General features: G+C 41.6%; 3 protein-coding genes across 5 annotated transcripts; 1 reads left to right on the top strand and 2 right to left on the bottom strand.

The window, feature by feature from the left end:
- The first annotated feature begins 28,434 nt into the window (after positions 1-28,434).
- Positions 28,435-31,873, top strand: pgam5 (PGAM family member 5, serine/threonine protein phosphatase, mitochondrial). Of its 2 annotated transcripts, none has more exons than XM_030791530.1 (6): positions 28,435-28,830; positions 29,597-29,769; positions 30,035-30,160; positions 30,361-30,449; positions 30,745-30,875; positions 31,641-31,873. In XM_030791530.1, exons 1-6 carry the CDS (start codon positions 28,601-28,603, stop codon positions 31,789-31,791), a joined length of 900 nt encoding a protein of 299 aa, XP_030647390.1. In that variant the 5' UTR covers positions 28,435-28,600; the 3' UTR covers positions 31,792-31,873. The 2 variants fall into 2 exon arrangements, with proteins under 2 accessions (XP_030647390.1, XP_030647389.1); XM_030791529.1 differs by having other exon boundaries at positions 30,742-30,875.
- A 2,954-nt stretch (positions 31,874-34,827) lies between these two features.
- ankle2 (ankyrin repeat and LEM domain containing 2) lies at positions 34,828-43,717 on the bottom strand. The gene is made up of 12 exons (XM_030791471.1): positions 43,111-43,717; positions 42,004-42,198; positions 41,260-41,453; positions 40,461-40,649; positions 39,647-39,769; positions 39,346-39,418; positions 39,087-39,256; positions 38,211-38,317; positions 37,507-37,712; positions 36,399-37,278; positions 36,022-36,153; positions 34,828-35,330 (listed from the first exon to the last, which is right to left on the bottom strand). The coding sequence occupies exons 1-12, from the start codon at positions 43,562-43,564 to the stop codon at positions 35,099-35,101; spliced, it is 2,955 nt and encodes a 984-aa protein (XP_030647331.1). The 5' UTR covers positions 43,565-43,717; the 3' UTR covers positions 34,828-35,098.
- A 3,680-nt stretch (positions 43,718-47,397) lies between these two features.
- Positions 47,398-67,466, bottom strand: golga3 (golgin A3). 2 transcript variants are annotated; one of them, XM_030791235.1, is made up of 24 exons: positions 67,338-67,466; positions 66,018-66,314; positions 64,606-64,884; positions 63,469-63,581; positions 61,639-62,342; positions 61,294-61,405; positions 60,374-60,680; positions 59,909-60,111; positions 59,442-59,579; positions 59,094-59,255; positions 58,438-58,806; positions 57,123-57,200; positions 56,217-56,480; positions 55,574-55,668; positions 55,004-55,220; positions 54,275-54,418; positions 53,631-53,828; positions 53,314-53,430; positions 52,551-52,690; positions 52,156-52,288; positions 51,771-51,893; positions 51,121-51,285; positions 50,536-50,690; positions 47,398-49,987 (listed from the first exon to the last, which is right to left on the bottom strand). In XM_030791235.1, exons 2-24 carry the CDS (start codon positions 66,169-66,171, stop codon positions 49,816-49,818), a joined length of 4,542 nt encoding a protein of 1,513 aa, XP_030647095.1. In that variant the 5' UTR covers positions 66,172-66,314; positions 67,338-67,466; the 3' UTR covers positions 47,398-49,815. The 2 variants fall into 2 exon arrangements, with proteins under 2 accessions (XP_030647095.1, XP_030647096.1); XM_030791236.1 differs by having other exon boundaries at positions 64,720-64,884.
- Positions 67,467-72,089: the final 4,623 nt, after the last annotated feature.

Genomic DNA, 72,089 nt, shown 5'->3' with positions numbered 1-72,089 from the left:
AGAAATTATTATTTTAGAGGTCTGTTCTTATTTACACTATGACTCGCTGAGTCATAGAAGTGGCGTACGCAGTAACATTCAAGTCTCGTTACCTCTTTGGACACATGGTTATTTGTAGTATTGTAAATGGTGTGACCACAAAATCTGAAAATTAAAATATAGCAGCAGAATAGAGCAAGGCTAAAAGAAGAACATGGTAACTAACAAATTAACAAAATAAATAAGAGAGACGGTCGCAGCAGCAGTAGCAGTAGTAGTAGTAGTAGTAGTGATAACAAACAGAAACAACAACAATAACATTGAGAACCAAGGGCGTATGTTTGGTCTCAACATTGGTAGGGACGCAAACTAACGCTAAACGATTTAATTTTTTGATCAAAATTATTGCCAGGGACAATTCAGTAGTCGCTGGATATTGGTGGGGACATGTCCCTACCGTCCCTACCAAATTCTAAACCCTTGTTGAGAATAACTAAACATCATCAGCAGGTATGTGCACGATCCCTGTGTTCTTCCACTATCTGCACTGGCGAAGTCAGACAACCGTGTCTCTTCTGTACTTGTCAAGCCCTGAGGCGCTCCATCTGCGCTAGGAATCACTAGCTACGGTTACATGCACATATTTTTATCATTCGGATTGAAATTATTCCGATTGCTGATTCCGAATGTACTGTTTACATGAAAGCGATCGGATAGTTTGTGCGCATTTACACGTCACAAGCGTACAATCGGAATTCATTGCAACTGCGAAGAAATTACCTTGCGCCGACCTGTACGACGTAGTCGAAAGCTGTATAAAAATCTCTAAACCGGTCATACACACAAAATTAGTAGTGGTAGAGTGGTCAAAAGAACACTTACTTTCAAGTATTGTAAAGAGCCAGAGCAGTGATAGCTTCAGTTCTGGTCAGACGTGTTAAATTTCTCGCACTGTCCGCTATGTCTTTTAAACTCTGTCATGCATAGTGAAACTTCATTCATTACCTCGCGTATTGAATTTGCGCGAAAAGTTCCAAGTGCAGAAGACAATCCGATTGAGCGTTTATATGGTTAATATTTTCCTATCGAAGGGATTATCAGAAATCTACACTACCTGTTTCAATCCGATTGAATTCTCGATCGGATTGGGGTGTTTCATTCCGATCGAAGTGTTTACAAGAAGCATTTTCATTCCGATTGAGTTTGAATCCGATTAGTAACAGAAAATTAGGCTCCATGTAAACGCACCTACTAATACGCGACTTGGAGGACTCTCACTAGCACCCAGAACATGAAGAATTGTTTTCTATGTGACGTGGGCTGTGCTGCCCAAACCCGGTGGTGTACTACGGCAGTATACTTTTAATTAATTTTACTGAACACGTGCTTGACTTTATGGAAAAGTGTATACAGGAGTCGTTATATGTGTGTGCTCGTTTGTGTGGTGTGTGGACTCTTACCTGTCGGGTCAGTACAGGTTTTAGGTCGTGAGTGATTGATGGAGGCATAGACCACTTTATCTTCATGTGAATTTTCTGGTGGAAAGAAAACCAGCAAATTAACGGGCTTTTATCGAGTAGATAAAAAGTACCACAACGTGCAAATGAATAGCGACAAAATGATTAGTACAAGTCTCTTTATGGTTCAACATCAACTCAGCCAGTAGGCCTACGGCAGAGCAGATGTGCAAAGACGTGCAAAAAACGACCAAATTTCAGCGATCACAGGCAGAATCCCTGATAGAAGCTAAAACAGTTAAGCGGATATTTCAAACCCGCCAAGCCCCAACGAAACGCTACAGCACTACACTTCTTCAACGGTCAAATTTAACCCTAACTATCCCACAGTCAAGTCTGCGTTTGTGTTCGTGGTTGTAAATATACGCTGTTACCTGCCGGATCAGAGCAGGTTTCAATTCGTGAGTTCCTGATAGTGGTGTAGACAACTGGATTTGGAGGTGAGTTTCCTAGTGGAATGAGAAAAAAACAACTTTTTGAGGAAGAGTACAGCATGAAGAGCAGACAACAAACCACAAAGAAAATTTCTATTGGATTCCACACACACACTGAACATTAAGGTATGATGGGTTCGTGTGCTGCAAATTACAAATGTTATAAACTCAAGAAATTCAGCAGCCTCCACTAACTTTTTTTTTTTTAACTCAAAGGAGAAATAAATATATTTCTCACCACTGCTCTCTCTGTTGTTCACAACTCTGAGCTCTGAGTTGGAATCTGCACATATTAAACAGGAGAAAAGTTAGAAAATCTGACATGAGCAAACAGACAAAGAGAGATCCTGGAACCACTCTGTTAGAAACAGTTTTGTCTGAACTTTGACGAGGATGAACTGTGGTGGTTTCATAAGCGTGACGTGTTTATTATCAGTGTTAATTATAATGTCACAGTTATATTTCCACTATTTAAATGACATTCATGTCTGAAGCTTGAAAGAAGCCAAAAGAGGTCAGGATTATTGAAACCCATCTGAAGGCTGGTATATTGGCCTTGGTCTCTGAAGCATGACATTTTCCTTGTGATTCTCAAAATATCATTTAAAGAGAAGCCACATTTCCTTTCAGTGAACTGTTGAGAATTTTCTCCTCCTGGATGATAAATAAAACCCACAGACAGTATCTTCATAGAGGGAGTTACAGTGTTTAAAAAACAGTGAAGAGACAGTCTCACGTTTTCTGCACATGCAGCAAACACAGGCAGTGAGGAGACACAGAGACACCGCTGCTCCTCCTGCTATGATGCTCCAGTTGTGAGGTGTACTATGATCTGTGTGGTAAAAACAATAAGATCAGTTCAAAATTTGAATCTAAACATTAAAGTAGGCAAACAGCCCTCAATCGACCAAATTTTTAGAAAGAATTTTCTATATTAATCTTTTCGTTTTTTGGTAACAGAGGATTAGCAAAGGAAGAGTTTCATTGTCCAGTGTAACTGCCTGTTTTGCTGAGCATATGACAATAAAACTCTTGAATCTTGAATCAAACATTCTTGACCTGCATGATCATAAATATATCATGGACTAAACTACTGAACAAATTAACATTGGGCCTGAGCTGAACATTCATGTCCAGTGAGAGCATCTGGTGTGCTGTATGTCTGGGGAGGAAAATTGTTAGGAAATGACTGAATTAGGAAGTTACATTAAGGACATACATTAAGTGACCGAATTTCCAGTTAAGTTAATTTCTCATTCATTTCTGTTTAAGATTTTTGAAAGAGTAAATATGTAAAGCCATAAACCATGCATTTTAAAAACAGCCATAAAACAGCATAAAAATACTGTAAATGCAAATGCAATTCATTGTCCCTGTGAGTTTTTCATAGAAACATTGACTAATCTATTTATAAACACATTTCATATACCAATAAGCTGGACTTCCTGATGGCCAACACTGCAGTTAATACCATTAAACAGCTCACAGCGGTAGAGTCCCAGGTCAGACTGTTGGACTTTAAGGAGGAGGATGGAGAAGTTTCCAGATTCAGTGAGTTTGGGGAATGTCTTTATACGACCATCTCTACGATTCCAGACTCTTACTTCTCCACTCAGAGTGATCTCCAACAGGTTTAACTGTGTTATGTTGAGATGAGTCCAGACTACAGCTATATCTGCAGTTTTGTCAGATCCCAGGAGGACTGGATCATAGTGACATGGTAACAGAACATCAGAATGTAGCTCAGTGGTTACGTTGATGCTGCTCAACACATCTCTCTGACATGATCCTCCCCCTAAGATAAAAGTTTCAAAAACCAACAGTAAAACTACAGCCTGAAAAACTTACAAAGCAGACCATAGGTCCATAGTTCTGAGTCAGAAAATGATGCTAAATTCATCAGAATCACTTTGTAAAAAACTTTCTTTACCATATGCATGGAGCAGACCACAACAGCAGATCATCCATACACACCAGTATCTGAGTCCAGACAAGACCATTCTTCAGCAAGATCAAATGTCAGACAATCAGACAGACAATCAGGGGAAAGGATATCTCTCTGTGTTTGTCAGAGAGAGAACAGCTTTATGCTACTTCCTTTACTTTACTCATTAACTTCATCTGAATTCACAGAAACGTCCAGAGCTGTAAATGTGATGTGGAGGTGGAACATTAGACTGTGGTTGAGTGGTGGAGATGAGGCGACTGACCAGTTCTCAAAGCTGTCAAAACCACAGGAGCAACAAACCGTCTGCACAAACACTGACTCTCATAGCAACTCCCACAGTCTGAAGTTCCATGACACTGCATTCTGTATATGTATATGTATATGTATATGTATATGTATGTGTGTGTGTGTGTGTGTGTGTGTGTATACACACACTCTGTGTACTCTATATTTGTATCATCAATTCCTCCACCACTTGGAATCAGAATCAGGTGGCAATAAATGTGATAAACATATTTACTTCTGTTTTTACATTTCATTGAAGGTTAACAATATAATTTCCTTAAACACAAACAAAACAGCTGAAGCAGTTGGACTCATTCCTGTAAACTAGTATGTATTTTTCCATAAGCATGAGGTGAAATTAAAGTAGAAGAAACTGTTCTCCTGCAGTGCTGTTCATGTTTCAGATGGTTGATTCACACATGAAGTTCATATGAAGAATTACAGATCTAGTGCCGAACTCTTCCTGTAACTAAACAATACTTTATCAAATAAGATCATAGTGATATTTTCATTTTTATTACCCATCTCAGTACATACTTAATCATGTAATGATCCATGATCTTCTCACTGAGATAAAAGTTTAAAGATCAAACTCAAAGAACAACCCGTAGATCTCTTAGAGTCACAAGGGAATCGTGTGCAAATTAAAATGAAAAATATTCTCATCATAAAACAACAACAGACAACAGCTTCATGCTCCATGCTTTGTTTTCTGTTTAGTTACATCTGAATGCACAGTTTTACCGCATGTGTTTGCAGCTGCTAAAAGTGACATGGTAGCAGAATGTTACAGTGTTTCGGTGGTCGAGATGACCACCTTTTACCTGCTCGTTCTCAATGTTGTCAAAACCACAAGAAAAACAAAAACTCTGCACAGACACTAAGTTTAATAATAGTCCCCACAGTTTAAAGCAGCAAACGTCTGCACTCACTGATATTCTTCCATTCCTTTGTAGAGTATTTTCAGTTATAAAAGACACATGCTTACTTTCATTTTGTCTTAGCGGTGTGGAAACCTGAAGATTCGTGAGAAGTCAAAAACACACAACACACAGCATACTATGACAAATAAACGTAAATGCTACAGGAGCATATTTGATTGTAGAGATATAGAAAACTCTCTGATTGCACAAAAATTAATATAAAAAAGACAAAAATAAGGTACATAAAGGGAGAATCATTATGTTCATGATTTTTAATTGCATTTGAAAAAGGTCTTTACAATATGTAAATCCTAAACAATGTTACCTAGAAACATACGTTACCTAGAAGTTACCTAGAAATATAAATGAATAATTATGTATTTACAAACAGAGGTTTTACTGGTACATACTGAGACAATCTACAGAAGCCGGCGTCATAAACAAACCTGCAGGAGACATAATCACTGTGTCACCCAGACCACTTCCTCTGTTACTTCCACTGAGAAACTGACAGGACAGTATCACTAAACTACACAAAGAGCAATGATCTGGTCTATCAAATACTCTCGCATCTACTTCTAGAACCTTCTGGCTGAAACTGTACAAAAGCAACCCTATGTGGATTTTACATTAAGTGATATATCTCTAAGACAAACGTGGTAACAGAAGTGTTTCAAATGCATGCATGCATTTAAGCATATAATCATCTGAACTGTTTGTTTGCTTGTGTGGATGTGGGGTTTGCTGTTGTTGTTCCTCATTAGTTGGGGTTTTCCTATGTATTGGCATGTGTTTAAATTTAGCTTGTTTTATCGGCTCTAGTTATAGAACATTCTAGATCAGTTGAAATTGAAGCTATAAACGTCTTGAAAAGACAAACAATGAGATAAAAGCAGAACACCAGGTCTTTGCTATTTATCAAACACATCAGGATTTTTTAGCAGATTTTCCATCCCTAAGAAAAGCACAGTAACACTCTGATAGGAAATACACTGATTACTTGCCCGTGTGTGTATTTGTGTAGATGTCGACTCTTTTGTTTGTGCTGGTTGTTTTTTCTTGTTGTTATTTTCTTTTTTGTTCTGATATGTAGTTTCTCATCTGGGTTTTTTTTCATTGTGTCAACTAATAATGTTTCCTCTATCTGATTGTTGTATCATATTGAAATATAGCTTAAAATGCCTATGGTGAAAAAAGAAGGGTTGATGTTGGAAAACAGAAGGGTTGATGTTTACTTTTCATAATCAGGATTACAAAGAAAAACATAAATGTTCTTAATCTCAGCACTAGTGAAAAACAGAGACAGTCTTTTGTGTAATAACTGAGTAAAGAGTCTTAACAGTGCAGTTTGAATGGATGCAGTCATCCACTGTCATCATCAATTAAAATTAGAGTCTGATACTCTCGCTTTGGTACTTTATTCTACAACAGAGCAAAATACCTCATACTCAGTACATCTTAGTGACTGAAGTCTTCTGAGACAGGACTGGATACTCAAAATGATGGAGGAACAACAATTTATTATCATCAATTTCACCATCTGATGGAAGACTCAGGCCACAAGAAATGTGATATAAAAATGATTGATTTTATGTATTTCAGTCAAAGCATTCAGTTTTCTTAATTTCCTTTAAATAGAAATAACACAACTAAAGTAGAAAAGAGAAAGATAAGAGTGGTAATAAAGATAAGGTAATAAAATATTGTAAAATACAAAACATGCAGGGTTGGAAAACAGAAAGGCCAGGATAAAACAAAACATTAATCACAATACCCTTAAACATAACACAGTGAGTATACTATACTCAACAGGTCACATGCGGTCTATGAAATTCTATTCATTTCTTCATTAGACCGGTCGACGGCTTTATGCAGAGCAACCTCCGTTTGACAATTGGAATCAAATAACCTAGTGGTTATTTACTACATAGCAGTCAGATCAATTAAATCGATAGAAACAGACTAAATGTCTAATTCATTCAAATGTTTTAAATATACTATGCCACAAACGATGATATCAGTTCGACTTTTTGTGTTCCTCTGGACGGACGCATTGATGGGGTTATCATTCAGGACCGCTAATGTGGAGAGAAGATAAAGATAATGTCAGTATACTCACGTTGTTTAAAACACACGCCAGCAAATGTTGTTCTGACTCATTTCATTCTAAATCGTTATTAAATCTGTCATAGGTGATTTCGTCAGCGGAATTTCGCTTTGCTATTTTAACGAGCATAAACTTCGTGTCATGAATGGCAGTTTGTGGGCCGTCGCCGCTAACAATATTCACAAACCTGATTTTTTCTAATGTAATTTAAAAATAAAAGCAAAGAGTCCTTAAAGACAGCTAAAATGGCCGAAGGTATATTTTAGAGTCGATAACCCTGTTACAGCGCTCTGCTTTTTTTTTCGCTCGTTAGATCTTGTTTGTTTCGGAACGGTAAACCGTGTCTGATACGAAAATGTGGTAAAAACGTATTTTGCCATACTTATGTGGTAAATTAAAATATGGGAAATTATTATTTTGAAGTTTTGTTCTTGTTTACACAATTTCAAATGGCTGAGTCATAGAAGTGGTGCTATTCAGGCCGCGTGAGTCGCCGTTTTGTTTGTTTGTTTGGTTTTTTTTACCTCTTTGGACACATGGTTATTTGTACTTTTTTTTTAAATGGTGTGACCTAGTATTAGAAAATTAAAATATAGTAACAGAATAGATAACATAGCTACTGATAACATAGCTACTAAAATGAATAAAATAAATAAGAGACAGTAGTTGTTGTACTACTACTACTACTACTAATAATAATAATAATCAGCAACAACAATAATAACAATGGGAATAACCTAACATCAGCACCAGGTGCGCACTGTGTTTTGTGTTCTTCCAGTGTGGTCGCACACAAGCTGCACTAGCGAAGCCAGACAATCTTGTCTTTTCACTTATCACCAAGGCGCTCCATCCGCACTACGAATCAGTAATACGTGTTCACTGGGAAGGGACTCTCACTAGAACCCAGCACGGAAGCAAGTGTTTTCTTGGTGACGTGGACTGGGCTGTCCAAACCTGCTGGTGTACTATAGCAGTATACTTTTAATCCATTCTACTGAACGCATGCTTGACTGGAAAAGTTTTAACAGGAGTCTGTATCTCTCTGTTTGTATTATGTGTGAGCTCGGTTCAGTGCAGGTTTTAGGTCGTAAGTGATTGATAGACAACCTGATGTGGACTTTTCATCAAATTATGTGCTGTGTTTCCAAATGCTATGTTTGCTCGAATCCAGCAAATTCCAGTACACACAACAAATTGACGGACTTTTATCGAGTGGATAACAGTACCATAACGTTCAGATTAACGGCTTCAAAATGGCTAGTATAAGTCTCTATAAGGTTCAACACCAGCTCAGTCAGTACTGCAGAGTACTGCTACGTTGGGGGCGGGCAAATTATCCAAACATTGTGAGTAAAAGCCTGTGTTTGTGTCAGTAAATGTCCGCTGTTACCTGTCGGGTCTGCGCAGGTTCAATTCGTGAGTGACTGATGCTGGCGTAGACAGCTAGAGTTTGAAGTGAATTTCCTAATGGAATGGGAAAAAAACTGAGGATGAGTACAGCATTAGGAGCAGACAATCGCTCCAAAAATTTCTACTTGATACCACTCACACATTAAGCACTAAGGTATAATGGATTCACATGCTGCAATTTACAAATACCATATACTCAAGAAAATCAGCAACTTTCTCCAGTGAGCTGTTGAGAATTTTTTCCTCCTGGATGGTATATACAACTCACAGACAGCCCAAAGTATCTTCATAGAGGGAGTTACAGTGTGTAAAAAACAGTGAAGAGACAGTCTCACGTTTTCTGAGCACACAGCAAACACAGGCAGTGAGGAGACACAGAGACACCGCTGCTCCTCCTGCTATGATGCTCCAGTTGTGAGGTGTCCAGTGAGAATATCTGACGTGTCGTGTGTCTGAGGTGGAAAATTGTTAGGATATAACTGGATTAAGAAGGTACATTTAGGACATTTAGGACAAGCAACAAGCATCATGTTGCGTTCTCATTCATTTCTGCTTAATATTTTGAGAGAGTAAATATGTAAATCCATAAATTATGCATTTTGAAACCAACCATAAGACGGCATAAAGATACTGTAAATGGAAATGCAACATGTTCTCCCTGTGAGTTTTTCATGGGGACATTGACTGCATCTATTTTTAAATACATTTCATTTCCCGGTGTCAACAAGATTGTTAAAAACTCACTGAGCTGAACTTCCTGATAAGCGACACTACAGCCTGAACCATTCTACAGCTCACAGCAGAAATACAGAGGTGCATTCATTAAACAAGTGAGTTGACACTGTGTGACCAGTGACAAACACTGGTGTACAGAAAAAACAATGTGGTGAAAAATAAATTACAGGGATGAGCAGACAACCCAAATCTTGGGCAGGGGAGAACTAAATCAGAATTTAAAATTTATGAATTAGAACAGGTAACCAAATGTCCTATTAACTAACTTTTTTGTTAACTACTCAATAAGCTGATAGATAGAGCAGTTACATAGAGTCAAAATATTTTGATCCCAATTTTACTTAAAGTGTGTGTAAATCTAAAATGCAGACTATGACACACTGAAAATCCTGTAACTGCATACGTAACATGTTCTGCATAATTACTCATTACAAAGACATTTTTCTTCACTATTGTAAGCATATTTCAAACTTCAGATTAGAAACTCACAGAGCTGAACTTCCTGATAGGCAATGATACAGCCAGTACCATTAAACAGCTCACAGCGGTAGAGTCCCAGGTCAGACTGTTGGACTTTAAGGAGGAGGATGGAGAAGTTTCCAGATTCATTGAGTTTAGGAAATGTCTTAATACGACCTTCTCTACGATTCCAGACCCTTACTTCTCCACTCAGAGTGATCTCCAACAGGTTTAACTGTGTTATGTTGAGATGAGTCCAGACTACAGCTATATCTGCAGTTTTGTCAGATCCCTTGAGGACTGGATCATAGTGACATGGTAACACGACATCAGACTGTAGCTCAGTGGTTACGTTGATGCTGCTCAACACATCTCTCTGACATGATCCTCCCCCTAAGATAAAAGTTTCAAAAACCAACAGTAAAACTACAGCCTGAAAAACTTACAAAGCAGACCATAGGTCCATAGTTCTAAGTCAGAAAATGATGCTAAATTCATCAGAATCACTTTGTAAAAAACGTTCCTTACCATATGCATGGAGTAGACCACAACAGCAGATCATCCATACACACCAGTATCTGAGTCCAGACAAGACCATTCTTCAGCAAGATCAAATGTCAGACAATCAGACAGACAATCAGGGGAAAGGATATCTCTCTGTGTTTGTCAGAGAGAGAACAGCTTTATGCTACTTCCTTTACTTTACTCATTAACTTCATCTGAATTCACAGAAACGTCCAGAGCTGTAAATGTGATGTGGAGGTGGAACATTAGACTGTGGTTGAGTGGTGGAGATGAGGCGACTGACCGGTTCTCAAAGCTGTCAAAACCACAGGAGCAACAAACCGTCTGCACAAACACTGACTCTCATAGCAACTCCCACAGTCTGAAGTTCCATGACACTGCATTTATATATTATATATATAACACAACACTGCACTCTGCATTTATATATAATATATATAACACAACACTGTACTCTGCATTTATATATAATATATATAACTCAACACTGTACTCTGCATTTATATATTATATATATAACACAACACTGTACTCTGCATTTATGTATTATATATATAACACAACACTGTACTCTGCATTTATATATAATATATATAACACAACACTGTACTCTGCATTTATATATAATATATATAACACAACACTGTACTCTGTATTACTTGTTTATTCCTTTATAGAACGTTTCAGATGGTAAGAGATGCCCAGTTGTTCTAATTTTGTTTCTTTTGAAGAGTTTGCAGAGTGGAAACAAGAGGGTCCATGACAACAAGTCAAAATGCACGACAGATGTTTCAATTTAAATGTAAACAGTAAATCACCACATTTAAAATGTAGAAATATTAATTCATTATCATTAATTCCTCCACCCCAAGGTAGAGTCAGGTGGCAATAAATGTGATGTAAAACATATATATTCCAATTTTTACATTTCACTTAAAGTTATCAATATAATTTCTTTAAACACAAATAAAACAGTTAAGGTTGGACTCCTTCCTGTCAGCTAGTGGCTATGTTTTAACTCGTAATGTCATAAATGATGTTGACAGAAATAAACAAATTATAAAATGTCTTGATATTATGAAAGAGCTGTCCTGTGTTTGCCTCTGTGTTGAATGGCTTGTGTGTCAACAGTGGCATAGTCCAGGCTTAATCCATCATTTTGAATAACAGCTGAGAAGAAGAGATAAAATACACAAGTGTATACACAAAATGAAAAAAAAAATCCAGATTGATTTTATCATATAACTTTATTAAATCTGTCATTGGTGATTTTGCCTGTATGATCTATTTTTGGTGCTTAACTCAAATAAGCCAAGAGTTTGTGGCCTAAATGGCTGTGTGAAGACTGTTCACAGCACTGCTCAGCACAGCTCTTTCCACATCTTAAAGCTGATCTGTTTTTGTGAGTAGTATGTATTTTTCCATAAGCATGAGGTGAAATTAAAGTAGAAGAAACTGTTCTCCTGCAGTGCTGTTCATGTTTCAGATGGTTGATTCACACATGAAGTTCATATGAAGAATTACAGATCTAGTGCTGAACTCTTCCTGTAACTAAACAATACTTTATCAAATAAGATCATAGTGATATTTTCATTTTTATTACCCATCTCAGTACATACTTAATCATGTAATGATCCATGATCTTCTCACTGAGATAAAAGTTTAAAGATCAAACTCAAAGAACAACCCGTAGATCTCTTAGAGTCACAAGGGAATCGTGTACAAATTAAAATGAAAAATATTCTCATCATAAAACAACAACAGACAACAGCTTTATGCTCCATGCTTTGTTTTCCTGTTTAGCTAAATTGTGAATGCACAGTTTTACCGCATGTGTTTGCAGCTGCTGAGAGTGACATGGTAGCAGAATGTCACAGTGTTTCGGTGGTCGAGATGACCACCTTTTACCTGCTCGTTCTCAATGTTGTCAAAACCACAAGAAAAACAAAAACTCTGCACAGACACTAAGTTTAATAATAGTCCCCAGAGGTTTAAAGCAGCAAACGTCTGCACTCACTGATATTCTTCCATTCCTTTGTAGAGTATTTTCAGTTATAAAAGACACATGCTTACTTTCATTTTGTTGAGGTCTTAGCCATGTGGAAACCTGAGGAGAAGTCAAAAACACACAACACACAACACACAACATACAACATTGACAAATAAACGTAAATGCTACAGGAGCATATTTGATTGTAGAGATATAGAAAACTCTCTGATTACACAAAACTAAATATAAAAAAGACAAAACTAAGCCATGTAGAGGGAAAATCATTATGTATTTGATTTTTAATTGCATTTGAAAAAGGTCTTTAAAAATGTAAAGCCTAAACAATGTTATTAGACGTCACCTAAAAAAATAAATGAATAATTATGTATTTACAACAAACAGAGGTTTTACTGGTACATACTGAGACAATCTACAGAAGCCGGCGTCATAAACAAACCTGCAGGAGACATAATCACTGTGTCACCCAGACCACTTCCTCTGTTACTTCCACTGAGAACCTGACAGGACAGTATCACTAAACTACACAAAGAGCAATGATCTGCTCTATGAAATACTCTCGCATCTACTTCTAGAACCTTCTAGGCCGATTGAAATTGTAGCTGTAGACCTCTTGGTGAAACCTTCTATAACATATGGAAGACACCAGAATGTATTTTGTTAATGTTAAACATGTAGGTTTGTGGGTTTTATGGCAAATGGTATAACCCCAAGTCAAATTTGTGGATATAAGGAATAAAAGTTGACGTTTTGGGTCTGTCACACAAAGGCCGTACACCAACAGGCTCTTCAGCCAGACGTTTGCCAGTGACATGGAATTTGCGCTTAGAATTCACAAAGAAGAAATTGATAATGGCGCATTTGGAATGTCGAACCATGAGCCAATCAAAATAGAGCTTAATCTGGATGTCTCAGTTCCTCCTCCAGCGTGGCACATGGAAAGGCAAGGAGTGGAGACACTGTCGAGAAATAGCTGTTTTGCCTTCCTACTGCCAAAACATTCCAAAACGTTAATAACGAATTCCACATCCAGTTCATAATAACATTTTAAGTCAAATTAATAGACCGAAGCTCACGTTCAAAGTAAGCCCATCAACCAAGGGAAAGGCAGTGTGACACACTGGCCTACAGCGCCCCCTGCTGATGACATACTGAAATGACATAAAGTTACTGCCAAAGATGAAAACCTTCAGTAGTTGTGAACTGCTGTCACGCTTGTAGAGAGAGACAGGATGCATGTTTCAATTTATATATAACAAACATAACCAAAGGTTTCAGAACTTACAGGAAGCAGGTTTCAAGCAGACTGGGTAGACCAAACGCAACACAGGGTGAACACCAAACAATACCAGACAAAGAATGAGGCAAACAGAAGGGGAACTTATACACAGTAAACAAGGCAAAACCAAATGAGGACAGGAGGGATCAATGACTGAGCCAACAAGGCTACACAAGGCTGAACGAGAAAACCTGGAAATAACAGACAATTAAAACCAAACGGACCAATAGAGGGGGAGACGAGAAGGAACATTAAGCATTAAACACTGTTGTATGAAAGCATCCTATGATACCAGTCTAACACTGCAGAATTCTATTAAAACTGCATAATGCAAAACATGCTGGGTTTTTTTTTTTTCAATTAAAATAAATCACTATAAATAACTGTAAATAAATAAGTAAATAAGTAGAGAACTTAATCCTGTGCAGACCATGTTATTTGATGCTGATATTATGATGCTAGTTCTGTGGTATTTTAGTGACAGGCACGAAAACACATACCACTGTAACAATGTCATTATATGGTAGTCATTTGATGGAAAATGGTATTACCATGTACCCAAGAGAATATTGGGGTTTTTTTATATCTCACTGTTCAACAACACTCAGTCTTAAGGACTATGATATCCTCACATAAAAGGGATTTATAAGAGAAACAGTTATCACTAAAGATAGATTAAGAGATATATAAAGTGAGAATTCAAAATGTATTGGGAAAAAAAACATTTTTATCATAATAAACAATAGGTGGCATACACAGAAAAATCCACCAAATCCGGTGGCCTTGGTTTGTTTGGTCACTGAAATCACATATTCAGAACTAAACTAAAACTGATGTTCACATAAAGCACTGGAGCATATTCAAGGAGAAATCTGGGTGATGATCATCCACCAAAATGCTTTTGCACTTACTTGGCAGAATTTCTTCATGTCTGAAGATCAGGTAAAGTCATCCATGCTATTTAGACGTGGGCTAGTGTCTCTGACGTTTTTGCTTTTGGTGGTTGTGTAAGTTTATATATAAAAAACGGCCAGTAGTCAATGAAATACTGAGACCACCTGATGTTGATATTTATACTGCAGACAATACACTGTACACTGTAGATATTAATACACTGTAGACAGTATTCTATATACTGTAGATATTAATACACTGTAGACAGTATTCTATATACTGTGGATATTAATACACTGTAGACAGTATTCTATATACTGTGGATATTAATACACTGTAGACAGTATTCTATATACTGTAGATATTAATATACTGTAGACAGTATTCTATATACTGTGGATATTAATACACTGTAGACAGTATTCTATATACTGTAGATATTAATATACTGAAGACAGTATTCTATATACTGTGGATATTAATATACTGTAGACAGTATTCTATATACTGTAGATATTAATATACTGTAGACAGTATTCTATATACTGTAGATATTAATATACTGAAGACAGTATTCTATATACTGTGGATATTAATACACTGTAGACAATCCCAACAGCTTTACTCTGTCTGTTGGGTTTCTTCATTTGGCTGAATTCTGTCGTTACCTGTAATGATAATGTGACATTTATGTGCAATATTGACAAATTACATTTTAGTCATTCAGCTTGAGTACAGGAGGGACAATCATTCACCGAGCCAAAATAGACCACTTTGCCTTAACAGAACACAACACAACACAACACAACTCTACACAACACAACACAACTCTACACAACACTACACAACTCTACACAACACTACACAACACTACACAACACTACACTACACTACACAACACAACACTACACTACACTGCTGATGTTACTGTATCTTCCCCAGGCAACACATAGTGAGAAATTGTTCAGCACTATCTCATCCTCTTTAACGTTTCTAACCGTAAACATTTTATTCACTCACTCTTCTTTTCCTGTGTTCAACAAGAAAGTCTGTCAGCAATTGCACACATCTTAAAACGAAGCCATTCTGCTATTTCATGAAATTGTTCATAGTTGTATGTTTATATATTCAGTCAGTTTACAATCAGCATGTGTTAGTTTCCATCCCGTTAAATGAGAGTTTCTGGATGATGCCCTGAATTGAAAAGACACAGAGAGTGATTTCAGTACAGTGACATTCAGTACAGAACTGACTGCACACATTCAGATTTCATGATGGATGTGGAAAATTCCTGTTCTCTGTGTGACAGTGGTGGTGTGGATCTGTGTGTGAGGTTTGTGAGTAGTGATATATTTTACTGGGAATCCGACCAGCGAAGGCTTGTGCACAACGGGGGTGGGAATTCCTTATGACATAAAGAATTACACAAGAGTTTATACACAGAGTAAAGGGATGTTCGAAAGACTCACCCAAGATAACAGCTGCACGTTTATTTAAAATTGCTTGAATGGCACAGCAATTTCCTTGCAAACCTTGCATTTCTCCAGAACCCTACTTCTCCTTCTGGTGACCAAAGGCTTCGTCTGAGTTCACACAAACATCTGTGGTTTCGTCACGTGTGAGGACAGATGCTTGAATTTAATATAGCATCAGAACATTGTCCTGTGGTCCAGTGGAGGAAATGATGTCACCAACCAACACTGATCTGCATGCTCCCAACGCCATCAACACCACAAGACAAAGCGGTTACGAAACAGTCCAGTTTGTAACAGTTTTCACGGTTTAGAGGAGCATGGGACTGTCCTCACTGCTTTTTGTTTGGTCGTCTGTAGATTATTTCAAGGCAACGGGACACGAGAGGCCAGGCTGTGTTTGGAATACTGTGACAGTTAAAAGGTCACCCCCTGCTGGACAACTGTCTGATAAAGTGACCAAGCTGCCTCCCTGTGTTTGAGATAACCTTCTTCATCACAGTCACTCCAGATTAGATCTATATACATATATTTAAGACAAGATTAGCCAGAAAAATTACAATGTTACTGGTGTGTTACATCTGCAAGTGTGACTGAACTGAAGTATCTTAAAACACAGCTCTGATACACAGGAATTAGTGTGAGCATTGTCAAACCATGTGTCAGAGCCTCTGTGTTCTTAGATGGAGCTGTGTGGCCACTATCTTCCCTGAGTGCTACGCTACGCACTTCTGTGATTATTTGTCATGTAGAAACATAGTATAATTAATATCAGCTTACTATCATGTTAATGACTATCCTGAGTTTTTTTCAGCTTTTTTTTCCCTTCAGAAACTATGATCAAAAGATTCAGGTATCATTGCGTAAGAATGAATCCACCCACCGCTGATGTGAGAGATAAATCTTACAAAACTTTCCTCCTGGGCATAGGTCACCTTTGTTTTTCCTCAGAAGAAGCCATCATAAATAAATTTCCATCATAAATAAATTTATTTATTATAAAAAAAATATTATAAAAAAACAATCTGGGGATAAACTGGAATCATTTGGAAAATTATTTATAATTTCTAAGCCGTCATGGACTTTATGACAAAAGTATTGTTATAACTATTTTCAGCGATGTTCTTGTACCGGTTGATCTATGTGGTTTCCACAGAGGAGTTGTGAGAACAGAACTAGATGTATAATCTAATACAGTCACTGCTCTTTGACTTTTTAAGTCATTTTTATGTAGTTTCAGCCTCCTGAATAAAACTCATAAGTGGTCAGTTATTCTTGGGGTAATTATTATCGGAAATACGGCAGGTACAATATTCATGTACGTATAGTAAGAGTCAACACTGATATCGTAATATACAGATTTTACAGCTGTGAAGACAACACAAACCACTTTTGTCTTCATTCCTCAGGATGTCTTTGGAAAACTCAGATCAGTCAAGTGTTCCATAATTATGTCATCTACTGCGGAAACCTGAACAGTTGTTTAGAAATCTGTTGAACCAAAAATCCAGACTGACTGTGTTTTGCCGTCAGTTTTGAAGGTTTTGGAGGATTCTTTGGAGACTCCTGTGACATTCTCTGGGCGGTGACCAGTGTAGTCAGTGTGGAAACCGGTAAAATATGAAAATATAAAACCAAGTAAAAAATACACATCATATGTTTCAAAACAAATTTAAACCGTAAACCACCATGTGTAGCCTGTAGAACTCCACCTGCAGAACTACATCTCACACCATCTCAGAGGGACAAAAATATATCTTCAAAGGCCGCATAGATGAAAAAATCACTGTGTTCTACACTCAAAAAATAACTCTTTAGCTGAACTTAATTGAATTATGGAAAGTTTTTTCCACATAGTTACGTAATGCTTTCTTTCAAAATATAGTGATTCTGTTGAGAAAAAAACATAACAGGAGTAGGTTGAACATATAGCTTACTAGTTTACTCAGTCAAATTCAGTGTAGTGGAGTTAGCTACCATAATAAAGTTACGACCATTAGTTTTGTCGGCATTTATGTAGCATTGAACCTTAGAGCTACAATATGCCGAGTGCTATAACAGAGGAAAATTACCGTTCAAAGTGAACGGCTGACCAAACGCATCTTTACAAAGGTACAGTTTCGTAAGGCACTTCATGTGAGGCGCAGATGTATCATGGGGATACTCAAGTGTGGGCTAAGTAACCACAGTAACGATGACGTAATACACACTGCTTTAGAACCTTCAACAATATGTAGGTTTTACATTCTATTGTGTGGTAGTTGATAGCTCGTGCGTATTGCTAAAACAGAAATAATACCAAAAAGTCGACAAAAAAAACTGAAAGCTTTACAGTGGCGTTTAACTCCAAAGTATTTCATAACTCTCATAATTAGAATCATCATTTCTCAAGGATGGAGATGGATTCACTTTCGATTAACGCATGTAGTTTAAAACTTCTTCTTCTTCTTCTTCTTCTTCTTCTAAATCGGGATCAGCGGGTTACTGTTTCCACCAAAATAAATGCGAAACTTTGTTTTATCGCAAACTCGATTCCAAATCAACCATCCCCAGTACGGCACGAGTGTAAGGACATTTCAACTTTGGTTACGGCTGAAATATGTCCTACACGCGAAACGATCATATGAAGTAGATCCGACACTTGTCATCTAAGTAATCCCACCCCGTAACACTGTTATGGAACTGCAACACAAGCGAAGTGTTTGATAACTGAACTCAAATTTATTGTTATTTCAACATAAACATAAAATCACAATGTAAACAGCACATTTCTTTCTTTCTTTCTTTCTTTCTTTCTTTCTTTCTTTCTTTGATATATCTAAAAAAGGCCCTAAAATAAACCTGTCCATGTTCTTGGAGACATAAAAGAATCATTTAGAACTTACTACCGGTAGAGGTTTTACTGGTACATTTTGAGACAATCCACAGAAGCCACTGTCTATCGCCACTCATCATTATCAAAAGAGTGAGCACTGAAGAGAAAAACATAAAAAAAAATACAGTGAGAGAGAGAGAGAGAGAGAGAGAGAGAGAGAGAGCGAGAGAGAGGAACCTGCAAAAACAAGGCGAACTCAGTTGCATCACTCACTTTCATCATGTCGAGAAAAGTGTTAAGAAAACATGTAGGTGTAGTCACAGGTTCGACTGAACCACTTCCTCTGTTAACTACCCTGAGTAACTGACATGAGAACCCACTCAGTGAGACACAGCTGTCAGTAGCCTGCTGAAACAGGTCTAAACAGTCAGTTGGAAGAGTCAGGTCTATGATCAGAACAGTGTAAGCTCAAATTCAAATTTGATAGATCAGCACTCAGTTCCTTGGACTGACAGGACACAGCAGGACATGGACACGTGTTAATAAACTGTTCAAAACAGCTTAACCTCAGTACTAGCAAATGACACTTCACTCAACATCTTTGAGTATGAATCGTAAAAATCGCTTGTAAGCCTATTACAATTTTTAATGGAGGAAAAGTATTTAACATAGCATGGTGTGGGAATGCAATCATCCATAATCATCTTCGATTTATGTTTGTGTTTTGTGTGTTTGTTTGTTTGTTTGTTTGTTTTGTTTTGTTTTTGTAGAAACTAGTACATCTCAGTCACTGACTTTAAAAGAGGGAGGAACTTAACTTACATTTCACTGACATCGGTTCTACCAACACACATAAAAGAATCAGGCAGTTAGACAAAAAGACATTTACTGACCCTCTAAAAGATCCACACAACATCTCAGCCAAGGGTTTTAGTTTAGTTTGCTTTACATGAGAAAATGAATTGTGAACAGTGAGGAGAAACACAATAAATAACCAGCACAAAGCCCCAAAACAGAGAAAATTCTACAAAACTGTAGCCTGTGTAATTAATAATAATAATAACAATAATACAAGTTTATTTAGAGCCCAAATATCACTATTTATAGTCTCAAAGGGCTTTACATGTCTATAACAAAGTCAAATCAAAATGATATTATTCATAAGTTCAAGAAAATAGATTAAAATAGAAAATAGATCTTTAGTCTGGTTTTATGAAGAGTGTTTGCCTCCCTAATTTCTGTAGGTAAACCATTCCAGAGGAAGGGAGAGCGGTAGGAAAAGGTTCGGTTGCCAGCGGAATGACTAATAGTCCAGACTCTTGAGAGCACAGGGTGCGGGGGGGGCAGGGGGAGGGGGGGCGGGTTATAGGGTGTAATTAAGTCAGATAGGTAGTCCGGCCCAAGCCCATGTAAAATTTTGTATGTTAATAAGAGGACCTTAAAATCTGCCCTTGCATGAATTGAGAGCCAATGAAGGGGAGCCAGGACAGGTGTAATGTGGTCAAACTTCCTTGTTCTGGTCAGGATTCTGGCAGCAGCATTCTGGAGCAGCTGAGAGAGGCAGGCAGGCCAGAGGCCAGAGTAATTCTTTACATTTCTTCACTAGGCAACTAAACAACACAGACAGACACTTGTATGTCCAGCAGCCTCCATTTCCCATTTTCAAGTATGACTCATTCCTGAGAACTGGTGGGCATTCGCCAAATGTCAAGAGGGCAAATGGAGTTGACAGAAACAGACAGAAGACACATCACCTCGTTATTACTGTGGATTATTTTAATCTTCTCTTGCTTACATATAATATGCCAGAGACTGTGTTATGGCTCTGTGTTCTGCTCTCTGTTTTGACTGGATCCTGCATCCCTCTTGACAGTGGCGTAGACAGTGTCATCATTTGGGGTAACTAATTTGGAGAGAATATAAAATAAAAGTCAGTTTACAGGTTTTTAAAGGTTCTAAAGGTTTTAAAAACAGATATGTTATTTTAAAATCTACCCATGACACACCTCCTATCACAAATGTCGTAAATGTCACATCATACACGACAGTTTGAAGATCATCCCAGCTAGCAGTAGGTTACTGCAAACTCGATTTATCAAAACAACGATGTGGGGAAAAATATATATATATATATATATTATAAATAATAAGTATATACTGTGTGTGTGTGTGTATATATATACACACACACACACACACACACAGTATATACTTATCATTTATAATTAGAATCTCTAAGACCGGCTAAAGCCCTTTAAACTTATACAGGTTTATACTGATTCGGTAGTGTCACTATTGTACCTCGTTTGACCGTTTTTTCAATCAGTAGAGAGCAAAAGCTAGAGCATACGTCTTCCAACACTAACAAATTCACTAGAGCCTGTTTTTCACCCACAGAGTTTTCAGACGTCTCAGTGGGAGGACATTCCCAAAGAACGGCGCTGTGTGAGCTGTTGGGGCCCGGCGTCATCTGGTTTCAGATAACGTCAGGCCGCGCCCACCTCCCAGTCGACGGTGGGTGGGAAGCGCGGAATCGCGATGACGCTTGGGACATTATACCCGACTTACTATCATTGAGCGTGGATAGTTGTGCTCTCTACAGGCTGCTCCATCCAGGCCAGTTCCACCCAAGAGCTGCTACACTTTACCTTTACTTAAGATTCAACAGCGCAAAAGCCAGACTATCTGGGAAAGAGTGTCAGCAGAGGACACTGTCTTGCGGGGGTTTGCATGAGGTGTGGACGGTTACCTGTCGTGTCTGTTCGGGTTTTAGGTCTTGAGTGATTGATGGTGGAGTAGACTACTGCACTTTCAAGTGATTCTCCTGGTGGAAAAGACAAAACAGCAGATGAACGTTTTTTTAGCAGAAGCACTAACGCAACAGTCAGCTCCTCAATGGCTGTTTGCTTGTTTTTTGTACTCTGCCTGCACCGGAAGTCGCTTCGGATGAAAGCGTCTGCAGGATGAGGAAATGTAATGTAAAGGATGGAGACATTACCATTACGTGCAAAACAACGGCTGCAAAACGACTAAAGTGCAATCCCTGAATGGTTTCACATCACACCAGTTAATCCTACCAACTGAGTACTACCAACTCCCCATCTTCAACGGTCCGATTTGACATCGCTGATTTTCCACTCAGTCTTAAACTGCTGACTCATCTGAGGAGTGCATGCAAACTTAACAGTTATAACGCTGTCCCTGCGCTCAAGATTCAACAGGATGAAAACTAGGCACTCAGAAAAAGTGTAAACAGGAGTGAGCATCTGTGTGTGTGCGTGTGTGTGTGTGTGTGTGTGTGTGCATGTGTGTGTGTGTGTGTGTGTGTGTGTGTGTGTGCGTGTGTGTGCATGTGCGTGTGTGTGTGTGATGTGTACACTGTTACCTGTTGGGTCATCACAGGTTTTAGCTTGTGTGTGGTTGATGGCTGCGTAGATCACTGGATTATCATGTGAATCTCCTACTGGGAAAGATAACACATCAGATTAACCAGGTTTTTTCAGGGATGAAAACACTAGCATGTCGAACATATCAGACAGCTATCTACAAAACAGCTTCAGTAAAAATCTCTGCTTCCCTCGACTGATATGATTTAACCCTTTTCAGAGATGGAAACGTTAGAATTATGTGCAAACTAATGACTATAACATAAGCACCACTCACACTGGATGCTGGATTTTTCCTAAGATGTGCAAAAAGCGAGCACATAATTGGTAGAATCCAATCCCAGGTCAATTGTTGAGTCATCAAAGAAGTGCATGCAAACATAAGTACTGCTAGACTATTTTTTATTATTAGTATTATTATTGTTGTTGTTGTTGTTGTTAATAATAATAATAATAATAATAATAATAATAATAATAATAATATCATTATTATTATTATTATTATATGAAGCTAAAACTCAACAGAACAAAAGCTAGACTATCTTAAAAAACAACCGTCAGATGGTATCTGTGTGTATGCTTTTACCTGTCGTCTCAGTACGGGTTTTACGCTGCAAATGGTTGACAGCAGCATAGACTACTGCACTTTCAATAGAGCTTCCTGCTGGGACATACGACACATTACATGAACAATTTTTTGTGGCTAAAAACATTAGCAGCGTTATATGCAACTAATGGCTACAGAATAACTATGGCAAAAATCTCTGCTTGTCATAACTCTTACATTTTGAAGTGTACATCGTCATCAGTTCACAAATGATACACGATCCACAAATTCAGTGGTTCACATATGGAAGCTGCTTTTTAGTGTCCATATTACTTCTCAACCTGACAACTTCATACTCACGAGAATCAGTTAAATCGACAGAACTTTGGGTTTATAACTGTACTGGAAGAATCAATTAAATGAACAGGACTGTGGGTTTATGATCGTACTGAAAGAATCAATGAAATGAACAGGAGTGTGAGTTTATAATTGTACTGAAAGAATCAATGAAATGAACAGGAGTGTGAGTTTATAATTGTACTGAAAGAATCAATGAAATGAACAGGAGTGTGAGTTTATAATTGTACTGAAAGAATCAATGAAATGAACAGGAGTGTGAGTTTATAATTGTACTGAAAGAATCAATGAAATGAACAGGAGTGTGAGTTTATAATTGTACTGAAAGAATCAATGAAATGAACAGGACTGTGAGTTTATGACTGTACTGAAAGAATCAATTAAATGAACAGGACTGTGGATTTACAACTGTACTGAAAGAATCAATTAAATAAACAGGACTGTGGGTTTATAACTGTACTGAAAGAAGAGATGAATGTCTTTTTCTTACCACTGCTCTCTCTGTGGTTCACAACGCTGAAACTGTGATCTGCGTAGAGTAAACAGTAGAAAACATTACATCTCTGAGACGAGCAGAGAGAGAGAGAGAGAGAGAGAGTTAGAGAGAGAGAGAGACAGAGAGAGAGAGAGAGAGACAGAGAGAGAGAGAGAGAGAGACTAGAACCATGCTACTGTCTGTCTGAACTCTGATGCAGATGAACTGTGTTGTTTCTCGGGTGGAAGATGCTTATCACCAGTGTGAATTATAACACTTTTTCCAGCACAGACACAGTGACATGCAACATACCTTTCACATGACTGATGTTGTCTCTTCCTGTGGCAACACAACAATAGCTTTCATAAATCCAGTCAAAATAAATAAGTATGAATGTCAAGTATAGTAATTGTTAAAGCATTTATTTGTCTTACGCAACGCAAATGACATGAATTAGTGTAAGAAGGCAGAGAGTCAGTATTTTTGATACAAGGTCCTATCAGTGTGTTGACATGTCCTACAGTCAATGCACAGTACATTCACTGGGTCTTTCACACACACAATGATTAGGAAACAATCGCATTCTGTTTTTTAGAAAAAGGGGAGAGAGTTTTTCTCTTCTTGGACAGTAAACGCAGCTCATGGAGACTGCCGAGTGTCCTCAGAGGAAGAGAGAGAAAGAGGAAGTGTGTAAACAGTAAATAAGAGACAGACTCACGTTTTCTGTGTGTATAACAGACACAGGCAGTGAGGAGACACAGAAACAGTCCTCCCAGTCCAGACGCTCCTGCTGTGATGAGCAGGTTGGGAGGTTCAGGATTCTCTATTTTAGAGCGTAGACTGTAATCTGCATTATAAAAACGACAATGTTAGATTAAAAATTAAAAGCAAAATCATTTTTGAAAATTGATCAGGCAGTCTGCCTCAGATTTCCTCTGCTCTAGAGAACTCACAAGTTAGAACATTTCTGTCTTGCAACACAATAATACCAGTTTCAAATATTCAGAGGTTCATTCATTAAACGACTGAGCTGACATTGCATGACCAGTGACAAACACCGGTGTACAGAAAAACAATTTGGTGAAAAAAAAATAAACAGGGATAAGCAGACAACACAAATCTTGGGCAGGAGAAAACTAAATCAGAATTTAAAATTTATGAAGTAGAAAAGGTAACCAAATGTCCTATTAACTAACTTGTACTCAATAAGTTGATAGATAGAGCAGTTACATAGAGTTAAAATATTTTGATCCCAATTTTACATAAAGTGTGTGTAAATCTAAAATGCAGACACACTGAAAATCCTGTAACTGCATATGTAACATGTTCTGCATAACTATTCATCACAAAGACCTTTTCTTATCCATTTTAAGCATATTTCAAACTTCAGATTAGAAACTCACAGAGCTGAACTTCCTGATAGGCGATACTACAGCCTGTACCATTAAACAGCTCACAGCGGTAGAGTCCCAGGTCAGACTGTTGGACTTTAAGGAGGAGGATGGAGAAGTTTCCAGATTCAGAGAGTTTGGGGAATGTCTTTATACGACTATTCCTAAGATCCCAGGGCCTTACTTCTCCACTCACACTGATCTCCAGCAGGTTTAACTGTGTTATGTTGAGATGACTCCAGACTACAGCTATATCTGCAGTTTTGTTAGATCCCAGGAGGACTGGATCATAGTGACATGGTAACACAACATCAGACGGTAGCTCAGTGGTTACGTTGATGCTGCTCAACAAGTCTCTCTGACATGATCCTCCCCCTGAAATTAAAGTTCAAGATCCAAGAATGAAGTGACAATTCGAACAAACTTACAGAAAAGCCTTCAGCTCCTATACAGTCAGGAAAGAACAGTACATAAATCACTGTCAATTACTTTCTAAAAAAAAAAAAAAAAACTTACCATGAACATACAAGAGACCATAGCACCAGATAATCCATCCACACCAGTATCTGAGTCCAGACAGCACCATTCTTCAACAAGACCAAAGACTGACTCCTCTCTGTCGGTCAGCACACGGACGAGAAGAACATTTCTCTTCTTCACTTTTCAGAGGACAGCTTTGGCCTTGTCTCACTGAGCCTAACTTCTCCTTTCGTCGCGTTCTGCTGTCTTCATCTGTTTTCACAGCCACGTGTGCTGAGGCCAGCTGGCTGAAAAGCAGAAGACAAGACCGTGAATCAGTGGTTGAGGCGATGCTGTCGACCAGCTGTGCTCTGCGAAGTCTCAGTGCTGTGAAAAACCACAAGAGCAACGAGACACCTTGACAGTCACACCATTTCTCAGGGGTCTGCTCTTCATGTCTCGCTCGTTCCTCTGCAAATTACAGTAGCTGATATAAGATGTTTCGGTTGTTTTAGTTAGCGTTTCAGTGAGAACATGACTAATGTATGGTCAGAATGAACTAAAATAGGGACTGGTTTGAAATTAGGACTGCCTCCCGAATTTCTCTAAACAAATGACATATCAACCAGCCAGCTGACATACCACCTACTTCAGTTACTAATCTGGGTCCTTATAAGCTGATTGTTCTAACAGGTGACACTATAGACCATGTCTTTCAACAGCTCAGAGCCATAAAATCTCATATCAAAATGCTTCGCGTTATGGAGGTGAAAACAGAAGGTTCTAGATTCAGTTAGTTTTTTTTTTTTTCACTCTAAAACCATTATCACTCATCAGTGACACCAGTGGGAGCAGTGGAATCTATATAGTCACATACTACGGATTTCCCCATGTGTTCATCAGCCAGACACCTCTTGCTGCATAACGCGTACGGAGGCTGACATTTGTGGCGTTCATTTATGGATATGTTTAGTGATAAGCTTAAAGTCGAGTTCTGGGGGGGATAAGATCTCTGTTTGGTTTTGTGGATGCATTTAGCTTAATGACAGAAATCTTAATTTGAGTCTACGGCTACAAGTCCTGAGGACAGCTACCTAAAGAGTGACGTGGAGGCAGAATAGTGAACTGTGGTTCAGCGGCTGAAGTGATACTGCTGGAGTGCTCTGTTCCGTATGCTCTCTAATCTATCACTAAACCACAGCAGTACCAAACATTCTGCGTAATTATGAAGTCCTTTAACATTTCCTGTGATTATTTTTGAAGGCTCTGATCAATAACTCAACACCAGCAGCACTCCACAGTAGCTCTCACTCTTAAGTTTGGCCCAAGACCATAATTGGGCAATATTTTGAATTTTTGTTTGCTTGTTTGTTTCCTTTTTTTTTTTTTTTTTTTTTGTGGTGATCTTCTTAAAAGTTTTGTTTTACTTTCTGTAGTTTAAGTGGTGTATTTGCGTCAGACTGGGTTTTAGTTTAGAGAAGTAATGAGTTTGACATTAAAGGTTTATAGGTTTACTGTCTAAATTTTTCAAGGTGTTGCCATCACCTCATAATAAGAGGCTGATTATAACTTGGGATAACAGGTGCATGCACTCTTTATCAGATTTGAGGACCCTTGGTTTACTTCCATATTGTATATACAGAACATGATTATGAACCTGACCATTGTCATAGTCATACCTGAAAGCTTGTAGTAAAATGAATAGAAATCTGTCTTTTTCTTTCTTAATAATGGTGAAAGGCAATACAGTGTGGGGGGGGGGGGGGGGGGGGGGCGTCGTCTTCTTATTCTGATGTGACCTTTTATTGGGTTGAATAATCTGGCAAATGACTGAGTGAATACAACATGTCAATAACAGTATAAAATATAGCAGCAGAAAAAAAAAGTTTAAACTTACGAGAATTGTCTCCACTTCTGTTTCTCTTCATGTTCCTTTTATTTCCATGAAAACGATGGTAGCTGGATGGTATCATTAATATCTACATTATCAGTTGGCCACCGCAGCCTGAACTAAGCGCAAAGCGGAAATATTAGTCGTCAGTTATATACATTCCTGCTCTGCACTTACACTCCTCTCCAGAAGAGGGAAGCAATTCCAGAAAAGTCTTTTGATTCCCTTTTCTTCTTGTACAAACATAAAGAAGAAAATGTGGCCAATGAGTGAAAAGCTGTCATTTAGTTTCATGAAGTAAGATCAAATAAGCATCTATAAAATCTATCCAGACTGTGTAAAGTGTTCTTTTGATCGCTGTGTTTTACAAATACGCTGTGTAGAACAGAAAACTGTTCATGAAACTACAAATTCATCGTCTATAAATACAACAAATACACTCTTTCTTTGAGTAAATTTGAACACATCAGTTTACATAGGGGCAGCGTGTAGTTATGTAAATTGAGTTAAAACGGCATCCATATAATAATATCTTCTTTTTTATTTTGTCATAAAGTATAACATTTGTCTAAAATCGAATATATGTTGCCAACATTACGTCCTGCTCAGTCAGACGACGCACACTGAGATACTGAGATACTGAAATCAGTCAAGTGGAGTATTTGTATGTTTGTTGCATATCCAGATCCCATAACAATTAATTTATATGATCGTTTTTACCAGTTCGTTCCTTTATACAAACTGCTCCCTGACGTCTTAACATTTTAAATCATTTGCACGAGTGATTTCCACATCACTAAATAGAGTCACTGTACTATTATGTTATACTTTGTTTTTTTCCGGTAAGAATCCGGAGAACAGTACGGGAAGCACAGCCAGTAACGTCTTTCCCAGCTGTTGGTTTTGTATTTTATCTCGTCAGGTCTTGTTTGCTCAATGGACTTATATTTTGAAAAAAAAAATCCTCCCGTCAGCCATTTTCAAAAATTCTTACAGGCGAAGTTTTCACACACCTTGTCCTGTTGCTTTGGTGTCTAAACTTTCATTTTAGTCAGCTAACATTTGAAGTGTTGGATTATGCTATCTTAATCCAGACACAAGTCTAGCAATTTGGTTTCATGAGCTTTGTGGAGGTCAGCCATGAACATTCTTTAATACGGCTAAAATCGATCTTGTGGGTCTTGTCATTTGAGAGAAGACGGATATTGGGTGACCACTCCAGATAGCTTTTGCGTCATTTGTAAGATCTGCCAGACACCAAGGCTGCTCCTTGTTTTCTTTTTTCAAGAAATCTAATCACAATGTCTTACAGAAGAGCATTCAAAATTGTGTGTGGGTTTGCCGGTGGATCAGCAGTGTTTGTTTATGGTGCGGCAGCAGCGCAGTCGCATGGTTATTTCGGAGACCAGCAGGGTCAGCGTCAGTACAAAGGTGGACTGGCCGTTCTCCAAGCCGCCCAGCCTACAACTTGGGTCTCGGGAAATCACACTGTATCACCGAGTGGAAATGGATGGGACAGCAACTGGGACAAGTATGAACCAAATTTGAAATTCTTTTGGAGCTTAAGCTCTCAACATCCGGTTCGTGCGCTTTGTCCATATAGGTAGCTCATCTTAATGATTAGAGACCAGAAAGGGGATTAGACAGAAATTATCCCGAGGCTAAAACTTTTCATCTCTGAATGACCGTGGATAACATCCTCGAACTCCAACAAAGTAGCTAATTCATTAGATACGATTAATCAGTGTTTTGGATGATTAGGCTAGCTGCCCATGAGGTCGTGTACGCATATCGGGTAGCTAGGTTTCCCAAGCAGTTTTTGGAGGCTGCTTATTGAGAGAGGTTTGTCCCGTACGCACTTAGGAGAGTTTGCTGACACACAAACTGAAATTATCTAATTGTCAGGTCAGATTGGTGTGCCGGTTGGAATGTAAACGAGCTACTTGTTAAGATAACTGATCTTCCGGTAGCGTCAAGATAGACACTGTCATTCATTGATAATGGGAGGAGTCGAACACTATATTTGACCTGGTGACAAGGAGAGACTGCGTAGCCACGTCTTACTCCATTTCATAGATGTAGGAGGTTGTAAATCAGTCAGAACGGTGGAACATAGCCGTAAAATTAGTGCCTAAGTAGGGATAAAAAAAAAAAGCAATGTTTGCAAGATGGTAAGTTGTAAATGTTATTAACAACGAATCAGATAACGGGACTGTAGCGATCCCGAGGTTGCATTGTTGCACAATAGAAAAAAAGACCTAAACAATGAAATGTCACATCTTCGGTTTATTTGACAGACGGGACCCATCCCTCATGGTGAACTCAAGAAGGAAAGAGAGTGCAGGAGATGAAGCCAACACTGAGGTGGAGAATAACAAACCCAAAGCCACACGCCACATATTTCTCATCCGACACTCCCAGTACAACTTGAACGGCAATGGAGACAAGGAGAGAATCCTCACCCCATTAGGTAAGATAGAGAGATAGATAGATGGGGTTGGTTTTGCATGAAATCAGATTTTGAAGGTTAACCTTAGAAATCAGCTGGTAAGCTGGACCTTCTAGAGCTGGCCTGGACGTTTCTGTCTTAAATCACATGCTAGCATACTGCAGTCTATGGGAACTAAGGCCTTTTGAAAATAGTTCTTGTTGGTGCAGTCTGGCATGCACTGAAGTGAAGTTTGACTGATTCTGAATGCTTGCCTGTTTGTGTGTCATTGGGTCGTTAATGACAGGCCGGGAGCAGGCAGAGTTAACAGGCCAGAGGTTGGCAGCACTGGGCTTAAAGTACGATGTTCTGATCCACTCCAGCATGGCACGGGCCACTGAGACCGCCCACATCATCAGCAAACACCTTCCAGGTGGGAACCACAAGTTTTCATTGGTGCCAGTCACAGTCTCTTCTCTTTGCCTCTTTTTTTTCCGCATTTCCACAGAACTTTATGAACACACACAGGATGCCGGATGGACAGCTGTAAATTTTTTTTTTTTTTTTTTTTTTTTACGTACACACGCGGTGCTTTAGCGGCACAGGAATCTGACCCGTCCTTTTCTGGTCTAGGTGTGGAACTCATGAGCTGTGATTTGCTGAGAGAGGGAGCGCCTATTGAACCCATCCCTCCTGTCAGCCACTACAAACCAGAGGCGGTGGTGAGTCCAACACCTTCAGTATTAAGATTTCAGCTCTGGTTTTACACTCATAGTTTTGTCCTGTTAACTACAAGTCAGACCTTCATTTTCATGAAGTGAGTGTCAGCTAGTAGCATGGTCTGTCAGTGCCTTTTTTTTGGGAGCTTTCATCGGCGAGTGTCCTTTGAGTTCCGAAGACACTCGGAGAATACATCATTCAGTGCCATGTATTCCTGTGCGTGAGGAAGGGCCAGGCCTCCTCATCCTCACCCTAGTCTCGTCTCCCTTTGAAACCTCTTTTTGCCGATCTCAGCAGTACCACGAAGACGGCGCCCGTATCGAGGCCGCATTCCGTCGCTACATCCACCGCGCCGACGTCAAACAGAAAGAGGACAGCTACGAGATCATCGTCTGTCATGCAAACGTCATCCGCTATTTCGTGTGCAGGTTTGTGTGTTGCCTGGGTAAGGCTGGGAATGTTTACCGAGACAACAGTGTAGAACATTTCTGCCCCGCCTGACCAGCGCCCCTTAAGATTTGGACCAATCAGCATATGGCGTTTAGGCATATGCAAATTAAGCTGGGTTGATATTGGCTGACATTTGTATTTCCCAGTACTGTTCTCAAGAGACCAACAGAGATCTGCACATTCTAGTTCTCTAGTTCTCTACCTTTGGCACACCTGCGGTCAGGTAATCAAAGGCTTGATAAGGTGGCTGGTGAGTTGAATCAGGTGTGAAAAGGTGAGCGAGAGGTCTAAAATACACAGCCCTGTTGGCACCCAGGACTAGTACAGGTAAACACTGGCTTAAATCACCCAACGTGTCTCTTGTTTGTCCTCTGTTTGCTGCCATTTCATGAATTGTTTCAGTAAACTGAAGCTGTAGCTAGACGTTTCTTTCTTAAAAGTTCTAGTGAAAGTTTGGCAATCATTTTCCACTGATTACTTCCCTGTTTTCATCACGACATTCTGTAAGCCACTCTCTATACCAGTATGTTTCTGTAAACCTGAGTTAGACAGACAGATGCCAAACCGACTTGAATAATCACTGGTGTCTCTTTAAAGATATCTGCTATAAGTCCAGTCTGTGCTGTGGTAGTTCTGGCAGTTTTCCACCGGAGCAGGAGGAACCGGGGAAAGGCTTTCAGGTTGATCAAGGTAAGGCGTGCAGACTGTGCCCAAATCTGATTGGTCGGTTCCGTGCGTTGCAGGGCTCTGCAGTTTCCTCCAGAAGGCTGGCTCCGTTTGGGCCTTAACAACGGCAGCATCACGTGGTTGACCATACGACCTAGCGGCAGAGTGGCGTTACGGGCCCTCGGTGACTCGGGTTTCATGCCCCCCGACAAACTCACCCGAACCTGACGCCCCACAAACGGCAACTCTGTCAGATGGTATTCTCTCCAGTCTCCTCAAGTGTCCCGACCGAGATGTGTCAGTATCGTTGTGATGAACGAGTAAATTAAAATATTGGACTTTTTTTTTTTTTTCTTTTTTTTTTTAATGTGATATGAATATTTCTGTGCCATTTTTGTCAGGTGTATGCAGGGCAAGAGGAAAATGAACCAAGTGCAAAATTTTTTTTATAAAAAACATGCTGGGAGATTGTAAAGTTGTATTTTGAGAGTTGATCAGAAACTGGGGAAATATTGATTGATAGAGCTGGTTTACATTTGCTTGAACAACGTTTGTAGAATTGTAAGAGTGTGAAAGATCAGGGGGTTTTTTTGAAAGATTTCTTTAATTTTCTTTCTTTTTTTTATTTTTTCAACCAAACTCTGAGAAAGCAGCCACACAGAGGTAGATTGCTTTCTTTGTGTGTTTTGTAGCTTGTGCTTCTGGAAGGAAAATAATGGCGATTTGTAAAACGTGTCTTGTACTGAAACATGCACTAGTGGTGTTTGAGAATTTCTCTTCACATTTTACATTCACAGCACTGAGCTTTGAAAATATAAATCAAACGTTTACATTTCGCTGTATTCCTTTTGAATTGTGCGGTGCTCACGTTGAAATGAGGTGGTGTTGTCTAGTAAATCTGCTATTTCTTATTATCAAAACTTATCTGGGGAGCGGGGGCATTAAATCCAAGATACAGACTCTGTGTCTACTCCACGTAGGCTTCTATCGGCTGCCGTTTGTTTCTGAGATAGAAACGAGGGACCAGCATCAAAACACTAATACATGCGTGTACAGACAACGAGAAGGCCAACAGATAATGTGCATTTTATTTATTCCATCCTCAGTAGTACAACAAATACTTTCCTTTGACATATATAGTAATAAAATAGGACTAGAAACGCATGCAAGAGGAGGGGAAGGGGCGAGGCCAAATGAATAAAACTTTCAACAGTTGACAGCAAATCCATTGCACCACAGTGTTGGAACTACAAAGCGATAACCAACAAAAAAAAATAGTAAGGCTAGCATTACGTTACTCGCATATACTAAACTGTAAACTTATTTATTTTTACAATCTTAATCAAGAGGTATTCAGACACTGCATATACCAATGCTACCGTACTTTGTTTAAATTGGGCTACGTTTCCGATAAGGGGATGAAAGAAAGAAAAACTAGCCGTTAACGTTAAGGGTCGTAAGGTAAAGCCTTTTTCGCTTAGAACTGCCAGGGTTTGATGCCGCACGTCTTTCTCGCTCCAAAGGCACTAAAAAGCACAAAGTGTGATGCAAAGTTAACGGTCGACCGTCGCTTCGTTGAAATTTTGGGGCAGACAGTGTGAAAGGAGCCGATAGATCTCATCGATTGTGAAATACATCTGAAAATATCAGTCTGGACCACTCTCTATGTGTCTGCAGACCGAAACGTCAAATGGCTGTCCCCAGTAACAAACTTTTATTTTACCGGACCGCATTACTATGACAACCTGAACAATTTTGTTATTTTAGTGCATTTAAAAGTGCATGTTTCCTGCCTAGGGGCTTAAAAACAAGATTTCTGAGTGTTCTCTGGGATTATTCTGAGATGTTTTTTTTTAGTGTCTATCTAATGGTGTCCAGTGATTAGATTGGCTTAAATAAGGCAAAATACTATAAATACAAAAATGAGTGGAAATTAATTTTTAAAAACGTGACATCCGAATGGCATTAAGTGAGGGCAAAGCAATGCGAGCATATTTTTTTTTGTACTTCGTACATAATTAAGGTGCAATTCGCATAAACTCAACCAACATTCATAAGAATGAAAAAAAAAGAAGAAAGTATTTTCACTATAACCTTACAAGCTTGACACAGAACCATCTTTGCTGCTGACTCACAAATGTTTACTCTCCTGCAAAAGATGTGCAATTTGAAGTGTAAAGTACCCTTTGAAATAGTGTTCCACAACACACTCCGATCTCACAAACACACACACACACACACACACACACACACAAAATTAACAATAGCTGGGGCCAATACAATGCAAGTAACACCAACACGCTTAAAACCACGGATCATCTCTATATCGGCCAGAGAGTCATTGTTAAGGGGTTTTCAGGTGTGTTCAAATATTTCTATAAGTTGTTTCTGAAACGCTTATATTCATACAACCATCTCTGTAATAATTAAACAGATCACAGATGCCAATATGTTTACCAGGTATATACACCATAAAAAAAACAAAAAAACCCCATCCCATCTCTTTATCTCCACTCTGATTTTGACTGTCCTATCAACAGATCATCAAGGTATGGGGTGTAAAGTCTATATCATGAAAATAATAACAAGAATGGCAATTTAAAAAAAAGAAAGAAAGAAACACATTTATTCAGTTCAGAGAAATAAAACCGGGAAAGTTTTAGAATAGCATTTTTGATGTTTGTTTGTTTTTTTTCCATTAAATAAACAAAAGCAGTGTTGAGGTGGTACTGGAATTCATGGCTGTTAACAGTCTGTTGACAAACTGGGACGCATTGGAGCAGATCATGGTCAAAGGGTGGTCCCATTTCTCCACAAATTAAGGCAAGTCCAGCACAGACCAAACAACAATAACAACAACAACAACAATAACAACAACAAAAAAGAAAACAGGAAACCGGCAGTTGCTTAACAGACGTTACAAAAATAAACAAAGAAAAATAATGTTGTGCTACTAACAGTGATCTTTTTTTTCCTTCTTCTATTTTTTTAATTTTTTTTTTTACCAAAAATAGGTCATCCACCTATCCTCATATTTCATTTTTCTTTTCTTGATTTTTTTTTTTAAACAAACTATATTCAGTTCATGAGGAATCACTCATTTCATGAACATGTGGCAGAATCCTATGCGGTGGCATTTTCCTGGGTGGTATTCCTTAAGTCTAATGGCAAAATCTGCTGAGGTGGAGACACGGTGATGTGTCATTCCCCTCGGATAACCCTACTGTGACCAATATCTTTCACATAAAGACACACACACACACACACACACACACAGAGACACTCACACACGCAGCAAACCTGTTTTAAAAGACCTGTTTGCTCCAATATCACCCACCCTGTAATGCTGTTAATATGATAACAGCATATTGAAGTACCATCATTAGTAAATATATAACTCGGGTCAGAGACGCTTGTGCATATTTGGAGAACTTTGTGGTCTGAGCTGACGGGCGTGGCAGCCTCCACGCCCGCAGGGGGCAGCGATGTAGTTTCAGGTGAAGAGAGAGAGAGAGAGGGTTGGACAGAGGATGGTTCAGTGGGGTAAATGGGGGATGTCGTTGAAATGTTTGTGGCGGATGCGTTGGATAAAGCTGGCGTGGGCGGGGCTGTAGCGTCCGGGGCTGGTGTAATCTTGCGTCGCCGTCGACGACAGGTGTCGGGCAGGACTGTAGCGACCTCCCGGAGAGGTCAGGGCGCTGATGGGGGAGCCGGGAGTGTAGGCTGCGATCCTGGAGTGACCTTTGACCATTGCTGGGGACTGCCAGCTGTAAGAACATACAAAACATTGACATCCATTGTCAATACAGATCAAATCGATTCAGTTTGATTCATTTACACTCAATTCAACTCAAACTGATTCAGCGCAGTTCCAATAAGTGATGCTTTATGTTAAGTGATGCTTCTCAGGCATTAAAGAAATTTCTGCGTCATTACTGCGATTTTAAGAAATCAAAAATGTCAACAATTTCAACAATTAACCTCATAGTAATAATAAACATCATAATTGTCATGACTTTCCTAACATTAAAAACATCACTTTTCACCGGTATGTCACAACAGCATTAGCGAACCGTTTCAAAACAACAGTTAAAAAAATACACTTTTACTGCAGCCTGGGTAAAATTCAATCCCTGTTTGGAAGTTACACAGGGCGTGTACTTACTGGACCTTACATCGGTACTATGTGTTGTTTTGCTTGACTGAGTGCACACGGAATGAATTAATAGTGGTCAACCAGTCAGAAGTACCCAGAACAACACTTACTTAAACATCTGATTTAGAGTGCTGGTCGAATATTAGATACATAAAATAGTATTTGATAGGACTGCGAAATATGAAAACTGAACTTTAGATCAGCACCTTCAATGGAGAGGTTTGCAACATATGAGCCTGTGAGTTAAAAAGCCCAGTGCTGGGATACAGAGAGACGCGTGATACAAACGTCAGGCCTCCTACCTTTGCATCTCAGAGGCTGAGTAGGTCTCGACTGTGCTCTTCCACTTGTGAATGCTGGGATACTTCAAAGGATCGATGTCTATGGCTTGTAGCGCTGACAGCACCTCTCTGTCCAATTTAGTGGGCGAAGCCCTGAGAAAGGAAAAGACAACCTGTTAGTTTTCAGATTTTTCTAACTTTAGATTTCTAACTGCTTCTAACACTTATACCCTTGAGTTTTAGTTCTGTCATCCGGCAGTTCAATCTTCAGTGTTTAGATTCTCAGCTTTCTAGTTCAAGTTCATTGGTAGGTTGGGTCAAATTCTCAGCGACCTTAAAATGGATCGTTTGAAAATGAAGAAGCGAAACCAATTAGTTGTATTTTGAAGGGGGTTTACCCTTGGATGAAGAGACCCTTTCTGAGGCGCGGAGGGGTCTTCAGTATGAAATCTTTCGAGCTGTCCAGAGACCTGTAGGATCCGGACGATCCCGAGCTGCTGAGGTCTCTGCCGCCGTGGTCCCAGGACTTGGACCGGGAGCAGAGCGTGCGTTCCGGCCCTAACACTCTAGTCCTTTGAGTCAGCGCGTCCAAGTTCTCCTCCGCCGACAAATACTCGTCCGAGCCGGAGCTCGACCTCCCTTCCGCCCTCCTTCCGTCCGCGTCTCCGTCGGGCAACCTCCAGGAGCCCCGGTCTCCGAACTCGGAACAGCCTCTCTCCAAGACGGAGTCCTCGCTGGACGCCAGTCTCAGTCGGCCCATCCTGGAAATCACGTTTTCCGCTTCGCGGGCGTCCTGGAAGTTGCGATCCCGGCCGCCCCCGCTCCGCCTCCGTTCCCGCGGGGACAGCCCGGCGTTGTCGCAAAGCGACATCCTGTTGAACTCCGCCATCAGGTTGGTGACGGGTGAGAGGAGACAGGAGGGAGAGGTGGAGCTACGGGGAGAGGACTTGTGTCCGTTCTGGCTCCTGTCGTTCTGGCCGCACAGCCCGTCGTTGCCGGCCGGGGAGCAGAGGCCCAGGCCCTTCTCGCTGCAGATCAGGTCGTGCTGGGCGGCGGTCTCGATGAGGTCGTCAGCGTGCGACACGGGGAGGATGTGGAACTCCAGGCCCGCGGCAGCGACGGCGCTGGTGGCTCCTTTGAGGCCGTCCCTGGAGCAGATGGAAGTGATGCTGGTGAGCGCGGCGTTCTGACGATTCTTCATCTCCTCCAGAGTGATGTCATCGCCCTCGTCCAGGAACGCCCCCACTGAGATGGAGTTACAGAACTTTTTTGGCTTTCCTGAAAAAACAAAAACAAACCGACTGTGTCAGAGGGAGAGTCAGTGTTCTTTCTGTTAATCGGTAATACCATAGTGATCATAATAATTATACTGTTATCACTGAAATCAATGTTGCTTTATTATTATAATGGGTATGCCATTACTACCATCACTACAACTGTTATATATTCAATACACACACAAATATCATCTAAGGTGATGCTCTTGACTTTATCATCCCGCGTTACCTGGGGAGGGCGTCCGGAATCCGAGTCTCGTTTTCTCCCAGTTCCGGGTCTCGTTCTCTCCCGTCTCACGAGACAGCTGGCTGAAATCTTTCTTGCTCAAATATTCCTCCAGTTTTCGGAGTCCCTCGGTGGACGACAGGTCCACAAAGCTATCCAGGAATTCCCAATATTCCGCCCACGGGTGACCTAGCTCACGTGCTAGATCTCTGTAAACGACACGGACACAGGCTGAGTGTCTACGGCAGACCGTTAGAGTCAAAATTCATCAAAATGTACCAGACATGTTGATGAATCTAAATTCAATTCAAAGTGCAAACTCATTCTCGTTAAAAACAGAGTCTGAAATTTCAGCTGAAGAGGAAACCAAAGACGGTCTTTCAATGAGGACAACTCTATTGACAATTCACTTTGCTGTATATCTCTTAGCAACATGGAACAGAGCAGACACTGATCTTCCTGGAAGTCAGACCACAGACTGCACTTGCATTTATCCACTCAAACTCATTTCGTTCTGTTGTGTCAGAGGTCACGTATCTTTTGAGTAGCCCTGGAGTTAACCGCTTTGCCCAAGAGCACATCAGCAGACAACTGCTCTGCCTGGGATTCGAACCCCCAACTCTCTGATGGCTGGGCTGTTCGCCATAACACTGAACCATGTATTATCACACTCAGATAAAAGGCTGTACATTACTGTGCACACACACCTGCCCACTCTCTCTGCACCACGGTCTGGATCGCTCTTCAGAATGTGGTGGAAATGCTCTGCTCTGTCTCTAGGGGGCGTCTTCCATGCTCGTCGAAACTCATCTGCCTGGATTAAAAAAAAAAAAAAAACGACCCATTTTAGATACACTGGCTTTACCAGCACTGAAGGAAAGGTTCACTGGTTTCTTGCTTCAAAACAACCCTACAGATGAGGGTTTGCTATGAGTTTCAACAAGCTAACATGAGGGTTCATGTAGCTAAAAAACACTGGAAGTAAGTAAGACCACCTCACCCATGCAAATCCACACTTTATCCACTACAGTTGAATTAAAAATTGAACACTTTCACTGAAATGCACTGTTTACTGGGAATACACCTCACACTAAAAGAGGGATTCTGCAAGGTGGCAATGTTTTAATGATCTACTTTAGAATTCCTCCTACTACAGACATATAGAGTTGGCACAAATCAATATTTTATCTCTGGAATCAATGCATGATGCCATTGGTTGCTTGATTATCTCAGTAACAGGAGTGAACTTAAATAAATTTTGTGTGGATTCACTCCGACAGTTTGCAGTTGGCCCAGGGAGCTATGTTAGCTTGCTGAAGCTCCTCTATCAGTGCAAATGGAATACGTCCAACCCTCTTCAATAGAGTTAAAGGTAAGCACACAATGAAGAAAAAAAAACAGAAAAGAAAAGAAATATTTGGATACCCTTTCCCCTTTCAGGTTCAGGGCCTATGTAATGCCAATAAAATATATATATATATATAAAAATACCCTCTTGTGAAACACGGATGCTTGAATCTTAATACGAATCCACTGAAAAATGACAGCTACGAAATGGTTAAACATTGCAAGCAATAACTCACTTTAGATGGGCTGAGTGGACCAGCAAAGGCTCTGATTGCCATGACTGGGTCCATAGGACTCCTGGGTAACCGTGGTGACAAGTTCTCCACAGGCTCAGGTGACCAGGGAGCACCAATCACAGGCTGAGAGGAATTATCAGTGGCCCTCAACAGGGGTACATAGCAACGATCTAGTTTAAAAACAAAAGCGGCAAAATAAGGTCCTGAGAGAACATGAAATCGTTTACTTTAAAAGAAAATTAAAAATAAGTTTCCTTACCCTCTAAATATTCACAAATCTTCTGTTTCACCTCCTGGACTTTGCTTTTGTCTTTCATCCTTTCACAGATGACCTGTTTTGTAAAGACGTGTTGAAAAATCACTGTTGTGTTGATCAAGAGAAAGTACATATAGAGGATGTGTGTGTGTGTGTGTGCGGGCGCGTGCATGAGTGTGTATGTGCGTGTGTGTGTGAGTGTTTGTGTCTGTGTGTGTATGTGTGTGCGTGTGAGTGTGTGTGTGTGTATGTGCGTGTGCCTGTGTGTGTGTGTGTGTGTGTGTGTGTGGAGTGAGTGACCTACATCACAAGGCCTCTGGTCGTACTTGTTCCTGCAGGTCTTGTCAATGTCTGGGTGAGAGCAGAGGATGTTCACCACCTCCGGACAGCCAAACTTACATGCAAAGTGCAGAGGAGTCTCAAAGCCCTGTTAAAAGACCCCAGTACCCCTGTTATTAACATACAGCTTACATACAGGACACAGTTTGGCTCCACACTGCTCTGCTGTCTGTCTGCATTTATAAAACCCTCCAAAATAACCCACGCTGATTACATAACAATAATCCTTACAGAGGATGTTGACTGAATCATCACAAGATCAAACAAACAACATACATCCCAAAGTGAACTTCAATCTTTTAGAAATATAGCTAGATCCTATTCATACTACATAATACTTAAAAGACCAGATCTGCGAGGCCAAACCACATCTCTCTATCCACCCATCCATCCACCCATCCATCCACCCATCCATCCATCCGTCCATCCATCCGTCCATCCATCCGTCCATCCATCCGTCCATCCAACCATGCATCCACCCACCCATCTGCCCATCCATCCATCCATCCGTCCGTCCATCCATCCATCCACCCATCCATCCATCCGTCCATCCATCCGTCCATCCATCCGTCCATCCACCCATCCATCTGTCCGTCCGTCCATCCAACCATGCATCCACCCACCCATCTGCCCATCCATCCATCCATCCGTCCGTCCGTCCATCCATCCATGCATCCACCCATCCACCCATCCATCTGTCCATCCACCCATCCGTCCATCCATCCGCCCATCCATCCATCCATCCATCCGTCCGTGTGTGTGTGGGCTCTCAGACTCACTGCTTTGTCTGGCGTGTTGAGGTAAAGGTCAACAATGTAACGGATGCGTTTCTGCAGCATGCTCTCCTGATCATCCGGGTACATCAGCTTCATGAACTTTGGGTTCTCCAGGGTGTCCAGCAGGAGCTGGGCCACGCCAGGCTGGTTCTCCTTGGCCGCCACGTGCATGACGTTATACCTACAACCTTCCTGCCAAACAGACGCAGGTAACATGGCGTTTAGAGGCGGATCTAACACCTCAGATATGCAGAGTTGTACAAACCGCTAGCCTGTGATGTGATAAATCAACACACACGCCAATCAAATAGCTCCTTTTTTTTAAGGAAACTAGTGTAAAATAGTCAGATATTATGCTGAAAATTAAAAGAATAAATGTTCATCCTTAAAGAAAAGAGAGTAGAGGATGGTTTTGTTCGGGCAGAAATTCACCCTCTCTGAGCTGTTGGTATACATGTAACAGAACCTCCTGTCCACACGGGACACAGCCAGTGTGACACAAACATTACCCTGATCAGTTGTTGTTTTTCACAGGCCAAAAGTAGTGTACTTTATACTCTGGTAAAAAAAAAAAAAATCCGGCTCAAATCGCTGCCATTTCACTACATGTCAACTGTGCCAGAGAAGCAGATCAGAGTCTGTATTATCAGTGTTTATCAGACCAGAAGAGAACACACAATAAAGGGGCTAAAAAAAAAATAGATCAATGTAAATAAATCAACACTGTTCTGCAGACTGCTCAATCAATCAATCGATCGATCAATCAATCAATGACAGAGCCCCCTCCTCCTCCCCCCCTCACCTGTACCACAGTGGGGTTATCCCCTGAGCCAATGAGGTAGCGTGGGTTACTCCAGATCAGTTCGCTGAAGACGCCCTCGTCGCCTTTCTCCACAGACTTCCTCAGCTTGGCCGTCAGGTCCTGCGTCCGCGGGCTTTTGAAGCTGTTGGCCCGCTCCCTGTTTATGGTTTCAGCTTCCAGGACAGACACGTTGTCTGGTTTAGAGAGGTGAAAAAGAAGGATCTGTCCCCGTCAAATCTCTATCATTCGGCCCGTACTGCTTTATCTGACGTGTAAATTCACAGGTATTGAAGTTTAGATGTTTTTTTGTTTTGTTTTTTTTGCCTTGAGAATGTTTACGGTTCTCTCTGCTTCTGATAAAGGGTCCCTGAACCTCCTGAGAAGGGCCACACAAACGTTCTACTATTCAAAACCTCGGAATACGAGCTATGATTCCAATAACTATGTAAAATATCTAACCATATTCCATATAAAATTCCAAGTCAAACTTCTATAAAATGCGAAGATCAGCGGGGTTATCGCAGATAAAATGACACAAGCCCTTATCAAAAATCAGAAAATAAAATCTGTAGTAAAATTTTAAACGGCCCTCGCAACACTGTTTAAAAAAAAAAAAAAAAGTTCCAGAAGCCTCTTTCACCTTGTGTAAGGTCAACGCGTCACAGACACACCCTGAAAACTTAAACTACAAACAGTCTACGGTTCTCAGGTGAGAGCTTCAGAGAGCTGGGCTGCATTGCTTGCCTTTGCAGAAGGTTGGTCCTGGTTTTCCCGGAGACACACACGGGGCCGATTTGCAGGGCGAAGGGTAGTAGTCGCAGATCCCCTTCGCAAACTTCTCGGCGTCTTCTCGATTTGCGAAAGCTTTGAAACGAGCGCCTTTCATCATTTTAACGGCCTGCAGGGCTTCCTTCTTGTCTGTGTATACGTGTACCCTCTCTACACACACAAAACAGAAAAAAAAAAAACATTTCACATGTGAAAAACTACGCACAAAAAAAAAAAGTGTTTGCACTTTGATAAAGGAGAGTGCAATAAGTTAATATTTATTCCAGTGTTTGCTTCAACTTTACTGGTATATTTACAAGCATTACTACGTTAAATTGCCACAGAGGTATACCAGACACTGATTTTCACGCAGTGTGAGGACACACAGGTGTCAGAACTAGAGGAGAGAAATTTCTCAGAGGCACTTCAGAGATGGGTTCACCCTTGAACCTTAATCATGGTTTCATGGACAATCAGTGGGAACAACCAGAATTAATAAACAGTCAGAATGAACAAACTTTTGGCTCTTTGAACAACATTCTGTTCTGACACAACTTCCATCATCTTTAACGCCAGACCTTGGTTGCTATCTACAATCTTCATCTGATGACATTTATTTTAGAAGGGTTCATAAGTCTATGGCCAAGGTAAGAGAGTTAGTTAACTCATAGCAGAGGCAGACAACCTTTCTCCTGGAAAAGTATCATGCCCCAGGTTTTTGCTGTGGTCCTATATTAAACACATCAGGACCCTGGTTTGCTGAGTCGAGTACATTTGAGAAGGGGGAAGCCAAACCCGCATACACTGTGGCCTTTCAAGTGCACATGCATACACCTTCCTTTCAGTTTACTCAACCCTGTCAAATATTTGCTCCTTCCCTCAAAAACCTAGTGCTTATATTTCCTTATATGTCCTTACAGTGCTTATATAAACCTAGCACATGAGGACTGGTTGACAGCATATAAACAAAGTGAGGTGAACAGAACAACAATTAGACGTTTCTTATAAAATAGCTTAATAAAAAAAGCAAACAGTGGTCTAGTCAAGGGCGATAGCTATCAAACAGTGCAATATGTAACCTACCGGCTCTGGCCAAAACATCTTCCCAGGGTGGACAGACGCCATAAAAACAGGTGGGTGACACTTGAGTGTTCTTCGTGGGTGTCAGTCCGTCGGGGAGGGTGCTGGCCGCCTCCGCATGCACGCCACATGCTGCCGTCGACTTCTCCAACAAATCCTCTTCTTCAGGTGGGTTCAGACCCAGGCTGTAGCCGAAATCTCCCTCGTCGCTGGCCGTGGTCTCCTGGGGCGTGGAGGTGCCACGTTTGGGCTGAGCCGTGCCGGCATCGTCCGTGCCTGTCGCACTTGTCTCAGAAACGTTACTGCCATGTTCTCCGACGATGGCGCGTGCCAGCTTCCTCTCAAAGATGGTTCGCGTGGTGGCCGTGATGGGGCCGCATTTCAGGTTGGCTTTGAGGAACTCTTCACGGAGCTCATCTGCACTCAGACCCTGCAGCCTGCTCAGGACGGCTTCCATGCTTCAGCTACCTGCAGGCCCAAACCACACTACCAGTCAGCCTGCAACACAACACACACACACACAGGCCCAAACCACACTACCAGTCAGCCTGCAACACAACACACACACACACAGGCCCAAACCACACTACCAGTCAGCCTGCAACACAACACACACACACACAGGCCCAAACCACACTACCAGTCAGCATGCAACACACACACACACAGACCCAAACCACACTACCAGTCAGCCTGCAACACAACACACACACACACACACACACACACAACACACAGGCCCAAACCACACTACCAGTCAGCCTGCAACACAACACACACACACACACAACACACAGGCCCAAACCACACTACCAGTCAGCCTGCAACACAACACACACACACACAGGCCCAAACCACACTACCAGTCAGCCTGCAACACAACACACACACACACAGACCCAAACCACACTACCAGTCAGCCTGCAACACAACACACACACACACACACACACAGGCCCAAACCACACTACCAGTCAGCCTGCAACACAACACACACACGCACAGACCCAAACCACACTACCAGTCAGCCTGCAACACAACACACACAGACCCAAACCACACTACCAGTCAGCCTGCAACACAACACACACACAGGCCCAAACCACACAACCAGTCAGCCTGCAACACAACACACACACACACAGGCCCAAACCACACTACCAGTCAGCCTGCAACACAAACACACACACACACACACACACAACACACACACACACAGGCCCAAACCACACTACCAGTCAGCCTGCAACACAAACACACACACACACACACACACACACACACACAACACACAGGCCCAAACCACACTACCAGTCAGCCTGCAACACAACACACACACACACAGACCCAAACCACACTACCAGTCAGCCTGCAACACAACACACACACAGGCCCAAACCACACAACCAGTCAGCCTGCAACACAACACACACAGGCCCAAACCACACAACCAGTCAGCCTGCAACACAACACACACACACACAGGCCCAAACCACACTACCAGTCAGCCTACAACACACACACACACACACAACATCACAAACAGTCAGCCTGTTACACATCATAGGGGCTATTCACAGCAGTGGACTAAGACATGACATTTACATTAATTCAGTCTGCGGACACTTTCATCAAAAGTGACTTCTGAGACAGGCAGAATACAAACCAAGCATATCACCATTAAGGAGCTGTCTGTTGCATAAGTGCAACGGCTAAGTTCAGTATTAGACCAGACACAAATCCAAGACGATGAAGGAAAACAAGAGCAACTAACAAGTACCTCCGGCAACAAGTGCTGAGACAGACAGGATGACCGTAAGGGCAGATGAGGAAAGACAAACAGGAGAATGACTTTGACCTGACCGTTAAGAATACGTCTTAGAAGACACATTTGGGGTCTCTGCACTTGTGGTCGATGGATTTGGGGAGGCCTGACGTATTTTGCTGCAGAAACTGGGCCAAAAAGACTAAACGGATGGACAAGGCGGATGTGAGTGTTTTAGCATTATATTTTGTCCAGGGACATTTTGTGCTGCGAATTAAAGATACTGTTGCATCCGACTTCCATACATGAAGAAACTTGCAAGAGAACCCTCATCAAGATACAGAAACCAGCACAACTAGCTCAGACACAGCCTGAAAAGCAGAAACTTAACAGCGTAGAATGAGGAAAAAGAAACACCTGCTGAGAGAGAGAGATGATTTATACTGTCCGTTTGGACTTATGTTAAAAGTCATTGAGAAAAATGTACAAACAGTCGGTTAGAGGAGAACTGTTTCGTTCAAAGTATGTATCACATGTAGCACAAACTGTTCCACTTATCAAAGAAAAAGGAAGCATACGAAATACAGGCGAGAAATTGTGGCACCCTGTCGGGCTTCATCCAAAATAATATCAATCCCGTATCAAACGAAACGTAATTCCATTCAATACTTGACAAGTTTATTACAGATCACGGCAAAGAGCTATGACACATTCGCGACTGCTTCCACCGGCTTCAGCTTTTAAATTATTTTTTATAAATCCAGCTCATAGTGTCAACGCTGCCCGCACAGGTTTTTAACATATCGCAAGGTGGATGTAATGACATCGCGCTAACGGAATCGTCTCGCGCCACTTACCATGAATTATCTTAACTGCTTGTCGTTCATGGTAAAAAATAAACACATAACTAGGTTATTTATCCTGGATTCTAAGATGAAAGTATTCAAACAGACACAATGCTCGGCACAGTCTGGAAGGCTCTCATTGTTTACTAGACTCGGTGCGCATGCGCGCTAGTAAGAGGGCGAGCTAACGAACTTGGGGGAAGAAAGCTAACGGAAACAAAAGTATGATTTTTAAACGGCATGAGATCGTTAATCTCGATAAATATTCCTCTGTCCACCGGGTTAGATGAATGTGACTCTCTCTAAGAGGTCGTGGAAAAACAACGTCTTTTGAGGCGCTGTCAAATAAGGACAAGTCAAGTTTGATTGGTTCTTCTATAGACTGTCATTCAACCATGCTAGGTGGCTAGCTAGTAAGGTAGTCAGAGACAACGGCTAAAATGACACTACAGCTAGCAAAAATGACCCCCACGCATCTTATTCGATTTGATTTCTGAATTCTGATGTCGAAAATCTATATCCTTAATATCTGAACAGACATTTTATGTTGGAGTCATTTTGTTTTGAGTAAAAGTGGACTTTAAATGTATGGGGGTTTCGTAGGAAGCGAATCTGGAAATGACAACTCCACACAATTATGCATATCGCTAAGAACAGGGTTCCGATAGCGTGGAATTTTTTCATCGCTATCGGAGATAACACTCGCACTTGAGCAACTCTGTACTGTTTAACAATTTAAAAAATCGCTGTGAAGTTTGTGACTTAGGTCAGTAATTTAGCTAAGCTACCTTGCTAACAGCGTTAGCCTCAGTATTAAATATGCACTCAGGTTTTTAATTGGCACACGATATGTGTGCAGTTGTTTACAATCTCAAGGTATATCACACCTGAAAAATATACTTCATAACTTAAATGAACAATGACACGTGCATGCCCACCTCTTAGCGGACCGTCCACCTTCATTCGCCGCGACGCTTTCAAATGTTTTCAGAAAAGGACCCTCTTTTGGTATGACGCTCGGATGCCAGACTGAAAATGAAAAACCTAAAATTATTTTCTGAACTACTTTTCCGGCTAGGTGTTGGGTGTACACAATCTCTGCAGATCAAAGAGAGTAGAATAGCCGATCAAACTTATAATTTACGCCTTACTCTATCACAATACAAAATGTTGTGAAAATGAAGCCTAATCTAATTTAATTAATCTATGACTGAGAGGACGTTGCCATTGATTTGAAGTCCGTTTTTTTGAGGATATGCTGGGATTTTTGTATGGAGCGCTGCTCCAACATCGGCGTGAAAGGGAAAGCTCTACCAGTACCCTTCGCAGACTCAGACCACACTATCAGATCTCAGATCAGCAGTTAAACACCCCGGCATAATATAAATTTGCCTATAGTAAGGCTGTACTAAACAACGCCACCGACCAACACCCCTATAACTCAATATGTAGGCCTACATATTCTCAAAAAATGTTATTTTATGCGACACCGAGAAAAGAAAACAAATGTACTATCTTATGCAAATTGCACTGTGTTGTGTTTTACAGCAATTATCCAGAGTTCAAGAAGCAATAAACCACGTTTTAAAACTTTCGTTTTATTTTACAAGTTGGAAAAAATGCAACAGAATCAATGTCAATTTATTTTTTGAGTTTTGAGGGCCAACCAATATTTATGAAGTTATGACATCACCTGACAACATTCCATTAACTTCCCTGCATTAAATTCGATTAATTCAGTGAACAGTTCCGTAGGTATGTCCGGCGAAACGTATTGGTCTTCTCTGATAATTACAATCCAAACGATACGCATTAAACTACATGGCGTGACGAACAATCTGTAGGCTGAGAAGCCTGATAAAGACAAAAGAAAACGCATTTCTTAATCATATTTTGAACGCAATTTAACCAAGAGTACATACTTCATCTGAACCATTTTAAAAATGTCTTTAAAGAAACTGAAACAGAATAACTACATGGCATTAATTCTTTATGGGATTAATACAACAAATAGGTTTCAAAATACAAGTACAGTCACTTGATTAGCAGTCATATTTTGCCCCTTTTGAATAAAAAAAATGCAGTCATACAAGTTCTCTGTTGTGTCAGCAATAGTCAGTAGTCCAAACAGAGAACGACCAGACAAAAGTGTTTGCTTATACTGACTGACATGTCACTTCACTGCCAAGAAAGGATGATACATGGCATGTCTCTATGTTGTATTTTCCCTTTGATGTAAAGAACAATGGTTGGTTTAGAGTAGGTTAAAACAGACGTTAGTTAGCAGATAAAGCTTTGACTCTCCAACAACATACATCCCCTGCAGTAGTTAAAACAAAAACTTGTCCCAAGACAGCGACAGATGTGTCCAGGTTTAGGATATGATGGCATTCTTAGAGTGATTTAAAGCCTGCTTTACGCGCACACACACACACGTCGGAAATTCTTTCATTCAATCTTGCCACGCAGTTAAATAACTTGACAGATTATACACATCAAAAGACAGCGAAAGGGTTTGTTACTCTTTAAATATATTACATATGCCAAGATTTGTGTCAGACCCTTAGAATAAGGCTATGGTGGAAAGACAGTTAATCATGACAGCTTTGGATGATGAACAAAACAAAAAAAGTGCAGAAATACAAAAACCAAAAGTAACAATGAGGAGGAGACACAGATCTCTCAGCACTTACCACCCTCAAGAAAAGAAACTAAAAACATTGAGCAGAAAGACATTTTATACACCTCTTTTCCCAGCAAGTTGGTTTAGTCTTCTTTCATCAGTTGTGCAATATCAGTCAATATCTTTCATATACACATGGTAATATTTATCATTTTTATATATATTACACTCAACAATGCAGATTCTTTCAAAACAGAGTCAGTTTCACAAACCTATGTTGCATATCCACCACACTCTTTCAATAGAAATATTAACAAGTTCATTCAAGCAATGCATTTCTTTAACAGTAATCAAAAGCCCCCCCCCCATCACAATGGAAAGTGCTTCCAAAGTCCAATCAGTCATCGCTAGTACAGTCCAAGTCAGACTGGGGAGGGGAGGGGAGGGGAGGAGAGGAGAGGAGAGGAGAGGGGCTGGGCCAAACAGAATCTACTACAGTATTAAGAAGAGCCAAGACCTCATGTTGAAGGTCTTTTAGTCCGGTGATCCAGTATTGGCAAAAAACACTGAGACGCTCAAAACTGTATTATTATGGATTATTTGTGGTATAGGGAAGGAGTTCCGCTGCATCGCCGCAGCAACCAAACCTAGACAATGGTTGCCACAGAGATAACAGTCACACAGGCTACATGACACACAGCAGAGAGATGGTTAACCACGTTGCCGCCTAGTCTGTAGCAGCCGGTGAAGTCTGACGATCATTGGCTTGGATGGAAGAGGAGGAGGAAGAAAAGAAAGAGGAATGAGTGGAACCACTCATTCATAGGCACGGAGAAGTGGAAGAACAGATCAAAACAGTTGTGTCAGAACTGACAAACTGGGCATGAGTTTTAATAACGACTCCAGGTAAAGACCTGTGATATTCAAGCAGCCAGGTTATCACATAGCTCTTACTTATCTTGAAAGGGAGGAAAATCTACAAAGAAAGAGGGGGGGGGGGGGAGGAAAGAATGAAAATCTCTGCTGAACATAAACATCACAAATGTACGTTTCACAAACTTTGTGAAAAATTCTTCAGACAACCTAGTGATTATAAAAAAAAAAGCTTAGCTGTGTTTTGTTGATTGTGCTAAGACAAAAAAAAACAGTAACAGGAGAAACATCAAATGCCCTTCTTCCTGTTTTCTAATATACTGTGAATAGTTTGTTCAAACCATAAATAATTTTAAACAAACAAAAACAACTAGTACAGCTGTGATTTGGGAGGGAAAAAAAAAAAAACCCCACAAACCACACGTTTTACCCCAAACATTCTTCGTATAGATGAGGAAGGGCCAAATATTGGCCGCTTACAAGAAATGGAAAAAAACAACAACAAAAAAAAGAATTAAAAAGAAGGGATTTTAAAAGAAAGTGCCCATATGAACAAAAGCACGTTCTCCCAGTAACAGTCACTTCATCCTCTCTCCCGGATATCACAATGGCTCCGCCTCTTTCTTTGTGATGTCATTGTCATCCTGATTGGCCTTTGGACGGGAACCGTTGTCATGGACACCGAGCCTGGCAAGCTCCTCCTCTGGATTGGTCCATGATGTCACAGTAACAGTGTGTTCTTCCATTTGCTTCTGAAGGCTGTCCATCTCTTCCCTGTACACAAACCACACACATTACGTTTCACTTCATCCGCGTGTGTCTATACTGTACATACAGCTGTTTCAACATACAAACTTCTGAAAGCTGCTCTTTTGGACTAGTGATGATGCCAGAGAGTTTATCTAGAAGAAACCTTATGCGTGCATAGTGTGTTTAATGCTAAAAACTCCATTTTAACTCAGGGAGATAAAACTATCACCTTGATTTTACTATCTGTGTATGTATATTTTTCATTTGTCTTATGTAAACTGTTCAGTATCAGACACTGACAGCACAGGGTTCAAGGTTCAAACCAAAAACTGCTCACTGTAAAAAGAACACTTTACATCACTTGGCTATCGCTCCAAAGTGCACTCTCTGAGAAAAATGCAGTGACTGGCTGCACACATGTTGCCACAAACACATGTCTAAGTCTAACACACCTCCAATGACTGCAAGGGGCTCACTTACAAGATCAAAGCTGATTAGACTGGACATATGTGCATGTGTGTGTGTGTGTGTGTGTGTGTGTGTGTGATGAAGAGGGGAGGGGCCAAACACACTTCAGCTGACGAAGGCAGTTGTGCAGGTTGTTCAGTGGTTCTTTGTTGACCGATGCTGCTGGTTTCAGAAGCTCGTCCAATAGAGAGGCCGGTACTGGGCAGTCTGGGATCTTTACTGGTGTGACTGGGTTTGAATCTCCTTTCAGCTCCATTCTCTGTTCAAATCAAATCATAAAGAAGGGGAGCAGAATGTTACCACAATGAAAACTTCATCACAACACACATCTGGAGATTCCGGTCAAAACATCAAGAGATTTTCTGAGTGACCAACTTTCTCAATGGTGGCAGTATGGCAAGGTCACGGCAAAGTCAAAGCAAAGGTGAATAATTGTGGGAAATCTCTTCCTCTGTGTGATCTGGCTGTCTTATTCTACTCTTACACACACCCCAGGATCAGGGGTGTGTGAGCACAGCTGGAGCAAAAGCCTGCATTCACAGTAGCCTAGCAGTAGGACGGCTTCCAATTCCTCGTATGATACAGCAACATCCGTAAACATTTCATTTACCAAAAAAAATACAAAATTTAATCTAAATACAAGATTTGTGAAGGTTCCAAAAGGCCCGAGGTCAAACAAAGGGTGGTACCTTTCTGGTCCGGTTCTGTTTGAGGTCCAGTTTAAGCTGCTGGTTCTGCTGCAGGACCGTTTTCATGCTGTTCCTCAGCTCTCCCACTTTAGCCTGTAGCATGAACTTATCTTTCCGCGTGCCGTTCAGCTCCTCCTGCACCATCTCCAGCTCCACCTTAATCCTCTGCACAGAGCGACAAACAAACAAACAAACAAACAAACAAACACAGTTACAGCTCGGCTTACAAAGAACACATCAGGCCTGTATAAGCCTATAGCTCAGTGCTCATAAAATGCATAGAGTCTGTAACTAATCTCATACAAACCTCCCCAAACCCTGAACTCAAGCCAATCTGTCCTCATGTCTTTAACTGAGAAGCAGGGACATTTAAATTGTATAAATGTTCTGGTCTTTACACAAAAGCTCAGATGCAGTTCCAGTGCAACCATTAAAAAGCGTGTCTTTACGACACCTTTCTGGCTCGACCTGAAGAAATCCACTCTGGATGGGAGCGTCTAATCTGCTGTAGAAAACGTAACAGGAGATCTGTAATCTGAAATCTGAGGTGTGATCAGTAAATGTCATGTCCCTAAGATAAGGCTCAGGCCAGCGGCCGAGGCGCTGGGAGGATGTGGGTGGGGCCTCAGATCTGGGGGCGTGTCTCTGACCTGCAGCGTGTCCAGGAGGCTGTCCATCTCTCTGCGGTTACACTGCTCCGCCATCTCCATCTGCTGTTTCTGAGTCTCCAGCTCCATCTGCTTCTGCTCCACCTGCCACTTCAGGTCCTCCACCTGCAGCACAGGTACACTCTTACAAACCCCTCACCTGGATCAACACTCCAAACTCAAGTATACTCCATACACCTCCACAATACAGTATATTTCACACTATAGCATATACCATCTACCTCCATACTGCAGTCATACAGCAGGACTTAAAACAGTGATAAAAGTAAAACAAAAAGCATTTCATGTGTCTGCATATAGTCTGCAGTGGGACAGTCCCTGGCTGAACTGAATATGCGGTTGTTTGGCTGAAGGGGGTAAACTGCACCTCCTGGTTGGTGAGAGGTTGTTTGTTGAGTTCTGCATCCAGCTGTTTCTGCAGGATCTGGAGCTGGGCATGAGCCTCTGAGAGCTCCTCCTGAAACCTCGACACCTCCTGAGAGTGTTTTTCATCCTGAGAACTGAGGGAGAAAGAGAGAGAGAGAGAGAGAGAGTGTAAATATGTGACAAAGAGCACGAGGCAGAAAGGCAGAGAGGAAAAGAAAAGAAAGAAGAGAAAGAATGAAAAGAAGAGAAAGGAAGAAGAAGGGAGAGTAGTGTCAAGTCATCGCACGCAATAAGAACAAGCCAGCAGGAGAGGAGAACGTTCTGGAAAAAAAAAAAATTCCCTTAATCCGGTTTGATAAACGCTTGCGTGAGGAAAGCAGGGGGTCCCAGACTTACGCCAGCGTCCGCGCCTCACTCTGCAGGGCTTTGACCAGCTCCTCCTTGGCCTGCAGGTCCTTCTTAATCTCACTCAGCTCCAGCAGGGCAGCCCTGTAGTGTCTGCGGTTATGACCAGCCTCCAGTTTGGCCTCTGCCACCTGATAAACAGACCCACAGAGAGAGATCAGCCTCTGCTCACACTCACGGGAGAACCGACCAATGGGATGAGAGTACAGGCGGTACTGGTCACAGGAGTACAGTAACAATGGTGGAGTAAGGGTAACAGTTTAAATATCACTGATGGCATCAATAACAGATGTGCTCATAGTGAAACAATGAACAGCAGTAAAGGTGCCAGCAGGAGTGAGAGTAATATTGTAGCATTAGTGTTACGAGCAATAGTAACAGTAGAGGCAACATTAGTAACAAGAGCAGGGAGAGTATTCAGAGGATTAAAAGATACATAATACAAAAAAAACCCCACTGTAATAATACTAAAGGATGTAGCAATTATAGTATCAGTAAGGGTGATAGTAGTTTTCTCAGCAGTAGCAGTTGGGGTACTACAAGTATGAGTAATGATGTAGAGCACTAATATAATAGAGGGGTTGAGTAATGTAGAGTAACGTACTAATAGAGGGGTTGAGTAATGTAGAGTACAGTTATAATAGAGGCATTCAGTGATGTAGGGTAAAGTTACAGTAGAGGGCTTCAGTAATGTAGAGTGATTTTGCAGCAGAGTGGTTGAATGGCAGGAAGTGTGAGGAAAACATGCCGTTACCTGTTCTGTCAGATCTTTGACTTTGGCTTTCTCTTTCTCTAGAGCCGTCTGTAACGTCTGAACCAAGTGCTTCATCTGCTGGTCCTCCTCCTCTTTACGCTTCAGAACCGCTTGGACCTGCAGAGATCAACACACACATGTATCCGTATTCCATTATCTCAGAGTTACATCAAAACGTTGCAATTATGCTCATCACCTTACGCTGGGCTAAACAGGGCTAAAGAGAAACAGGAGGCAATTGAACAATTGAAAATAAGTGGTTTAGAAGATAAAGCAACAAAAAAAAAACCCCAAATCATCTGCTTTCCTCTCCGCACCTGGAGATTCAGCTGGACCAGATCTGCCTCCCTCTTGGCCAACGCAGCTTCGAGGATATTGGCATGCTCCCGCAATGCGCTGTGGGACTTCCCCAGGCCTGCAAGCTTCCCTTTCTCGTGCTCCAGCTCAAGAGCCAGCTTCTTGTTGGCGTCTTCCAGACGTCGAATCCTCTTCTTAAAACACCGGGACTCCTGAAGCTACACACACATACGTTTCCCATTCAGGACCACGGACATAAATGTCTTACATCTAACTACGCTATGGCTTTAAATCAAATACGTTTGGCACTTGAAGATTCATCCATGTTTGGTATCTCCACCCATCAGGTTCTTATCTTTAAAACAGTGGAAGGCCACAGTGGAAGGAGGGGTGGTGCATTTCATTTGCTGGGACAGCAGAGTTTCAAAAACGTTTTCGAACAGTATCCTTTTAGCTGGGAACAATGGGAGCATAGGAGGCCAAGGCTCAGAATAAGCCCAAAGCTCAGACTAATACACACTCCCATTGTTTCCAGCCAAAGGCTCCACACGCCAGGCAGAACGGATCAAGCCCTCCTCTTACAACGTGCTTTTGACGTCAGAGCACAGTGATGTGTTATTATTATTATTATTATTATTTTCAAAGCTTCGTCCTGGATGCGTACCTCGTCCTCCAGTTCCAGGACCTTCTCCTGGTACTCCTCCAGTTCGGTGCTGGTGAGAGAGATGACCTCCTGTAACTCCTTCTCTAACATGGCTTTGCTGCGATTCACAGCCTCTAGCTCTGACTGCAGGGTCTCCACTTTGGCCTGCCACACACACACACACACATGCACACATACACACACACACACACGCACACACACACACACGCGCACACACACACACGCGCACACACACACACACACGCGCACACACACACACACACGCGCACACACACACACACACGCGCACACACACACACACACACACACACACACACACACACACACACACACACACACACACACACACACAGAGTCCTGTTAAACCAGCTCTTCTCACACACTTAAACAAACTTTAAACGAAATACTTAACAAAACCTAAACTTATTCCATGAGTCTTGGGTCTTCAGTCCACTGCAGTACCACTGACATAGACCACACAATCTTCAAAATTGCTTTTTTTAAATATATTTCCTCATTAAAGACAATGGCACCTTACTAGCACCCTCTAGTGAAAAGCAGGAGAATCACACCCTAATTTCAGACCAATCCCTTGGGCAAGTTTAAAATTTATAATTTATTATTTTATCATATTCGGTCTCAACACTGCAGTGTGTGTGTTTGTGTGTGTGCGGGGGGGGGGGTGTCACGAGGCCACTGCAGCCATGTACGGCTGGTGGACTATGCTACCTGCAGAGCTTGGTTGTTGCCTCCCTCTGAGACTTGTGCTCTGAGTTTGACTAGTTCTGCCTCTGCTGTCTCTTTCTCAGCCAGGGCCTCCTGCAGCCGGCGGCTCAGGATCCCCACAGCGTTCTCATAGGCCTTGTGTTTGGCCTTCATCTCTTTCTGAGCACTGGTCAAATCTGATCCCAGCCTCTTCATCTTCACTTTCTGATCCGTGATTGCTCTGACAGAGAGAGAAAGAGAGAGAGACAGACAGACAGAAACAAAGAAAGAAACAAAGAAAGAAACAAGAGATGGACAGTGACAGATAAAGAAAGAAAAGAGAGAGAGACAGAAAGGATAAGTGAAAAAGAGAGAGAGAAAGACAAGAGAAAGACAGGGAGAAAACAGAAGGGGTTGAGGAAAAATGCATGAGGGATTCGTTTAAAAAAATCTGGGCGGAATTCTCATGACTTGTCCTGTCAATTACACATACGGTTCTAAATAACAATTACATAATGGAACAGTCAAGAACGATCACTATGGTAACCACTCCGGTCGCCATAACGGGAAGGTTCTGTCTCCGTGGTGACTCACTTCTTGGCTTCTTCTTGCATCTGCTCCACCCGTTTGCGCAAGTTCTCATTCTCCTCTGTGGCAGCGGCGAGCTGGCTCTGGTCAAACTGGAGAGACTGGGAGATTCATGCAGAAACCATTAACATCAACAAAAGAACTTTAGCAACAATTGTCCTACTGCATTTTATATCAGAAAGCTGCTAGCAGTGCAGACATATTCATGCCAAAAAAAAAAATGTTCAAGAAGCTAATCTCCTTAAATTTTCTTTCATTCTGTCATTAGAAAACCAGCAGGACACATTTGGACCACATTTAATCCTTGAATTAATCTACTTACTCATGAACATATTTGTAACAGTTAGCCATAAGAGAGGTCATTTGGCAGTGCACAAACTACAGACACTAGACAAACAGCTGACATACAGAGTGGCAAAACTATATAACATTTATTCACAACACTAACGTTAGATACTGCCCTGTGTCTGATCTAAACTTTCTACAAGTAACATATACAGTTTTCAACCAAGATCCAACCTGAAGGAGGGAGGGAGAGTAAGACAAATGGAGAGAGATGGACAGAGAGAGAGAGAGAGAGAGAGAGAGAGAGAGAGAGAGAGCGAGAGAGCGAGAGAGAGAGAGACAAGCAGCGTTAAGGCAGCCAAACCTGTATCTGAGAGTCAAGCTGGTCTCTCTCAGCCTGCACAGACTGCAGGTGGGCCTCCAAGTTCTGAATCTGATGTTGGACTCTCTCCACCTCCTTCTGGAGTCTGTCCTGTTCCTGCTCTGCACTTTTCTTCTCTCCCTCCGTCTTCAGAAGCTCCTGTTTGAGATCTTTCACCTCAGACACCAGACGTTTCTTGGAAGCTTTGAGCTCGCTGATGAGTTGGTCTTTGGAGCTGGCGTCTCGACGGTAGGCTTCAACCATTACCTGTACAGGTAAAGCAAGACAAGCGATGGTCATGTAGAGAGCGCGGAGTCAGAGGGCTCTGAGAATGGATGCACATACACATACATATACACATACACAGATATATACACATACACAGATATATATACACCTACATATACACATACACAGATATATATACACCTACATATACACATACACAGATATATATACACCTACATATACACATACACAGATATATATACACCTACATATACACATACACAGATATATATACACCTACATATACACATACACAGATATATATACACCTACATATACACATACACAGATATATATACACACACATATACACATACACAGATATATATACACCTACATATACACATACACAGATATATATACACACACACATATACACATACACAGATATATATACACCTACATATACACATACACACATATATATACACCTACATATACACATACACAGATATATATACACACACACATATACACATACACAGATATATATACACCTACATATACACATACACAGATATATATACACACACACATATACACATACACAGATATATATACACACACACACATATACACATACACAGATATATATATACACAGACACATATACACACGTACCTTTTGCTGCATGAACTGTTCCTTAAGTTTCTGAGCTTGTTTCTTCAAAGTGTTATTCTCTTGTTGTAAAGATTCAATCTGGCAGAGAAAAGATGGGGTAAAAAGGTTTTTGTTTTTTTTGTTTTTAAAAATCACTTCACACAATCAGTTCACATACTTACTGAGAAGGTAATAACAACAGCCATTCAAAAAATAAATAAATAAATAAATAAATAATAATAATAATAACCAACAGTAATAGGATAAAACAAAGTGTTAAACGTTCAAATCTCCTGCAAGGAGTGTAAAGGCTAAGTGGGTGGTGATTGGAGGATTATGGGTCTGTTTCCTGAGCGTGGCATCACTCAATCAACATTCCACTAAGCAGGGTACAATCCCTCAGGTTTATCAGAGAGCTGTGTGACCACACGTCCATTTGCCATCATGTTATGACAGCGAAATAAGACATGTCTGTCTTCCAAATGAAGAGGAGACACCTGCTGCCCTTAGCTTTTTACTCTACGTACGGTACCAGTGTTGAATGAGATTCTCAAAGATCGTCTATCCGGTCGGGCGCTTGAAATTAGCAACTGCTCACCTACCAAATGTGGGTAAGATTTGGCAGTGCTGCGTAATAACGTAATAAGATCATAATAATAATAATAATAATAATAATAATAATACATTTAAGCAGTCTATTACAACAGCTCCACATGCACATCATCTTCACCTCAGTTCACTGTAATCCTACACAACGCACTGCAACATATTGACGTCATGAAAAATGGTCCAACGGTCAAACGGTGGCAAAACAGAATACACGCAAGAATGAAAAAGAGGAGGATGAAGAGGAAAAGCAGGAGGAAAAGATTGGTTGCAGGAGGCTTTGGGTACGGCCCAGCTAAAACGTTATTGTTTGGCCCAGACGGATGGCGTTACGAAACTGACGAGTTAAGAATGCGTCGTGTTACAGTAATGACTTGTTTTCTTTACACAAGCACGTACACATACACACACACACACACACACACACACACACACACACACACACACACACACACAAACACTATTCTTACAGTAATGAATTTGATATGTCCCAAGAAAAGAGAAAGAAATTATATGTATAATAATTAACGCTCAGTGCTTTCTTGACGCATTTAAATTTTACATTTGAATTTTTACACTACAATGTATGCGGTTCCATTTGGAGCAGGAAAAAAAACTGCGAAAATTCTGACCGGCTACTAACTCCACAAAGTTTATGTCAAGCCCTGCCATTGCCATCTTCAGCAAACAGCACCGCTGATTCTTCTCATAGTCACACTGCAGTCCTCACCTGTGTGGCTTGGACCTGCACTTCCTGTTTCAGCTGGTCGAGCGTGTCGGAAGCTACCAGAACATCCTCCCCGAGCCTCTCTGCCCCTTCGTCCAGCTGGCTCTTCTCCGCCCGAGCCGCCTGTAGCGCCACCTCCAGGACGATCTTCTCGTTCTGCAGGTACTGGAGAGTCTCCTCTTTGGCCGTCCCCTCGGCCTGAAGCTCAGCCAGCTGGGCCTCCAGTTCGAGGTAACGCGCCTCAAGCTGGTTGAGAGCCTGCTCTTTGGTCTGTAGGGTCTCCTGAGTGCTGGTCAGCTGCTTCATCAGCTCCAAGTGTTCCTGCTGGAACGCCTCCAACTGGGCGTCCTTCTGGGACAAGGTCAGCTTCACCTACAGAGACACATGACCACATAGACAGTCAGTGGGCTCAGGCTTCCTAGCCTTTGAGTCTGATCCACGACGCCTTAAGAAAGCGCCGCTTCCTTAATAGGAGCAAGTCTGGTCCATTTCATTATAATGACTGAAATATGAAGTAATGGTTTAAAAAAAAAATGGAACTCAAGTCCTGCGGAAATCCCAGAGACCATCAAGCAACGACAAGAGTACATCAGCTCAGAACGTTCAGAGGAGTTGAGGAGTTCTAGAGCATTCTAGAGCTCTGGATGGGCTGCCCATACCTGCTCTAGCTCTCGTTCCAGAGAAGCAGCCGTGTTGGCGAGTTTGAGCAAATGGTCCCGCTCCTCCTCGAACTCCTCCAGTTTGTGCTGCAGATCTTCCTCCACCATCGTCTTCGCGTCCTGAATCTGCTGTATAGCGGCCTCCTGCGTCAACATGTCGGCCTGGGGAAATCAAGAGAGAGAGAGAGAGGAAGGAGACATAGGTCACAAAACACTCAAGACCTCATTTTGGTCATTATCTGGTGGACTCATCAGAAGACTAAAGGATAAGCTGTAGAAGTGTGATGGGAAGAGAGAACCGATCAAACTAAGATGAAGACCAAGGAGAAGAGAAGATTAGAGAGACACCTCAATGCTCTGAAGCTGAACAGCGATGCGCTCTTTCTCTTTGATGGAACGATGTTTGGTTTCTGTCAGCTGGTGAGAGAGCGACACGTTCTCCAACTTCAGGTTCTCCAAAACCCCAATCTGTGTCATCTGGCCAACCTGCAGATACACACGCACATACACATATATATATACATACACATACAAATATGTAGATGAGTGACATAAACGTAACTTGACTTAAACGTAACTTGAACCAAAAATGTTCAGAACTAGTAACTTCAAGGTGCACACATTATCATGAAAAATGCCCTCAACAGTTTTGTTTCAAGTCAAAACCAACACAGTTTTGTTAAATGTTTGCCTTACTGCTGAACACCCCTGACCGTCAAACCTTCACCAATAAATCAGCCAATAGCATGTTACTTTGACATTTACAGTATAGTAGGAGCAGGACAGGAGTGGTTTTATCATCTGTTTACACTGACCTGTATGTTGGCCATTTCGCTTTGGAGCCTGACCCGAGCCTCTTGAGCCAGACCCAGCTGCTGCTGGTACCACTGTCTCAGCTGCTGTAGGGAGTCCACTTCAGCCTGGGAAGTCTTCAGTCTGCTCTGCAGAGCGTTCCGCTCCAACTGGACCTGCTGGAGCTGGTTCTGAAGACCGCCCATCTGTTGGCGGAGGTCTGTCACTGCAAAGGTAAAGCAAGCAAAAGATGAGCCATTCTGTGACATGTCCACAGCTCCCCAGTTCCCAAACCGAAAGAGAAACCAAAAGTGTCACTTTAAATGTAACCACCTAATTGATATGCACTTCATGTCTGTTATCAAAATGATCAGTAAACATGGACAAGACTCAGGCTGGATGATCAGTGAATCAATTGATGAGCATCTAGCACAGACTTTCTTATTTCCCAACATGCATAAATCTCATGTGGTCACTGTTCCACTAACCCGTGCTATCCTTAGAAAGCAGAGCCTGCTGCATCTCCTCCACTTTTCCCATGAGCCTCTGGTACTGTTCTTCGGACACCTGCAGGTCGTTGCCCAGTGACGTCAAACTGGCGTTTTTGCTCTCCAGGTTGCTCTGGAGTTCCACCATGGCGCGTTCCAGCTGGGCGCAGTTCGTCCGCAGTGACGTCACCTCCGTAGTCAGGGCGCTCTGTCTCTCCTGGCTGGCTTGGGCTTGCTCTGCCTGGGCCTGAAGTTGGGCGTTCACTGCCGCCAACTGGGCCTGGAGCTCAGTCTTCTCCTTCAGAGCCTGGAGAGCAACAAATGGTGGAGAGATAATCATACCCAGATGTTCCTAAGTGCAGTGGATGATACTGGGGTCAGGCTGTGTGTTAACGCCAACTCTACAGGCGTAACAACTCAGAGGGTGGTTAATTCTATAATCTATTCACCATTTCACTGCAGGCCCAGAGTTACAGGTGATTGAACACCTAATTTTAAACACATTTCTGAGATTCTATAGCTCCTTGAGAGACATCAGCGTTCTTTCCTTCAATTTATTCTCCTAGCAACTAAAGTAAAGTAAAGATTTTAAAGCAAGCCCTGATGAAAGATAAGCAAGAGTTCTTGTTATGTGTCGTGGTTCGCTGGAATACTCAAGGATCAAATTCTAGAACGTTGGGCCTGAAGAAAACAAATGGAATGTCCAAATGGTGTGTGCTGCCTGACCTCAAATGGGTCACTTGCTCAGCTAAGAGGATTTGGGTTTTGAGGGTCACTGGAGTGGTCAATTACTAGGCTGCTGTCCAACTTTGTTTCTGAGAGTGAATATTTGAACTTGCAGTTGAAAACAGGAATTCAGCAGGGCCTGTGCTGTCCAAACACATCATTTGGTTTATGGTGTCAGAGAGTTTAAGAGCTACCTGATTGGCTTCTGAGGAAAGGGACTCCAGTTGGCCTTCAAGTCTCATTTTCTCTTTCAGAACCTGTAGCATTTCATCATGGGTACCCAGCACGGAGCTTCCAAACGACACACTGTCAAGAGAACAACAGTTTGTACTATGTTACTGAGGAATACCAGAAACTGTGCATTCTAGAATTTTAGACTAGAATCACTTCTATTCGGGGTTCCAAGGACAAAACTTTGAACAATGAATGAATTCTAGAACTAAAAATTATTCCTCTTCTGATGCTACAAAGGAACTACCAAGAATTTCCCAAATGCATCGTACTCAAAGGCAGCTACACCAGTTTCTGGAATTCTGTACCTGCTGGAGAAACTATCCCTGCGACTGCGTGGTTCTATGCTTCCGTCCTGCTCCTGCTCCATGTCCGCCATCCGCTGCTCTTCGCTGGCGGCCTGGAGCACCTCATGCAGCGAGGGGAACTGCCCCACTGCTTCAGGAGCAATCTCCCTCCCCTCCACCGTGTAGGGAGCCTTCGGTCGGTTCACCACGGCCGACAGCATGTTGTAAGTGCCCGTGGCCGACACGCTGCTGTAGGACGAGCTATCGCTGTCATTCCCATCGTGCCTATGGCCCGACTCACTGCCGTCCACCTCAGAGACGTTGTCCCTGATTGGGAGAGAGGACTCCTGCAGGGAGTCGGTCTCAGTGGTGACGCTGAGTTCCGACACAGTGGAAACGGAACTCATGACGGACTGCACTGACCCGAAAGAGGAGTCGGCCGAAACGGAGACGGACGCCTCCACTGTCTTGCCCTCGGCCTCCGCGGTCTTCAGGTCCGCCAAGGTTTGGATCTTGCTGGAACGCGACGACTTGGACTTCCTCTCTTTGGCCGGAGGTATTCCCAGACTTCCCAGTTTGGGACCCCTGGGGACGCTCGTCCGCAGGAAGGAGTACTCTTTCGTCATGGCAACGGCGCTGGCCCGTGGAAGTGCCTCAGGGTGCAGCATAAGTTCCGGGTCCAGAGTGCTGGAGGGGCGACTCTTCGGTGTGGACCGGTGATGTGACTGAAACATCAACAGAGAACAGATCAAAACATTACAACCCATTACAAAACATCACAAGGAGTTTACAGCACATTTATCAATTTAGCAACCGTTCTTATCTAGAGCGACTTACCAAAAAAAACAAAAAACATTTACAGTTAACAGGTGGATAATGTAAGTGTAGATCAGCACGAATTTCTAAAGAACACAAAACTACAACACATGTTCCGCGTTTTTGCTAAAGGCTACAATAATACAGCTTTAGTTAAAACACTAACAGAGTGGAAATGAGAACAATGTAGCAGAGGGGAACACAATACGTACAAAGACCAGTTATTGAACAATGCACTGCATGCAAGAGGCAGAGTGACAGCAGTAACAATAAGGGCTAAAGAAGAGCTACTATACATTCAGGATTATAGTGAATCACAGTTTTCCGACTCGGATCTGTGCTGGACTGGCACACTCCTCACGGAAGGTTGCTACTAGTTTTCCATTCCAAATCATTCTTTACGACGTCATTGCTGGCTTTCCATCCTAAAACATTCTTTATGGATATTGGCAGTAAATTGGCAGTAAGGTCAGTCAACCGTTCAAGTTAACAGTCTTATGCAACTGCAGGATTTTAGGAAAACAATTCAGACCTGATTTAGGCTTTGAAAAAAACCCATTTGGGATGATGACAAAGCCTAGAGTACAATCAACAGAACACTGAGATACCAATAAAAAAAAAAAAACTGCCATCACACCACACTTAAAGAAATGGGGACTCCATGATTCAGTGTCAAAACAGAGTTTCGTAAATGTTCTTTTTTTGAAAAGCAAGATTAAAAACATTCCAGTAATAACAAAGGCATTGGACGTCTTTCCACTTCAGTCACAGATTCTTGCTCTCTGCTTTTATTCTTACGGCTTTGGGGTTTGGTATGCCGCAAAAGCGCTTGTGGTCAAACGGACTTTCATCTCTTCTCCTTGAATCGTTTTCTTTTTCAAACGTGTAAACTATGTTGATATTACTTTATGACTGCAATTCACCATACTCTGAACAGCATTCAATATCTGCAGAAGATGATCAGGTAGATAAAGAAAAAAAAAAAAAAAAAAGAGTCTGTTATCTCTTTTAATGTGATTGCGGTGAATCACTCACCCTCTCCTTGTGTCTCTGAACTCGGTACTGTTTAAGCTGCTCCTCCAGTCGCCGCCGCGCCTCCAGACGAATCTTCTCCTCGTTCTCCATCTCCGTGGAAGGTTCTCGCACAGCTACAAAGGAAAACAGAGCTTCAACACGGGCAGCATCCTCATCACTCCGCTAAAAAAAAAACAAAAAAAATGTAAGCTCTGGACATTGTCAGCCAAGCCAGAGTTTGCGCTGAAAATCTGTTTCAAGTTGGTAACGGTCTGATTCCGTTTGGTTCCGAGCAATCGCTCCAAGATTTTATACTCTAAAACAGCGCATGTCTGACAATGTCAATCGCTTTAACGTGGAGTAACTCTGCATGCGGCTATAATCTGAAACTGCCATAGAAGCTCCAGCATCCAGTGAAAAACTATGGGTTAGCCATTCCAAAACGCCTAGGTAAAGCAAAGAGTCTGAGGAATTACATAACAATCCCACCAGATTTCGTTTGAAGGGGTTTTTTTTTTTTTTTTTTGGCGTGGTTAGTTAGGATTAGATAAACCATATGCCCAGTGTATTCAGCCAAACGTCTGTGGAGCTAAAACACAGCCAAGACATCAAATGCTGTCAGAGAGTTCTCCACATCATTTGACGTTACAGGTTACCCTCTGCCCCTGAAAGCATTTCACTTTATGAACGTGTATTCCTGAATGGTAAACGCCCATGTTACACCTCATAACCACGAGGAAAAGACAACCAGGTTAATCCAGAACATTCAGGAGAATACAGGAGATTCGTTTAACCATAACTCACCATTGACCCCACATCCACAAACACGAGTGAGTAAGTAACAAAGGTCGCCACTAAGATGGACTCTCAATTCTGTGAGTTATCTACAGCAGACTGAACAGGAATACAGGCAACAAGGGGTAGGAGGCAGTGGGAGGGTGAGGGGGAGGGGGAGGGGGGTTTCACCAAAGACAAAAAACTGGGATTGTGTCAGCCTCGGAAGCCAAACTTTGCGGCAAAATCGTGTGGATTAGATCACAAGACGTTAGGAAAGGGAAGGGAAAGGGGGAGAGGAGGAGAGAGGAGGGGGATGGGGGGGGGGGGGGTAGTTTTTCGGGATGGGGGTTGATCTCTGTAAACCATCCGTTGTATGCTTACACAATTCCGTCTCCTGCATAGGTATACTTAGTCTGAGGGACTGCAATGCCTCGCCCCTGTGAACAGTGCCCTCTGTGCTAGACTTCTCTAGGCTGTCATGGAAATCGGCCACACCTGCGGTCGCTTCTTGGGTCGGGGGGGTGACGGGAGGCCCGCTGCTGCTCTGAGGGACGGGCGCGGGGGGCGGGGCGCCGCTCGGGGGGCTGTCCTTCTCAACTCCCTCACCCCCCTCCTCCTCCACACCATCTCCATTGGGCTCTAGACCGGTTTTCACGTGACCTGGGACAGACAGAGAGAGGGAAGGACAAAGGAAATCGGTACAATGGAAACGACAAAAACGTCCTCTTGTACACTCTCATCCATATGTGCATAAAAGTCAAAAGGAAAACAGACAAAGGTCAAATGACGGTGTTACTGAGGCCTACAAAGTCTGAGGAGAATCCCCCCCCCCCCCCCCCCCCCCCCCCCCCCCCAAAAGAAATATTTCTGGATTTTGCCATTGCTGTCAAGATAAGGGAGGAGTTTGTACTCAGGAAATACATGACTGCACTCTTAAGAGGACAGAGGGCTAGTGGTTGCATGTTCAGAACAAAAACCATCACAGACTTGTTAGGTTTGGGAGCTAGATAAGTAGGCCTAGTTCAGCTGAGCTAATACATTAGTGCTGCACCTATTTACAAATCTAAAGGTTAACCAGTGACATCTGCACAATCTGACAGCCAACTGAGTTCTGTCTGGACGAGCAAGTCAAACAGGCCTATCGAGCAAATGCAGCAGTTCACCCAAACTAGAGATGGCTCTCGCGCCAGAAACCCAATCTGTCATTCACATTCAAAAGGAACGTTTTAAGTGTGGATCAAAGAGACACGTGTGCTGTCAGGGATCCTCTATACCCAGCTACACTGTGACAGTGAATGTGTAGTAACACAGAACTGTATCTCGTTTTGCACTACATGGAAAGTATACGCCATGAAGTACAAATATCTAAAGTATCTATAATTATATAATATAAATACCTAAACCGTTTTAAGCATAATAAAAGATATTTGCTGGTAAATACGAAGCGACAGCTATAGGGTGATCCCAAATCACCTGACAAAGTTGTTAAACGAAAATCAAAAGAGTGACCAGAGACAAAACTGGATGATGGGATAAACATGCCCACAATGCAAAAACAAACAAAAAAAATGAAAAAAACAATCCAAAGGTGGCTACATAAAATGGATACATTTTTTGCATTTGTTCTAAGTCTTCAGAACAGGAACTGCTGAATAGTCTTGAAAGGAGAAATGACAAATGTTCTAGGACCCACTTTTCACACTGATAAACCTTTAAACTGCACGGGTCCACCTACAAAGACCTTCTCAAGTCCATAAAAAAATAAAATAAAAAAAAAAACCCACAACACTCACCATTAGGGATGCTCAGTGTGCCGGTCCCGCCTGGCTTCTTTAAATCTACTGCATTTCCATCCGAGACGTCGTTTTCGTTTTTCGCTTGTGAGACTACGTCCAGCTGAGCCGAGTGGGTTGGTGCTGGCGTGGGTTCTTCATTACCGTTTTCCATTTCTGCACGGATCTGGACGCTCGCGCTCCAGCACCCATGGAAAAGGGAAGGAATGTGCGACGGAACTGAACCTCAACGCATGTTCAAATGCACTTTACTAGTGAAGTGGCTTGGGGTCAAAGCTTCCGGGACAGCAGACTCACCTATTGAATTAAAAATGTACATTTGGAGGCACAAATAATACACAAATAATGGTGTAAAATTTTTGTCGAAAAGAAAGAAACAGAACCCAAACTAATGCAAATGCAACGTATGCAACACAGCCGGAGGTTGGAGACACGTAGTCGCTACTCTGATGCTTAAATAATGTTGAATTATCGTTGCTGTTGTTATATGAGTCCAAGATAAGTCATGAACAACAACAGCAAGAATAAATTGGTTTAAAAAAAGGACCCTGCAAAAATAGATCTCACTTCTGACAAGATGAAGGGCGGGGCTTCAACGTTATCATGACAGAAGTCTTGTGACAACGTCAAACATACAGACAATTTCACTCTTATGATTTACGACAATAATACACCGCCACTCCTATCGAAAGTGAGGGCGAGAAGCTACTCTCGCTACATTGGTGCGTCAAGCTGATTAGAACATGACTGTCATTTACGCTCACAAACTCCATGCGCATTATCTCACGGGCAGCTAAATTAAGTGGATTGAGATGAGCTTGCCTTGGCTAGTATCCTAGCTAATTTTAGCCGCCTTTTGCCAATACGGGTCCGATGTCCTACGCTTTCGCTAACGTAGCAATCATAGTCAAACTTGAGCAATGACATAAAATACAAGGTTTTTATGAATCCCCTACAGCTACCTACCCAGGAATCAGAGATGACAAGACACTACCAGTAGCTGTTGCTATAGGCGAACTCTGATTATTTGCATAAGCATCTGTTTGGCCAAAAATACTAACAGCGAGGTTTCTTGGACATGTAATAACTAAACAGTGCCGAAAAGCCCCTTACTCTGGTATTATACTAACATATAGCTCAGGTCGATAATGATGACCAAACGTGGATTAATAACCAGCTAAAGCTATCTGGTTTAAATCTCTGATCTTGACAGAACCCACCTGGCCAGTTAGCGAACTCAAGTTAGCAGGTAGCTTAGCTGACAAATTAGGAATTTACAGCTATACTACGTAAACAGACAAAACAGAAATCTGCACGTACCTCTTAGAACGACAAATACGACCGTCTTAAAACGAAAAGGAAAACAACTTGAGAAACGATTAAAAACGTATGGTCGACTCACAAGGAGAGAAATTAAATGCTAACCTCACACAGGCTTTCTCTGTGGCTCTACGTGGCTGTTTAGATTCCATCCCTTTCTCATTCCGGCCTACAACAAGGCTAATTTTTAACGTACCGTCCTCCAGAAGATAAAAGTTCCGCTTCGCAAATATTGATTCATTAAAATTAAAATCACACCTACCGATGGCAAGCATGGGAACGTTTCAAATATGGCAGCGACGATTTCTGATTTATAAACTTTGACATGAGTCGTCCTCTGTGTGTGGTCCAGCCGTGGAGGACACACTGACCAGCTGTATAATCTTTCTCAACATGGTCAGTATGTCTGCGGGAGTCCCATCACCTCTTTCTGTGAATCTACAGATGTTCGCACTATCCCACGCACCGGGTTAACACATGACGCGCTTTCAAGAAGATCTTTGTAGTGTTAATGTAACACACATACTTGTTCCCAGGGCCGGCCCAAGGCTTTATGCGGCCCCAAGCAAAATTTGACTGGGGGCCACCCCACCACCACCAATACTAATGACTATTGTCAATGCTTGACCATTCGCACACTTTCTGTAAATCTAACACACCCGTTATCAATTTTATTAGTTGTAGCTGTGTTGCTTACATCATACCAATGCCAGCCTGGCATGTTTTTACTTTTCTATGTCCTTTAATCTTAAAAGGTAGCACACTCACAAGAGTGGTCTGGCGTTAATTTGCACTTTAATATTCAAAGTGACACAGTACTAAGTGGCACACTGAACGTGGTGTACTGAAAAGTAACAAAATAAACCAGAAGAAAATGCATTTATGCAAACAGGTTAATCACTTCAATTGCTTTTAGTTTAAAATAAAAATTGCAACGTGCAAAAGGGCAAACATACGACGAATCATTAGGACCACATTGCGGGAAAAAATCGGAGATTTCAACAATAAGGTCGTAATATTACGAGAATGTGCTCGTAATTTTACGAGACAAATCATAATATTACGAGAATAAAATCGTAAAAGTTCGAGGAAAAACCCCACAATTTTAGGAAAAATATATTACCATTAACCAACAAAAGGGGCCAGAGGACAGTGGCGGCCTGAGCCTTCTTCCGGCAACTGTTTGTCTCAGGCGTCGTGCCGTGCCACACACATCAGTCAACAGGTAACTTTACTTAATCATCTTATCATTAAACGACTGATAAATGCAGTTTTGCTTGCTGAGTAAACACAGGTTTACAGTTTCGTTCCTCATTTTAACGCAGGCGGCAGGCTTCTCTTCTGACATTTCCCCTCTAAAATAATACGTAGCCTAGAATTACAACTTTATTCTCCTAATATTATGTCTTTTTCGTGTAAAATTACGACTTTTTCTTCTCGTAATATTACGTTTTTACTCTCCAAATCTCAGAATTGTTTCCCCTCAGTGTGTCCCTAATACTCTGTCGTAAAAACAACAATCAGCTACAACTGAAATCAAATAACTTGGATAAACAGAAGGATATGTCCTTTTTTGCGACATTACTTTGACAACTCAGCATTTCTGAACAGAGCTGGGAAGAGGGGCAACTACAATCCCTACAATATTTAAGACTAGCAGAGGATTTACCTTTGAACAAACTCCAGCATCCTTGCAGCTTCCTCTTGCTATTGCAAGTTGAACACATAGTAGGTAGCGAAAACTGCAGCAAGCCCTGTGATGAAGCTTGGTTGGATGCCTTCACAGATGACATGGCTTTCAATACTGATCACCCAATGTCCAATTGTGACTTTGTCACCAGCAACCGACGCAGACAACAGTTATAGTTAATGTCCCGAAACAGTAACAAATATGGGTATCAGGGCCCTATCCAGGCATTTTAAGGTGTTAGAATTGGCTACAACACACCCCATGATATTTTGAGCAACATATTTTCCCTTTTTTACTCTATTTACATTGAGTATCATAAGTTATACTGCTGCAAATCATTACTTTCCATGACTTGAGATGGCAAAAACAACATCGATGAAAGAACATCCATGGGAGAGCACAACAAACAAAAGTTTATGAGACAGAAAGAGAAAGAGAGAAATTAGACAGACAGACAGACAGAATGACTTATGTTCTATGCTCCATGCCTTGCTTATGTGACACTTACCCAGCAGTATCAGTCGTGGACTGGCTGGGAAGGTCAGGGTGCACTCAACATCAGCTGCAGTGGCAGACATCTGTAGAACATGGACAATGGTATCCAAATTAGGAATGAAATTGTGTGTACAATCATAGTAGACATAAAAAATGCTAAATAAAACTTACATCAGCAAGGAGTATCAGTCGCTGTGTTCTCTCATCATAGGCCATCAGCAGGTGGATGACGTGAAGAGTCAACTCCCCATCTTCACACTGGCAAATGACAGACTGTACATCTGTGTTCTTTGCTTTTGTTCTTGAATACTTCTCCATTTGTTGTCCACATTCTTAAATGGATAGCTCCAAGGTAGGCAACACGCTAATGTCAGTTAGTAACTCAAAGTGACAGTCAATACTCCTTTGGGCAAAAAGGTACGGCCACTGGACTCTTAAATCTTCAGTGGAAGGTGCTGGAGTCTGACTGATATGGTTACCCTGAAGACAGAATGTTCGCAAAGATTATCAGTCATCCAGGTCATGGTTATCCAAGAGGGGTTAAGTTGAGGGCAACTGGACTTGGTTGTAGATTCTTGAAGACATTTCACCTCTCAGCCAAGAGGCTTCTTTCATTCTGACAGACTGGTGGGGAATCCCAGGTATTTAACCTCTGTGGGATCGTCATCAAGGTCATTCATGCCACTTGGTTATTAGTTCTCCTGGCTGTTGTAACGACAGTCGTTAGAGTCGCTGGAGTCACATGCGGCCCAGTGTGAATGGTTGTTAAATCTCCTGTGAAGGGATGAAAGGATAGCATTACAGGTGAGGGATAAGTGGTGTCGTAGATCTCCTCCTCTGTTGAGGGATAGTTTTTCTTCTTTAACGTAAATAGCCTCTTTCACCCCTCTTTCAAACGACCTGTCCTCCCTATCCAAAATACGAACATGCTTATGTTCAAGTGGGTGGTGAGAGTTACAGAGTAAGTGTTGGTCTGTATGTGTGGGTTTCCTGTATACTTCAGTGTGGAGGCTCCTGTCTTCTTCAATGTGTACGGCACAGTCCAAGAAAGCCAAGCGGTTGTTCCTGATGTCCTCTCATGTTAATGGTATTGTCCACTGAGTTAATGTGCTCTGTGAAAGCTTGCACTTCCTGTGTTTTAATTTTGATCCGTGTGTCATCCACATATCTGAACCAGTGGCTTGGTGCTGTCCCTCTGAAGGGACTCAGGGCTCTGCTCTCTACTCCTTCCATGTGGAGGTTGGCCACAATGGGAGATACTGGTGAGCCCATGGCACAGCTAGTCTTTTGTCTGTAAAACCCTCCTTTGAACTGAAAATAGGTGATGTTCAAGCAGAGGTCCAGCAGTTTGCACATCTGGTCTTGGTTGAGGTTGGTTCTATTATTAAGGGTGTTGTCCTGTAGTAAACCGTTGCCTTACGGTTTTCACCGCCTCCATAGTTGGGATGCATGTAAACAATGAGGTTACATCATAGGACACCATGGTTTCATCTGGGTCTAGTTTCAATCCTGGAACCTTGTTCACAAAGTCGATGGAGTTTTGAATATGGTGAGGAGTGTTGCCAACCAAAGGAGCTACATGTCTAGCAGTGCTGTAAGTAACTGAGTTGATGTTGCTGATAATGGGCCTTAGGGGGACTCCTTCTCTGTGAATCTTGGGGAGCCCATACATTAAGACAGAATGTTGTCTTTATGAGGTTTATCATTTCTGCCCTCTCACCACCGTGAATACCTTCCTGCCTGTATATGTTCTCCAGTTGTTACTGCTTCTGCTCCAGCGTCTCATTGGTTTCTTCTGGTGGTGGTTCCAGCTGAAATTGTGTGCATCCGTAAGAATCAGAGGGCCTCTGCAGTTGTCCAGACAGTCTTGATGATCGGTGTCATTTCAGTGTCCTTGCACAGTTCATTTTCTCAATTCACGTTTTTACCTGAGAAAGGAGTGAAGTAAAACCACCGTCACTGATGACATTTCTTGATGTCATATCGGCAAAACTACTTGGGTACTGCTCAGCAGTGTTTCGGCAGGTGAGGAGACATTCGTTGCGTGTGGTGTGAGCCTCATACTTTCTCATTACATCCTTAAGGATTCAGGTCATCTGCCGTTGCTTGTCAGGAGCAGGTCTCTCGCTGCTGGCAATGGCTGACAGCACTTCCTCTGGCATTTTATCCCATGGGACTTAAAAGGTTTCTTGCCATTAACTGGATAGGTTGACTGATTGGCTTAGCCTACTCGATGTTCAAGGTGATGATGCTGGTGAAGAGCTTGACGGGTGAAAAGCTCGACGGTGAAGATGAAGAGGAACAAGGTAATGGACTGGAGAGTGAAGACAGACTTGTATGTGCTGAGTCAACAGTCGGAATTTGGAGATCAAATGTGACTGTAGTAGTTTCTGAAACACATATGAAAATAAAATAAATTACATCACTATTTTCACAATATTTGTCCCATATGCATGCAAATCGATATCATAAACACTAGAGATTGCGAATTTGCATGGCAACTCAATTTACTGTTTTGAATAGATTTAAAGCTACAATAATAGAAATTGCCTTTGTAGACGGTGTAA

This window comes from Chanos chanos, chromosome 14, assembly GCF_902362185.1.
Source record: "Chanos chanos chromosome 14, fChaCha1.1, whole genome shotgun sequence".
Lineage (NCBI taxonomy): Eukaryota > Metazoa > Chordata > Actinopteri > Gonorynchiformes > Chanidae > Chanos > Chanos chanos.
This window is presented reverse-complemented; position numbering and strand designations above follow the sequence as displayed.

Bases quoted from the DNA above. Each gene is read 5' to 3' on its own strand.
- pgam5 (XM_030791529.1), top strand. From the start codon at position 28,601: ATGTCTTACAGAAGAGCATTCAAAATTGTGTGTGGGTTTGCCGGTGGA. The intron at 28,831-29,596 runs GTATGAACCAAA...TTTATTTGACAG, and splicing joins TGGGACAGCAACTGGGACAA to ACGGGACCCATCCCTCATGG. The intron at 30,876-31,640 runs GTTTGTGTGTTG...CGTGCGTTGCAG, and splicing joins ATCCGCTATTTCGTGTGCAG to GGCTCTGCAGTTTCCTCCAG.
- ankle2 (XM_030791471.1), bottom strand. From the start codon at position 43,564: ATGGAAGCCGTCCTGAGCAGGCTGCAGGGTCTGAGTGCAGATGAGCTC. The intron at 39,770-40,460 runs GTGAGTCTGAGA...GTCTTTTAACAG, and splicing joins TCAACACGCCAGACAAAGCA to GGCTTTGAGACTCCTCTGCA. The intron at 39,257-39,345 runs GTAAGGAAACTT...TTTTTAAACTAG, and splicing joins GATTTGTGAATATTTAGAGG to ATCGTTGCTATGTACCCCTG.
- golga3 (XM_030791235.1), bottom strand. From the start codon at position 66,171: ATGGAAAACGGTAATGAAGAACCCACGCCAGCACCAACCCACTCGGCT. The intron at 62,343-63,468 runs GTGAGTGATTCA...TTGATGTTTCAG, and splicing joins TTCAGAGACACAAGGAGAGG to TCACATCACCGGTCCACACC. The intron at 55,669-56,216 runs GTTTGGCTGCCT...TGAATCTCCCAG, and splicing joins AGCTTGACTCTCAGATACAG to TCTCTCCAGTTTGACCAGAG.